The sequence below is a fragment of the Marmota monax genome, unplaced genomic scaffold, assembly GCF_021218885.2.
Source record: "Marmota monax isolate L192 unplaced genomic scaffold, Marmota_monax_Labrador192_F-V1.1 WCK01_AAM20220418_F8-fsc00125, whole genome shotgun sequence".
Classification (NCBI taxonomy): domain Eukaryota; kingdom Metazoa; phylum Chordata; class Mammalia; order Rodentia; family Sciuridae; genus Marmota; species Marmota monax.
Genome location: NW_026695235.1, coordinates 3,390,879 through 3,462,967, shown reverse-complemented (window position 1 = coordinate 3,462,967; position 72,089 = coordinate 3,390,879). Strand labels below are relative to the sequence as shown.

The following is a 72,089-nucleotide window of genomic DNA, read 5'->3' as shown; positions in this document are numbered from 1 at the left end:
TCAAACTCTCTCCCTTGTCTGGGCTTCCGTTTCCTGAGATCTCTGTGGCCCTCCCTGATTACCATCTTCCCCTGCCTGAGACCTTCTGTGTCATCATGGATGTCTGGAGCTGACACCTGGTGTGGGGGGCAGGTGAGTGTCATGCTGAGTGGGGCATTGATTTGTTGCTTGTTGTCTGCGCTCCCAGGATCAAGTTTAGAAGGTTGTCACATCAGCAAAAGAACATCTTCTCTGGGGTCTCCAGGGACCTCCTGTTTTGTTACTCTGTCCCTCCAGGACCACAGTCCCCTCCTTTCATGGCCCATGATGCATTTCAACTTCCCTAGTGGGGCAACTTTCATTCTGAAAGCCCTCATCTCTCCTCCTCCTATCAGGGACCCTCCAAAAAGTAACTGTAATGAGATATGACATTATACATTTCAGTCCCCCTTAAAACAAGAAATGGATAATGTTCTGAAATTTGTCAGGAAAAAGAACAGGAAAGGAGAACATTTTATGGCTCCTTCTAACCTCTTTATAAGGGAAGAGACTCCCGCATTTTAGATAGATGTCAAGGCTTCACCGTTCCCGAGTGCGCTGAGTGTGGATAGCGCCAACAATCCCAGGACAGACCACAGTTTCTGGAAGCTGCCAGTGGTAACTGGAAGGAAAAAGCCTGAGATTTTTTTCCTTTGGGTTCTCATTTTCATTTGTTTAATGAAACCTCCTGGGTTTTGTCATTCAGAGAAACTCAAATGGATTCCTGTTTTCTGGAAAGATTAAGATCATAGCATCTTTTTTTGTATTTCAATTTACCCGTCGGGGATCCCATAGACTTCCAGGAAAATCTGGCAGGCAGGGTATGAGTCAGAGCAGTTCGTCAACAGGAGCTCAGTTCAAATGGTGATTGCCACAAGTCAGCTAAGCACAGCCGAAGGGGCCTCAGCAAACTGGGAGTCATGCCTCTGCCCATCATAAGAAGCGGCCCCATTTGTTGAGAACCTGCCTTGTGCTGGCTGCATTGCTCAGCTGATTCCCAGAACCATTTTGGTAGGGAGGGGCAGTGGCTGTTTGTTTTGTTTTGTGATTGTGTTACTGTATGTGGGGAATTTTCAGTCTTTCCTTCCAGAGAAATTCAAATTCTGTCTCTACTTGGCAGCAGGCAGCAGGCAGCCGAGAGCCGTTTTATGCAGTCTGTGCCAACTGCACCATCCACAGGAGCTCCCTTCCACTATATACCTTGGCTGGGCCAAAAATTCACTCAAAGAGCCACCCAGAGCTCCCCACGGACCCCCAATTCTTCAACAATTGTTTGTAAGGGAAATCAGCCCTATAAAATCAAAATAATTGTATTTGACCCCTCTGAAAGTTGAAAACACTTACCTAATTCTCTGCAAACATATATATGAATACCCTTTTAGATAGACTCTTTACCTCATTTAAAAACAAACAAACAAACTATATATATATATGAATATTTTTATATATATCTGAATATAAGAAAACTTATATTGTGTACACAAGAGAGTTAGCTGGCCAGCAGCTATCTCACCCATAGCCAGGCTAGAGAACAGCATCCCAGCTTTCCAGGAAAAGGTTTTATAGCACAAAAAAGTTACAAAGGGGGTGTCTTGGGAACTAATAGCTAACAGGATTCTGGCAAGCGTAATACAAAGGCAGATAGCAGGTTAATGATCTACATGGTTTAACATTTCAAGGTGGGGAGTAAATTGAGATTCTAACATCAGAATTTATGAGGGGCTACTAAGGATTTAGGGAGGGTTGTTTTCTGGCCAAGGAGAGCCAGGCATAGGTGAGTTTAGAGCACCGGCAGGAATTCCAACAAAATTAGTCTTCAGAGTATGGTCAGGTCAAATAAACATCTTAGTAAAACAGAATTGAATTTTTTATAACGTTGTGGCTCCCAACTTTAGGATAGAATTAGGTTGGGTTCATTATACTGTTACTCTTATGTTTGGAAGACGTGCACTTGAACCTCCTGTGAATGTTGTTTACTCTGCTTTGTTCACATGAGATAACAGAAGTCTCTCATGTGTGTGTGTGTGTGTGTGTGTGCGCGCGCGCGTGCGTGCGCATACATGTGTATGTATGTTTTAGAGGGTGGAACCTTTGACTATGCCAATGTATGAAAAAGAAGAGCCATAAAATAGAGATGTTAGGAACTGATGTAATAAGTCTCCGGGCTTCTGTCTGATGGTTGTTTCTCTCATTTTGTGTGGGTTGGTTAGAAAACAGCCATGGTCACAATTTCAAACAAGTCTGCTTTGTTGCCACAGCCCGAGTGTACCTCATGACTTCATGAACTAAGTCTCGCACACTTCCTATTTTATAACCACTCAGAAGTTGCCAGTCAGCAGTTCTGGTGACATAACTGCATTGCCACATTGAGGGGGTACAGTCCCAGCCCCAAAGAAACTTGATGCTTTAATTCGCCCATGAAACCTTCCTAAGAGTGTATGAATGATTTCCACAGGGCTTTCTAAACCGGGGAGACCGCTCAGGGGCCTCCATTCCTTTCATCTAGGATGCCCAGGAAAGTGGGGACCCAGATTGGAGCCCCCAGCTCAGAGATGAGAGATCCAATGTAGCCCCTCAGTGCATTCTGCACGGCCTGCCTGGGTCTCTGCTCTTGGTTTTCTGTCATGCCTCATCACACATTTAGCTGAAGGCAAAAGCATTTATCTTACAGTTCTGGGTATTAGAAATCCAAGATGGGTTGGCATAGCTGTGGTCTTTCCGGGGCCTTTAGGGGAGAATCCGCTTCTTTGCCCTCTCCAGATTTCAGAGACAACCCCATTTCTTAACACGTGGGCCCTCTTCCACCTCCAAGCCAGCCGTGCGGTATCCTCAGTGCTCTCTACTTCCATTATCACTTCTTGTCCTCCGACCCTCCTGTCCCCTTCCACAGATGAGGACTCTTGTGCTTATGTTGACCCACTTGGATCACCTAGGATCATCTCTCCATCTAAAGATCCTTAGATAAATCACATTTCAAAAGTCCCTTTTACCACATAATGTAACTGCTCTGGTTTGGATTTGAATGTTCTTCAAAGACTCATGTGTGGAAGGCTTGGTCCCAGTCTGTGGTGCTGTTGGGAGAGGGTGGACCTTCAGGAGGCAGGGCTGGGTGGAAGAAAGTTAGGTCACTGGGGGCATGCCCTGAATGGGATGCTGCGACCTGAGCCCTTTCTATCCCCCCCCCCTTTTTTTTTTGATTCCTGACCACCATGAGTTAACCAGATCCCCTTGGCTCTCACTATGATGTATTGTGCTGCATCAGGGCTAAGCAATTATGGACTGAAACCTTGGAAACCTTGAGCCCAAATAAACCTTTCTCTCTTTCTTTTTTAATTTTTATTGTTGGTTGTTCAAAACATTACATAGTTCTTGATATATCATATTTCACACTTTGATTCAAGTGGGTTATGAACTCCCATTTTTACCCCGTATACAGATTGCAGAATCACATCAGTTACACATCCATTGATTTACATATTGCCATACTAGTGTCTGTTGTGTTCTGCTGCCTTTCCTATCCTCTACTATCCCCCCTCCCCTCCCCTCCCCTCCCAAACCTTTCTTTCTTTAAGTCAATATGGTTTGGGAATTTTGTCACAGTAACATATCCCCAAGTTGGAGGTTAGATCATAGCCTTCTTTGAGGGCCACTAATCAGCCCACCACAGGGGCTACGCAGAATGACAGCTGATAGGAGGGTGGTGGTTCTCAGCACCTCTGCCTGGAGATCTTTGCCCTACTTCCATTTTAGACTATCCTCCACCCCACCAAGCCCATCCACAATTTCCTGGACCTGCCAACCCTAGGCTGGCCACTACAGCATTCTCTCTCTCAAATTTGACGCAGGTGGCTCTTGCAGGGATGTTTCTTGTAGCTGGCACTAGCCTTTTTCTTGTTAAATTAGCTTGCTAAAAGCCTACTTTAAAGAGGGGTAGGACTGGGGGTATAATTCAGTGGTGGAGGACTCGTGAAGCATACCAGAGGCCCTGGCATTACAAAAACAAAGCAACAAACAAAAAACGGAAGAGGAGGTAGAAGAATTAAAATCATTTTCTGGGTCTGGGAAATAGGGCAAGTGGTTAGGTCTACAGTAGAAAGTTTACTTGGAACAGCAGGGTTTTTTCTTTTTTCTTTTTTAATTCCTTTTAACCTTTCCATACAAAATTCTTTCTGAGTACATATTCCTCTTGCAAAGCTCTTGCCAGAATTGAGACTTCCAGGAAGAGTTATGTGTGGTGTAATAATAACACCAATCACCTGGATTAGCACCTGTGAAAAAGCAGTGGATTCTGCTACTCAATTAAAAAATTAATGCCATCCTTCATTCCCTCATGGAAGATTAATTCTAAAGCAGCTTAGAATTATAAATATAGCAAGTAAATGACCATTTGTACCTTGTGCATGTACAGTAGTTGTCCCTTATCCATGATTTTGCTTTCTGTGGTTTCAGTTGGAAATAAACAATTCATAAGTTTTTAATGTGCATGACATTCTGGTTTTTTTTTTTTTTTTTTTTTTTTTGCAAGGGATTGGGGGTACCCAGGATTAAACTCAAGGCACTTGGCCACTGAGCCACATCCCCAGCCCTATTTCGTATTTTATTTAGAGACAGGATCTCACTGAGTTGCTTAGCACCTTGCTGTTGCTGAGGTTGGCTTTAAACTTGCAACTCTCCTATCTCAGCCTCCAAGCTGCTGGGATTACAGGTATGAGCCACAGTGCCCAGCACATGTGCATGACATTCTGAATAGCATGATGATTCTTTGTCCAGCATATGCATGCTGTATACACTACCTGCCCATTAGTCCCTTAGTGTCCCTTTAGGTCCTTCGATCGACTGTTGTGGTTTTGGTGATACAGTGCTTGTATTAAGTAACCCCGAGTAGCCTAATGCTACATCACAATGACTATGTCATTCACCTCACTTCTTCTGTTTACATAGCTACTGCATCATCTCACATCATCACAAGAAGAATGGGTACAGTACAGTAAAATATTTTGAGAGAGAGAGAGAGAGACAGAGGCAGGCCACATTCACATAACTTCTACAGAATATCACTGTTATGATAGTTCTATTTTATATTAGCTGCTGTTGTTAATCTTTTACTGTGCCTTATTTGTAAATTAAGCTTCATCATAGCATTATGGTCAGATCTAGAAATGCCACCTGAAAAGCTCATGTTTTGGAAGCACAGTCCCCAGAACAGCAGGGTTCAGAGGTGGGACTTTTAGGCAATGATGAGAGCTGTGATCTGATCAGCGGGCTAATCCATTTGATGGATAAATAATTTGAATGGACTGCTGAGTGGTAACTGTAGGCAGGTGGCGTGAGGCTGGAGAAAATAGGTCACTGTGGGCCCTTTGGGGTTATATCTTGTCTTTGGCTCCTTGCTCTGTCTCTGCTTCCTGGATACCAAGAGCTAAACAGCTTTCCTCCGCCACGCCTTTCCACCATGAGATTCTGCCTCGTTGCAGGCCCAAAGCAGTAGAGTCCTCTAACCATGGACTGAATCTCTGAAACCATGAGCCCCAAATAAACATTTCCTCCTTTAAGTTGTTTTTGACAGTATTCTGGTCACAGCAATGAAAAACTGACTAACACACATTTGTATGTATGCATAGGAAAAGTATGATATATATATATATATATATATATATATATATATATATATATATATAAATGAATAAAAATTTGGTACTATCTAAGGTTCCAAACATCTACTGGGGGTCTTGGAACATATTTTCCAAGGTAAGGGAGGACTACTGTATTACTGTTAATGTAAAAGTTGACAAATAAAAACCAACATGTGATACAAAATTTAGGTGAAAAATTATTTGACCATGGAAAATATGTGAATTTAAGGAATTAAGACAGCAAGAGGAGCTGGGCACTGTGGCACACACCTGTAATCCCAGCAGTTCAGGAGGCTGAGACAGGAGGATCAGGAGTTCAAAGCCAGCCTCAGCAACAGTAAGGTGCTAAGCAACTCAGTGAGACTCTGTCTCTAAATAAAATACAAAATAGGGCTGGGGAGATAGCTCAGTGGCTGAGTGCCCCTGAGTTCAATCCCTGGTTCCCCCCATTCCCCCAAAAGACAGCAAATGGGGAGGTAGCTAAGAAGCCCTGAACAATAAACATAAAAAACAGTATCCAAAGTTGCACTAATACCCCTGAGGTAATAAAAGAACAGCTTACCAGCACATATTTTATTTCCAGTTGGTCATGGTTTGGATATGAGGTGTTCCCTTAAAACTCCTGTGTTAATACAGGAATATTCAGAGCTGAAATGATTGCATTGGGAGCCTTGTAACTTAATCAGTCCGTCCCAGTTTGCACGGACTGACTGGGTGGTAACTGTAGGCAGGTGGGGCTTGACTGGAGAAGGTGTGTCACTGGGGGCGCCTCTGGCAGGGCTCATATTCCCTGCAGCCCCTCCCTCTATCTTCCTGCTTCCTGGTGGCCATGAAAGGTGCAGCTTCCCTTCTCCACGTCCTTCCGCCATCATGTTCTGCCTCACCTTGGGTCCAGAGCAGTGGAGTTGGCCAACCACGGACTGAGTGTCTGAAATCATATTTCAAAATAAACTTTTCTTCCTAAGTTGTTCTTTTGGGTATTTTGGTTACAGGGAGGAAAAGCTGACTAACACACAGTCCAGCTTCTCTTCCAGACATGGTTACTTTTGCCCTTGTAAGGACTTCTGCCTCCATGGGGAACCTTAGTGTGCAGACTGATTAAAATGGAATTTTAATCGACTTGGAACTTCTAAACTTAAACACATAAGCTTTTATCAGTGTTTTCCCCTTGTTAAAATAGTGCTATTTGCTCATTGTTGTGAAACCATAAAATAGCAGAAAAATATAAAGAACAAAAAATCCATCCCCCAATAACCTTACTGTATAACCTAAAAATACCCACAGTTTACTTCCTGAAATGACTCCACACCCCCTCCCCCCATGGTACTGTGGCCCTGGCCCATTGTAGGCAATTGATTTATCACTGAGAACCCCGGTCCCTGAGACCCCTAAATTTTTAAGCAAGTAAGATCGTCAGACGGCAGAGTGACTTCATCTTTTTTGGGAAGATCGTAGAAAACATCCAGGAAGGTAGAGGAAGCAATATTTTGTTTCTCAAGTGTTTTGTGTTTGTAGAAAAGTCAGGCAGCCTGTAGTTTCAGGCATTTGCTCTAGATATGGTCTTGAGTTGCAAAGCCCTAAACATGACTCCTTTGGAGAAAACAGACACCAGGTGCCTCCACCACCCTCAAGCCTATACCTCCCATCTGCTAAGTCCTCCCATGCGTAGTCTCAGTCATTATTTTGATCAGCTTTTTCGCTGCTTTGACTAAATGACCCAACAGCACAACTATAGAGGGGGAAAGGTTTATTTAAGGGCTCAAGGTTTCAGAGGTCTCAGTCCATACACAGCCAGCTCCATCGTGGTGGAAGAGTGTGGAGGGAAGCTGCTCACCTGAGGATCAGAAGCAGAGAGAGGCTCCACTCACCTGGTACAAAGCCACGCCCCCAATGCCTCACCTCCTCCAGCCACACCCCACCTGCCTTCAGTCACCACTCAATTAATCTCATCAGGTGGTTAATTCGCTGATTGGGTTAAGGCTCCTAACCCAATCATTTCTTCCCTGAACCTTCTTGCATTGTCTTACACGTGAGCTTTTGAGGGACAATTCACATCCAAACCATAACAGTCATTGTGTGGTAAATTATTATCGATAGCTCACCCTACATTCTGTGGGTGCTAAATGCCTCGTGAATGACCCTTCTCTTGCAATATTGAACTAGGGTCACTATACTCTTCTTTTTTTTTTTTTCTTGGAAACCTCACACACTATAGTTGTGTGACTTACTATTTGCCCATAGGAACACAACTTCATTATATTTTTGGTAAAGGTCAGAAGAGAAAGAATGCAGAAAGAGTGAACGTGTGCAGAAGACAGGTTGCTTTCAGAATCGTGCCCTCCCTCCCTTCCTTCCTCCATTCATTTAGTAAATATTTAGTGAGCATTTACTGTTCTGAGCACAACAAATAAAAATGAAGCAGTGGAATTTGCATTTTGAGTGGAAGTGACAGAGGACATCAGATCCCCTTCTGTCCCTTCTTAATCCAGTGCTAGTGGTCGGTCCTCAGGTGGCTGGGCCCTCTGTGTTGGAGTGGGGAGCCCCTTGTGGGGAACCAGGGTCTCTCTTCTGGTTGTGCCAGAGAAATAGCAATCCACACAGCTTTTCAATGTCCCAACAGCCGCTTAAGGGAAACACTGTCTTGGTCACCTGGGAGGCACACCCCGAGTGGCAGATCCTTCTTGCCTGTCAAAGCCCCTCACCCATGACTCTCAGCTCCCTGACCCCCCACCCCTGCCACCGCCTTGGGGGAGCCTCCCATGCTGCTGGACCCCTCCTAGGACATGCAGGGGGTCAGCTCAGCTCTCTCCTCAGAGCCGGAGTTGGGTGGCAAACTTCCCACCTGAAGTTCAGGGCCTAGGAGGCTCCAATAGGGGAAGAGAAAATGATGTTTTCCCTTACAGCCTTTTCCCTCACAATAGTGGCAACCTCAGGGCAAACACAAACAGAAAAGACTTCCTAGTGCAGGAATTGGGTTCCTTAGTCCTTTCACTTGAGAAGCAGGTTAGTCTTATTTCTAAGAATCAAAATGCCAACCTTCTGAATGACCTTGCACTTAGAAGTGATTGCAGTTGGTAAGTAAAGGACCCTAAAAGTAACAAGGGAAAGGAACGAGAAAAGAACATTAATATCCAATTATGAGGGAAAGGTAGCATTAAAGAGTGAAATGTTAGTTTTCAAAAACTACATGAGCTATTGCTTGCCCATTATTTAGAGGTAAAACAAAATCTTTTAAGTTTAAAACATAGTGTCTCTGATAAAACATGCTTTCCTTCAGTAACTAATTTTATTATTGGATTCTTTCTATATACAGTTCACGTTATGGAATAATCTTCCAAAAGTTATTCCAGTTTTCATTTCCCCTAAAGTTAACATCTTACATTACTAAGATACATTTATCAGAACCCACAAACCAATATTCATATCCCAATATTAACTAAACTCCATGCTTTATTAGTATTTCACCAGATTACAAATTAATGTTCTTTTTCTGTTCCAGGATCCAATCCAGGGCTCTACATTAGATTACATTGGATTCTTTTTGAAGAGGCACATAGAAGATTATAAACGTGGTAGAATTAATTACATATCATTCTATTGGTACTACTGAGTCTATGGCTTCTTTTGAGTTTTAAAAAATAAACCAGATAAAGAGATAAACAGCTGGATTTGACCCTTATAAGAAAGAGCTTGCCTAAAAAAAAGTTACTTTATGCTATAATCTTAGCAACCTTTATTTTATATTGTGCACAATGAAGAAATTTTGGGGGTGATGGGTATTTATTATTTTGATTGTGTTTCACATATGTAAAAAATCATAACATAGTATATACTGATTATATTTCAATCATGCTCCTAAAAAAAAGAAAGAAAAAAGAGTACATCAAGAACTTAAATATAGGGCTGGGGATGTGGCTCAAGCGGTATCGCGCTTGCCTGGCATGCGTGCGGCCCAGGTTCGATCCTCAGCACCACATATAAACAAAGATGTTGTATCCGACGAAAACTAAAATATATATATATATGTTAAAAATTCTCTCTCTTTCTCTCTCTCTCTCTTTAAAAAAAAAGAACTTAAATATAGGACAGCAAATTTGTAGTCAATGATTGTCATGGCAGTAGATCAATATTTATACCCCATGAATCAAATCTGTCTTTCAGAGAACATTAATGAGAAGGAATTTTAATTCTAAAAATAGTCTGCCCTTAATCTGAATCGAAACTCCTGGGATTTCCTTCCCTGGAAACGAGAGCAGGATACGTATATAAAAATGTGTGCCCATTCAGTGCTGGTGACTCTGACATCAGAGTGTTCAAAAGTCTTGGGAAATTCCAGTGTCCCTCAGGACGGGTGTGGAGATGCCAACAACCCACTGGTGTCATATAGTAACTGGGGCTCACCCTGCTTCTGACCAAAGGTTACTGGGACTGATAAAAAAAAAAATGTGCCAAGAGACCAGAATTGTCTCCATAGAGACTGAGTTATGTTAGCTGCTAAAGGATTTTAAAAAAAAAAAAACTATCACAGAAAATAAATATTCAGGCCAGAAGGCCAAAAAAAATATATATATAAATAAATAAAAAATCGCTACCCACAACTTCAAATGCAAAGAGCTTTGAAAATGGCAATCTTTTGTAACTCATGACCTGAACTAACTTAGAGCTATGGGTGGTCTTTAATAGTCTCATTAAATGTGGACTAGTTATACTTTCCCTAGAGAATCATAAATGGTTAGGTTACAGGGTGCTGCCCCATGCCCTTCAGGGGATGCTACCTAAACTTATTGTACAACCTCACCTCTCTAAAAACCCCAATTGCAAAACACTTCTGGGTCCTGAGGTTTCCAGGTAAGGGTGTGAGCTGGTGCTGATAATCACTGCCATCTACCCAACCCCTGGTCTTGATAAGTGATCTTGGGAAATGTTCTTGGTCGACTTTCGAAGAAGAAATTGGCTTTACCTTCTCACCTGGGAAACTGTGGCTCAGAAGCCTGGTGTTAGGGTCTGTGTCAGTCAGCTTTGTCTTGCTGTGACCAAAAACCTGACGAGACCAACTTAGAGGAGGAAAAGTTTATTTTAGCTCACAGTTTCAGAGGTGTAATCCATGGTTGGCCAACCCCACTGCTCTGGGCCCAAGGTGAGGCCAACATCATGGCAGAAGGGTGGGAAGGAGGGAAGCTGCTCGGCTCATGGCAGCCAGGGAGCAGAGAGAGAGAGAGAGGGGGCAGGGGAAGGGGCCACAGGGAAGATGGACCCTTCAGGGCATGCCCCAGTGGTCCATGTCCTCCAGCCAGGTCTCATCTGCCTACAGTGACCAGCCAGTCAGTCCATTCAAACTGGGATGGACTGATGATGAGGTTGTCGCTCTCACAATCCAGTCTCGCTGCATTAACCAGAGCTTCTGGGGGACACCTCATGTCCAAACCATGGCAGGGCCTTTCTGAATCTGAAACAACAGACACCACCATAGGTGATTTAAGCAGAAAACAAACTTCTGGAAGGATCCTAAAGTGCAGGATATTTGGAAGAACCAGGAATATCCTGGAAGACCCCTTCACCAGGAAAGGTCCTCAGGTGTCCTCTGGGGCAGCTCTGCTGGGCACATTCTTTCTCCACAACCTCTCAGGTACTAAGGGTATTAATCTGGGTAATTTTTCACTTTTTTTTTGGTTGTTGTTAGTTTGCCTGAGCCAGGCAAACATTTTACCACTGAGATATATCCCTAGCCCCCAAACTGTAATTTTTGCCCATACAACAGGCAAAATAATAGTAATAGTAATAACAATGACAACAACAGCAACAATAATAAATATCTTCTGGTTTGATTTGTATTCTTTTGACTGTGGTTGACCATCTTTTTTTGTTTATGAACATCTGAATTTTTTTCCTATGGATTAACTGATTGTATCTTTTTCCCTTTTTAGAGTGAGTTATTGTCCTTTAAAAATTGATTCACATTATTGATATTAGCTCTGTTCAATCATATATGTTACACATATGGTTCCTAGAGAATAGTTTGTCTTTTGAATTGGCTTATGGTAATTTTCTTGTGCAAAATGTAGAATCTCTGCAGAAATAATATTTATTAAATATCATAATTATTATAATAACCATAAAAATAATTTTGTTATATAATGTAAGATCACATGGAAATGAGTCTGCACTGAATGGGCAGATAGAAATTAACTGTCAGATTGACTAAATGAAAAATTTCAGGATAACAAGATCATGTATAGTATATCCCATTTACACATTAAAAATGTGCTTGTACATGCATTGATTATAAGGATACATGAGAAAACAGTGGCTCAGTGCATGAACAGGCATTGTTTTGTGTGTATAGATCCCTCTTTAAAAAGAAAGGTGGTAGCATATTATACACCATCCAGGAGAGAAGGCAGAAAGGGAGCCTGGCTTTTTACTCGTCACAGAAAGATCATTTGTTCCCTTTTGAATCTTGTGATATGTGGATATATTATCTTTTCCAAAAGACTAATCAATAAATTATTTAGCATAATTAAGTTTATTATTATTTCCCTTTATGCTTCTGTAATTTTTTTCTCTAACAAAGAATAAGTTCACTTTTTCTTCTCCTTGGACTTATTTTTTGTTATTTGGCAAATCTGTCATTTATATTCATATGTAAAGTTAGGGGATCTGGGGTTGTGGCTTAGCAGTAGAGTGCTCGCCTAGCACAGATGAGGCCCTGGGTTCGATCCACAGCATCACATAAAAATAAATAAATGAAGATATTGTGTCCAACTACAACTAAAAAAATAAATATTTTTAAAAAAGTTAGGATCTGATTCCTTTTTTTTTTTGGACTAAAAATCTTTATTAAAAATGTTGGCATTTTAATTAGGATACTACTGAATTTATAAAATAGTTTGGTGATGGGGCTGAGGATATAGCTCAGTTGGTAGAGTGCTTGCCTTGCATTCACAAGGCCTGGGGTTCCCCAAAAAAGAAAAAAAAAGTTTGGTGTGAATTGACATGTTTTACTTAGAAGAAGGTGAATATTTTCATTAACTCTTTTAAACACCTGAAATTCAACTCTTTCTGCTTCTTACTAAGGTAATTCCTTGACATTCCTATTTTAATGTGTTCTTGCCACTTTTGTGAAAACAACTTCTATTTTAGCTTTTTTATTTTTGGTCCTGGGGATTGAACTCAGGGATGCTTAACCACTGTTACATCACCAGTCTTTTTTTTACCTTTTTCTTTTATACAGGGTCTCACTGAGTTGCTTAGGGCCTTGCTCAGTTGCTGAGGCTGGCTTTGAACTTGCCATCCTCCTGCTTCAGACTCCTGAGCCGCTGAGATGACAGGCGTGCACCACTGTGCCTGGTGACAACTCTTACTTTTGTAATGAATTACATGATTCAGTCCCCTTTTTCTAGATGATTTTTCTAGATGTTTTCCAGATGACTCTATTTTCTTTTTCTCTTTCTTTCCTTTTCTTTCAGAGGGGGGTCTCACTGTCTTTCCATGGTTGGCCTAGAACCTCCCAGGGGAGCTAGTATTACAGGCGCGTACCACTGCGCCAGCCTTCTGCAGTTGATTCTTTTAGGCTCCTTGCACACTCTCAGTCCTCTTTGGATGGGAGGGCCTTTGCCTCCTCTTCCACCCGCTGCGACACTCCAGGCAGGGGAGGATTGTGTTTTGCTATGTGTCATGGCTTCCAGAGACCTAACCTGCTGCTCCTGCAAGATCTCAGCCAGAATGCTTCATTTGGAAGGCAGATCAGGGCGTGAGTCTCCAGCACATCTGGACTGTGATCTAGTCTGGGCTTCTCCTGAGGAAGGTGGGTGGGGTTGAACCTGCCAGTACCCACTTTATGCTCCAGATTCCGGGCAGGGTCTTGGCTCTGCCCATTAATGTCACTAGTTAGTCCCTTCAGTGCTTGTCAGGCAACCCCAGACCTGTGGTATGGGAACAATAGGACCTTGAAGGCCCTTTTTGTTTCCTGGGAAAGACAGGGTCCCTGAAAAGGCTTTGAATCACAATGGAATAGGGGACTCCACTGGGACACATTCCTTGCTATGGTTTAGATATGAGGTGCCTCCCAAAAGCTCATGTGTGAGAAAGAAAGCTGAGACGTGAAAAGATTGGTGTGTTGATCCACACACAACAGTGTGCTGATCCTCTGGCAGGGACTAACTGGGTGGTAACTGGAGGCAGGTAGGGGGCGCTGGAGGAGGTGGGTCGCTGGGGGTGTGCCCTTGGGGTCTATGTTCTGTCTCTGGTAAGTGCGAGATCTGTCTCTGTGACTCTCCGATTCTTTGTTTCCTTGTCCTGAGCTGCTTTCCTCCTTCCCACTTTTCCACCATCATGTTCTCAGGCTTAGAGTTATGGAGTCAGCCAGCTGTGGACTGAGACCTCTGAAACCATGAGTCTCCAAATGAACTTTTCCTCCTCTAATTGCTCTTGTCAGTTCTTTTGGTCACAGCAGCGAAAGAGATGTCTAAAACATTTCACAATGTGTCTTGGGGTCAGTTTCATTACCCATGATGGCTGAGAATGGCCTGGAGATGCTGTTAAGGATTTCAACGATTCTCCATCCAGGAGAGAGAGGGAATTGGCCTAGAGGCACAACCAAAGAAGAAACTGTTGCGGCAGGTGGGTGAAGTCATGGTAGTGCACATAGGGAAGTCACCCTTCGTGGCACCGGGAGAAAGAGGAGAGTGGGTTTCCCAGCCCAAGGGCTTCCTTAGACCCAGAGGTGGCTTTACGGGGCAGTGAAATGACCTGGGTCATTTGAGAAAGATAAAACCCCAAGACAGAGTGAGCCTGGAATCCTTTTTGGAGAAGAGAAGGGAGACTTCTCCAGAACCATGGCCTTGAAGAAGTCCCCTCCCTGGACACTTGGTGGCCAGTCTCTGCTCTAGGCACCCTACTGAACAAGATCCACTCTCCTGGAAGTAGTTCCACCAAGCTGTCAAAGGCCAATGCAAAGGGAGGCAGGACCACAGCCGGGATGGCCCAGAGCACAGCAGGGAACAGCTCAGACTGCCTGCTGGCACCATCAGAGAGACTTTGTGAGCAGGGCCCAGCCACGGACTGACTTAGAGCCACCAGAAAACCAGTGGAGAGAGATTTCACTTCTGAGTACCATCTTTTGGCTACCTCACACTCACTCCAGCCCGGGCAACATTGTAATCGGCATGTAACCACCTGGTTCACAAACACTGCTGCCGTGTGGTTTAGGTGACACTTTTATCAGTGGTTAAAGTCCTTCAGACAAAGCGACGTGTGGTTACTATGTTATAACCACACAGTATCAAAGGTTACTTGGCAGAGTGCAAAAGTGAGCCCCACCAACATCAAGGAGGCTCAGGAAACCATTCCTCGAAGCCTTCTGGTGACATCCAGAATGGTGTCAAAATCACATCAGTTTCTCCCAGATGGAGCTCATGTGCCTAAACCCTCTTAGGACGCCCAGAAATCAGACCCTTGTAAATGAATCTTCTTGCTGCGTTCCAAGGTCCTGTCGGAGAAGAGAGCCCATCACTGAAAATGTGTCTCTGGCTGCATCCTGTCCTGTTCTGGGAATGAGCGTGCCTAGACTGCTCATCTGACTTGGCATCCGCAAATGCCTACTGATGTCACTGCTGAAGATGTCAAGTGATAACAGACTCTGCCTCGAGGTCTTGCCATCAAACTGGAGAATCAGATGGGGACATACGTGATACCCAGATGAGGCAGAGGAAAGCCCCCTGCCTCCACCCCCAGAAGGGAGGGGCTGGTCGACGGCGTCCAACGCTGCAAAGGAAAATGAACCCAAGTCCAGGTGGCTCCTGAGGACGGCTGGCATTTTCAGAGAGTAGTTCAGAAGAGCAGCAGGCAGGGACGCTGAGTCAGGAGGGCTAACCAACGAGTGGGTGTGAGGAAGGAGAGAAAAGTGTGGTGGTGAGGCGTGGTGGTGAGCTGAGAAAGTGGCAGAGAAAGAAGGAACTTGGGCTCATTTTTTATGTTCGGGGAGACCTGGGCATCCCTGCAGTAGCAGGTGAGGTGTCAGTGGGAGACGGAGAGGGAGTCAAGCTCTCGAAGCTTCCATGTGTCACACTGTGGTTTGGACATTGTTTTGGAAGTCTCCCAAAGGTCCCTATGTTAAGGGCTTGGTTGCCAGAGTGGTGCTATTGGGAGGAGGGGGATCTGAGAGGTGGGGGTCTCATGGGAGGTCCTGAGGTCATTAGGGGTGTGCCCTCAGAAGCAATTGTAGGACCCTGCCTGTCTTCTCTCTGGCTCTACTTTCTGGCTTGAGGTGTGACCAGTGGTTCTCACATATCCCCCTGCTAAGATGTGCAGCCCTCATCAGAGGCCAAATCCAGTCTTGCACTTGAATCTCCAAAACCGTGAGTTAAAAAACACTTTTCTCTTTATAAAGTTAGTTGCCTCAGTCATTTCACCATAGTCACACATAGCTGATATTTAATACACTCCACCAGCACAACTGCACAATTAACGCACTCCTTTTTGAACTCAAGGGCACTTGACCACTGAGCCACATCCCCAACCCTATTTTGAATTTTATTTAGAGACAGGGTCTCACTGAGTTGCTTAGCACCTCACTTTTGATGAGACTGGCTTTGAACTTGTGATCCTCCTGCCTCAGCCTTCAGAGCTGCTGGGATTATAGGCATGTGTATAACTGGGCTAACCCACTCTTTTTAACTGCTGCAGTATGTTCAGAACCAGGGTACATCATTGCTCGGTTAGTACTGTTTGTTTTACAATGAGAATATGCTAATATTTTATATGTGAGGTTTAAAAAAAAACAACAAGAACAATCTATTTCTTGGAGGAGCTCAGGGCAAATTCAAAAAAGTAACCATAGGTAAACAACATGTAGTCCGTGGGAGAGCATATTATTCCGCCATGAAAAGGGACAAAGTGCTAGTACATGCTATGACAGAGATGATCCTGAAACATATCATGCTGAGTCACAAAAGGCCACACATTGTATGATCCCATTTATATGAAATGTCCAGAACAGGCAAATCCTCAGAAACAGTTGACGGTGTTTGCCAGGGTCTGGAGGGATAGAGGATGAGGAGTGAGTGCTTCATGGGTGTGGGTTTTACTTTGGTGGTGATGAAAATATTTTGGAATTAGATACAGATTCCAAACCCAACCCCACAATGCTGGGAATATACAAAGAGCTGCCACTGAACTGTGCACTTTGAAGTGGTTGATTGTGTTATGGGAATTTTACATCAGTAACTGAAAAAAAATAAACTACCATGAAAAATGGTGGCTAGCCCTGCCCCTTGCTGGATCCTTCATCCTGCTTTCAAGGATTCATTGTTTACGAAAGAAACCTGAACAGTGGTGGGTGGGTTAACTACCTGCACATACATTGGGGCCGGTTTCCTGTCATCCTCCTTACAACCTGGACCACGTGTCACCTTTTATAGCTTCCCTATAACCCAGGCTTTAACTTCAGTTAACAAGGACCAAGCTTTGCAAGGTAAGCAGCTGTCATGGCTGGCCGTTGACCAAGGGTTTCCCCAGATGTGGGACTCTCGGTACTGGAGCTGGGAAAGTCCTGGGCAACTTAGCATGAGTCAGACACCAGATCTCATGCTCCGGCTACACAGGGTTTGCAGAAGTCAAGACTGTGGCCTTTCTAGTCCTGCTGGCCAACCCCAGGCTCTTTCACCCTTTGAGGTTATTCCCCCAGGGTCAGCACAAATGTACAAGAGGACTCTTGTGTACCAGGAGGAGGCTGGATCATAAGATCAGTGAACATGGGATAGTTCTGGATTAGAGAATGTCAATAGTTTTTCATTTTGGAGTGTAGATTGGAATTTCCTTTGAGGTCCACTTTGAGGTCAAGGGTTAACATCATGAGTAGCCTCTTGAGTTACCTGGATGCCAGGCAACTACTTGCAGATTATGCTGTTGTTGGTGGTGGAAGATTGGCAGGACACCTGGGCTCAGATGCCACTAGTGGATGTAATCAGGTGACACCTGGGTGATGCAAATAGACTGAGTAATTTATAGCCTCCTATAAATTACTATATCTAGAAAGGAGATACGAGAAAGAGCCACTGGGACTCTCTGTTCTTTGGCTTTAAAGTCCAGGTTACTGGGGCATGTCTGATGGGTTGGGGTGGGCAGAGCTTGACTGCAGCTAATAAAAGGAAGAACAACAGGGGCTCAGGTTATCCCAAGGGCTGGGAGTCTGGAGGAGTAGGACTGAGGGGAGTCTGACCTGTGGTCCTGCAGTACAGGTCATTTTGGAAGAAGTATTGGTCTGGGTCATCCTTTGAGGGTGACTCTGATGGCTGGCTCCAATGCATTATGGTGAATCAAAAGCACTATTTGTGATAGCCCCAAAGCAAAAACAGCCCAAATATCCATGAACTTATGAATGGCTAAACAAAATATGGGGTATCCACATCATGGAAATTATTTTTGGAATAAAAAAGAGCAGTCATGGCTCTACCCTGTGACTGCAGGCCTCAGCAAGGACCCCAAAGTGACCAAGAACCTGAGCATGCCCAGGCACAGCTGTCCCCGCCAGCACCTCACCGAGCAGGCCAATTCATGTGTGCCATGATCTAGGAGCTGTGTGGCTTTGCCCTGCAAGACTGGAATACGTGAAGCTGCTCAAGGACTCCAGGACTCAAGGACAAACAGGTCCCTAACATATTTTCACCAAATGACTTTAAGCATGAGCTTTTCCCAGATCAGTTATTCCACTGGGAGTTGCAAGGTGCTCATTGTCTGATTCTTTCATTAATTTCACATTTTCCAGTGCACACCTGTAATTCAACAGCTCAGGAGGCTGAGGCAAGAAAATCATAAGTTCAAAGCCAGCTTCAGCAACTTAGAGAGACCCTAAGCAACTTAGCAAGACTGTCTCAAAAAAAAAAAGTCGGGGGGGCTGGGGCTTTTGCTCAGTGCTCAGTGTTAGAGCACCCCAGGTTCAATCCCCAGAGTTGGAAGAAAAATTATTTTTTGCATCTGCTGCCTGGAATTTTCTAAAAAGAATGATTTCCTTCGTTGATTTCAGGAGTGATTTTCATGTCAACAAACATGGTTTAAAAGCACCAAATTAGTTCAACTGCCTCTTTCACAAATGAGAAATACTAAGGCTCAGTCCTCTCCTTGCTTTTTATTTTATCTTTTAATTAATTAATTTATTTAGTTTTTTGGGGGGGATAGTTTTATTGTGTTATACATAACATAAAATTTTTCATTTATTTTACTGTTTTAAGTGTGCAATTGAATGACAATAAATCCAATTACAATGTTGCATAACCATCACCATTATCTATTTTTAGAACTTTCATCACCCAAAGAGAAACTTGGTAATCATTGAGCATCAACATCCAATCCTTCCAGCCCCTGGTCTCTAACCTACTTTAAAAAAAATAATTATTTATTTATTCTAATTTGTTATACATGATGGCAGAATGCAATTAATTTCATATTACACATATACAGCACAATTTTTCAAGTCACTGATTGTGTGAAAATACTTCTATTTATTTTTGTGGTCCTGGGGATTGAGCCTAGGGCCTCACATGTGCTAGGCAGGTGCTCTACCACTGAGCTACATCCCCAGCCCCAAGAAGTACTGAGGTTCAGGTAAGTAAAAAAAGTTTGCTCAAAAGGCACAATAAATAGAAATGAAAGGATACTTTTTTAATACCAAAAGGAGAAAAATCTTTATTTTGAAATGACTCTGAAAGGCCAGGGCAGGGCACCTCTAACTGTCCTTTTGGAAAACCTGTCAGTATTTATTACAACAGGACTGAGCTCTGGAAACAGCCAGGATCTGGGAAATATTAGAAGACATTCTGTTTTATCCAGAAGCAAAATTTGATCCCAATCTCTCTCTGCAATAATTTCACATGACTTTGGGAGTTCTGGCTAACAGAACAAGATAAAAAGTAAACAAGAGGCATAATGATCATGAATAAGAATACAAAATCATCACTATTTGTATACAGTGTGAGTACTCTTTCTAGAAGAGCAATTCTCAAACTTTTCAGTTTTGGGATCCATTTACCCTGTTAAAATTTACTGAGAACCCCAAAAGACCTTTGTTTATGGGGAATATATGTGATATATATGTGTGTGTATGGATACACACACACACACAATTTATCATATTAGAAATTTAGACAGAAAGACCTGAGAATGTTTACTTATTGACTCAAAAGTACAAGATAATTACATGTTAACACAAACTACATATTTTCATGAAAAATAATTAGGTTTTCCAAAACAAAAAAATATTTGGTGATAAAAATCACAGTGCTTTTAAAAAGATTCTAAAAATCTCATTCATTTCTGACCTCAGGAAGCCAGCTTAGGTCTGCTGTGCTCTCAACAGGTGCCAAGAATGCAGCCTCTAGAAAATCCTACTTCACATTTTGCTGAGAGAGTGAAGGTGGAAAAGGAAAACAACCTCTTGGCATTATTGTGGAGTTTTGACCTTGCAGGGCCCCTGAAAGTGTTTTGGGAACAGCAATTTGAGAACCGATGTTCTGGAACATCAAGAGACTCAGGTATAAGTTTTACTAATCCATCCATCCATCCATCCATCTTATGTATACAATTCAATCATTCTTAGTAACTTCACAGGATTGTATAACTGTTATCACAATCCAGTTTTATTTTAACTATTTTTCCTTTTCTTTCTTTTTTTATTTTTTTTTAATTTTCTTGGTGCTGGGGATTGAACCTGGAGCCTCACATATACTGAGCATGCTCTCTACCACTGAGCTACACCTCCTCCCTCTTTTAACTCTTAAAAACACATTAAGTATAATTAGAGTTAGAGAAAGTACATATATCTATTTATATATAAAAACAACTACTTGAAATTTGAAGATATTTTAAAAGTATTTTTTCTTTCAATTACAAAAGCTTAAACTAAGTCATTAGAACGATCATCTTAGTGAGTCAGTTATATTCAATTACTTATTGGGCATCATGTGATGGTCAGTTTTATGGGTCAAGTTTTCTGGACCACAGAACCCAGATATTTGGTCAAACATCATTCTAGATGTTTCTGTGAAAGTGTTTTTTAGACGTGTCCTAATTTTCTGAATGGTGGCTTGAACCAGGCCAGTAGTTATGGAGGTGTAAAGTGGTCAGAGTCGAGGTGTCTGACAGGCAGCCCTGGCAGGATTTCCTGACACGGAGAGCGCAGGAGGGGCAGTCAGGGAGGATTGAAGCTGACACAAGAGCACAGCAACTTGAAGAAAAGAATTGCCGTTTATTGTGACAGGAAAAGACTGAATGATGAGACAATCTGACTTGGTTTCAAGTCACCATCAGCATCCCTCATTTTATAATGGAAGACTTTAAAGAGAAAGAATGAAAGAAAGGAAGGTAGGAAGCACATGGTTCTAGAACCTTCTAGATAACAATGCAACCATTAACTGTGCTGGAAGTTGCATGTCCGCCATCATTATTTGTATACAGTGTGAATACAAAAAAAAAAAAAAAGTGAATAAAATGTTTTCCAAAACAAAAAATATTTGGTGATAAAAATCACAGTGCTTTTAAAAAGATTCTGCAAATCTCATTCATTTATTTGGTGATAATGAATTTTACATTATCCCTGTGTTGTGGGTGTGAGCAGATCGGCTTTCTGTCATTCCTGGACGGTGCCGGTGCGTTATAAGTACTGTGGCTTTAGGCACAGAGACAGCCAGTAGGTGGCGGGGCTGGAATTTGACTTGGATTATTGGATCCTGGAGCCTGTAGCCCTTTAGGACATCGTGAAATGGCTAACTGAAAAGCTGAGCATCAGAAAGAGATGCCTGACAATAGCCCGGCTTTATCCATTGACACACTCGAGAATGGTGAAATCAGCAAGTCATTTTTCTTCCTGGTAGTTGGCTCTTGAAAATGCCACCCATGAAGACAAAAGAGCTTCCCTGCTCTGAAGAGGAAGTGTAACTAGACACCGTTTGCTTAGTCAAGGGGAAAATTTCAACATGAAATACATTATACATTTGGGGAAGTCGGTCAGCAGGCCAACAGACCAACAAAAAAATCAAAACAAAAAAATTAGAGAAATGTATACTTCCCCAGAAGAAAATTGTGTAAGGTTTAAGGAAACAACACAAAAGCAGTAAACATCCGAGTCTGTCATGGGTGATGATGGACAAGCACCTGCCAGCACGGTCTAAGCCGAGGTTCTGAGCACGGTAATGAGACGGGCAGCTCTAGGCTTGAGTCCCGGGCCGGGCTTGGGGGTGAAAGAATGCACCAGGTCTTCCTTTTTTAAAACTTCCTTTTTTTCTGAAACAACAACCTGCAACAGAACTGGGAAGACCCAAGCTTTGGTTCTTGTATTTTTTTCTTGATGATGATCGTCATAAAGATGTGAGTGACAGGAAGTGGGCGACAACCCAAGCTGGTTCATGGTTAGTTACAGAGGAAGCCCTGGGTACAGCCTCGGTTAAATTTTAGAGGAAAACAAATATACAAGACAAATGCATCATTTTAACAACTTTCATCTTAAAAAAACAACGGCAAAATCAAAGCTTATTTATTGTGTTCCATACCATTAATGAAATCAAATACTCTTCTTGCTTAGGGTAAATGTAGACTTGAACTCTCTCCATTTCTAGGCAAATGACACCTGGCCATAGAGGCTGCTCTCTGCTTGTGGGTACCGCCCCCCACATCGGAACCTCCTGTCCCTTGTTCTCCCCACTATCTATTCAGACCTTTTGGGCACAGATCCCTCCTTGAGATCAGAACTTTAATCTCCCTGGAGTTTCAAGGGTAAAGGAAGGCGATTCTAACACAGGCAGTCCATTGTTAATGCTGCTGACGGGCCATGCTCAGAGACCACAGGGAAGAGCTCAGGGCTCTTTATAAAGGGCCTCATGTCTGCTCTTGGAGTTTCCAGCTACCTCTAAGGTATCCTGGAATTATGTGTCCTCAGCAGACCTTTTTACCTGGACAGCAGGTGTCTGCATGTTTGTTGTCATTCCTTTCAGGTAAATAACACTACTCCCACAGGCTGGGGCCTGACCCCACATACCTAGGTGATGTCATCCGGAGCTGTTCAACCTTAGCTGGATTCCTCTCTGGGCCTTTAGCAGGGAGTGAGGGTCAGGCCTGTGGGTGTGGCTGCAGGCACTGGGGACTGGCTTCTGTCTGCTGTGACGGAAGGTAAGACCATACACTCATTGTATCTTCCAAAGAATGAGCAGTATTTTTAGGTTAAAAACATAAAGGGTTAGGGTTGTGGCTCAGTGGTAGAGCACTCGCTTAGCACACATAAGGCACTGAGTTCGATCCTCAGCACCACACAAAAATAAAATAAAGGTGTTGTGTCCACCTACAATTAAAAATTTAATTATATATATATTAAAAAATAAAGATATTTAAAAAGAAACATTTCTTCCCAAGAAACAGCAAAGCCAGGGGAATGCTTGCTCTGGGGGGTTCCTGGGGACTCCTCAAGAAGTGCTGTACATAGATGCTTTCAAGGTACCATCTCCCCACCTGGACACTTTGGACATTTTGGGCCAGATGACTCTTTGCTGTGGGGTGAGGAGGACAGTTCTGTGCCTTGGACCTTCTAGATACCAGTGGCACTCTTGCTTACTCTCCAGTTGTGACATCTCCAGACAGTGCCAAATTCCCTGGGGAGTAAAACTGCCCCCAGCTGAGAACTGCGATCAGTGTGCCATATCTCAGCTTCCGTTCGCGCTCTTGACTACAACTCACCTGCTGAACTTCTCCACCTCCCCTTCCATGATCATCCTTCATTCACTCTATAAAGAAGGGTGTAGCCAGCCCCCCACCCCCCAACTCTCACAAGGATGCCCCTGGGTGTGAAATTTCTGGGCAAATGTAAGGGACAATTCAAATGGCTACAGGTCACCCAGCAAGGAGACAATTTGATTGGGAAACAGAATGGCCCAGTGACTTGGTGATCATTCCTTTAGGAATGGTGGCACTTATTAGTCATTTGCTTACAAGAGAAAGTAAGGAGAAACTACTCAAATTGCCTGTCGATCAATAATTAAGCATATATTTATTTATTTATTTTTAATTGTAGTTGGACACATACCTTTATTATATTTATTTATTTTTAGTGGTGCTGAGGATCAAACCCAGGGCCTCGCATGTGCTAGATGAGCGCTCTACCGCTGAGCCACAACCCCAGCCCTAAGCATAATTTAAAAACTTTTTTATTATGGGAAATTTACACATTATTAAACTAGAAAAAATAATGTATGATGATGAGTCACTAGTGTTATGGAGCTGGGAACTTCTGAGAGACGAGGTAGCTCGAAGACCCCCTCTTCAAACCCCGATTCTTGTGATCAAGTCAGGAAGATTTCAGACATGTCGCTGAGAGTAATAGAAATGAGTTTATCAAAGAGATAGGGAAGGGGAAGGGGACACTCTCAAGGGAGAGAGTGGGTCCTCTCAGAGATGAGGAGGACCTACTCTCCTGCACTCCAGTTTTATTGGGGATCCCAGAGAAGTGTCCAGAGAGTCCCACCCAGGTCCACCACTTGACTTTTGACTGGTGGCAAGGTAAAAGTCCCACTGTCATGGCAACTCTAGGTCAAGTTGACCCATGATGACTGGTTCTAATTGGATTCTTATCCATACGTTCTTACAGATTTTATGGTTAGGAGGAACTATCCTTATCTCCCAGAGTTTTAGGATCTGGTCACAAAAGTCCTCCTTCAGAATTCTCTTATCAACATTATTTCGGGCCTGCATTGCCCCTGCAGTGAACAGGTAGTTTGCTGAGGAATGTGACATATCCTGTCCACTGAAGCCAGGCAGGGCTGTAGATAAATTGCTTCTTGGAAATGAAAGCATGTAGGGGTCAGCTCAGTGGGCCCATTTTATAGAATTATTCTCTTAACCTTGGGTTCCCACCACTCACCACCGTCTCTCTCCTAATAATTAGCACCCATCTCTCAACTTTGATTAGCAACATAAAAAAAATTATATCTATCTTGCAACACTTAATCACTGAGCCATCCCTAGCCTTTTTAATTTAATTTTATTTTGAGACAGGGTCTAGCTAAAATTGCTTAGGGCCTTGCTAAGTTGCTGAGGCTGGCCTTAAACTTGGTGATCCTCCTTAGTCTCCTGAGTCACTAGGATTTTAGGCATGTGCCACCATGCCTTGCCATAATCAATATTTTAAACCTTTACAATGACTGGACAACTTCAAACTTGTACAAGAATAAAGAATAGAGTCATCATCCTCCACATGCTCATCACCTAGTGTATTAGATTTCTATTACTATGTTACGAGTTATCACAAATTTAGCAGCTTAAGACAACACCCATTTATTAGTTTCTGCTCCACAGGCCACAGGTTCACATGGGATGGTTGAGTTCTCTGATTGGCATATGATAAGGCTGAAGTTTTTAGGGGGCACAGGGATCAAAGTCGGGCCCACGAGGATCATCTTCCTAGCTGGAAGTCAACTGTGCTCATAATGTAACCTGATCATGGGCAAAGGTATTCCTAGTTCTAGAGATTATATAGGATATTTATACCTGGGTGAAGTCTCCAAGACCATCTCTGAATTCTGCCTCCAATATCAGATTCAAGAATGGTCAACCCCACGGCCAATCTTTTTTCATCTGGTTCCAGGATGAGTTCCCCGAGAGCAGACTCTAAGACAGAGGTTAACCTGCAGGAGATTTAATAGGGTACTCTCTGAGGATCAGCCCTAGGCGAGGGAAGGAAAGAAGAGGGAGCTCTAGGGTGGCCCTCAGAGGTGTCCCGAGGCGGGCAACCCCCAATGGACAAGGCTTTGGTTGTGAGCAGCCCCAGGCAGGGCCTCACCAAGGTGAGCAAGGCAGTGCTCCTCAGCAAGGCACTTCCCGAAGATGTTGACAGGGTCAGGCTATTTCTCTACACACTTCAACAGGTGTTGGGGGCGGGGCATAAGAACTTCGTTTTGATCCTCCTGTTGCCCCTACTACATTATGCTGCCCTGCCACCCCCACTCCCTTATCCAGTGCTACTGTGAAGTCAGTCCCAGGTATCTGTGACTCCATCTAGAATGTTTTAGCTTTAAATACAAGGAACCAGCCAGGCGAGGTGGCGCATGCCTGTAACCCCAGCAGCTCAGGAGGCTGAGGCAGGAGATAGTGAGTTCAAAGCCAGCTTCAGCAATGGTGAGTTGCTAAGCAACTCAGTGAGACCCTGTCTCTAAATAAAATACAAAAAAGGGCTGGGGATGTGGCTCAGTGGTTGAGTGCCCCTGAGTTCAATGCCTGGTACTCGCTCAAACAAATAAACAAACAAATGATAAATGCAAGGAACCATGAAATCATTACTTGACCCAAAATAAGTGAATAATTCATATTATAAAAATTCAGTTAGTGTTAAAATTTTAATTAGCTCATAGATGTCATTACCTTCTTTCAAATGTTCTGACACTTCCTCAAAAATCTAAAAATAGAATTATAAAAGATAACACACACACACACACACAAATTGAACATTGATGAACTCTCTCTCTTTTTCTTTACAACTGATTTGCCAGTGAAACCATGTCACTTGCTTGAAGTCTGGAGTTGCTAATTGCATCTGTACAGTGTCATGTGGCCTATTTCTCTGTCCCCTGTATTTCCCATGAGTTGGTAATTAAATGAAAGGCCAGGATAGGATGGAGTTCTGAGTAGGACTACCCCATAGGTAGTGATGTAGTCCTGTACCAGGAAATGCAATAGTGTCAGGTCATTTCTATTTTTAGGATGTTAGCAGCTGTTGAAGCTCAACTGTTAGAAACATTTTTTGTTAGAAGTTCACTAAGTAGATTTTGACCTATAACTTAGAAAGAATTCAGACTCAAGTGGAAGTGATATCTTTTATAATTCTATTTTTATTTTTTTGAGGAAGTATCAGAACATTTTCCATAGCGACTGTACCATTTTATATTCTTCCCAACAATGCAAAAGGTTTCCAGTTCACATCCTCAACAACACCACTTATTTCTTCTTCTTTTTTTGATAGTAATGATTGTGAGACAATATCTCATTGTTGCATTTCTCTAAGGATTAGTGATGTTGAGCATCTATTCATGTGCTTCTTGGGCATTTGTGTCTTGGAGAAGTGTCTATTCAAGTCATTTGCCCATTTTAAAAATTGGGTTGTTTATTTTTTGTTGATATGTTGTAGGCACTATTTACATATCTTGGATATTAAGTTCTTAACACACATATGGTTGGCAAATATTGTTTCCAATTTCCACAGGTTGCTTTTTCACTCTATTGATTATTTACTTTGAAACTTCCAAGTTTGATGTACTCCCATTTGCCTTCCATTTTGTTTTTGTTCTCTGTGATTCTGGTGTCATATCCAAGATGTCAGTAAAGATATCCAAGTCCAATGTCATGAAGATTTCCCCTATGTCTTCTTCTAGCAGTTTTGTAGTTTCAGATTTTATGCTTAGGTCTTTAGTCCATTTCGATTTAATTTTTTATATGGTGTAATGTAAGTTCCAACTTTATTCTTTTCATGTGGACATCCGATTTTTTTCAATAACATTTGTTGAAGAAAGGTACACTCCTCATTGTGTGCTCTTGGCATCAGACCGTATAGGTCAGGGCTTGTTTTTCAGAACTCTGATCTATGTATCACTGGCCTATATGTTTGTTTTCATGCCAATGACACATTAGTTTGATTGCCATAATAAGCTCTGAAATCAGGAATTGAAAGGTCTCCAGCTTCATCCTTTTTCAAGGTTGTTTTGGCTGTTGAGATTTTATATGAATTTTAGGATTTTATTTCTATTATGCAAAAAATGCCACTTGGATTGAGATAGAATTACATTTAATCTGTAGGTTACTTTGGGTAATATGGACATTTTAACAATACTCAGTCTTCTAATCCATGAACATGGGATGTCTTTCCATTTATTTGTTTCTTCTTTAATTTCTTTTATCATTGTTTTATAGGTTTCAGTATACAAGTATTTCACTTTCTTGGTTAAGTTTACTCCTAGGAATTTTAAGGTTTTTTAAAAAATATTTACTTATATTTTTAGTTGTACACAATACCTTTATTTTGTTTATTTATTTTTATGTGGTGTTGAAGATCAAACCCAGGGCCTTGTCCATGCTAGGTGAGTGCTCTACTGCTGAGCCACAATCCCAGCCCCGGAATTTTAGGTTTTTGATGCTATTGGATATTGCTTTTAAAATTTCTTTTTCAGAATGTCTATTGTTATTATATAGAAATGCAACCAACTTTTGTGTATGTGTGTTCATTTTGTATTTGGCAACTTTGCTGAATTTGTTAGTCGGCCCTAAACTTAATAATCTGGAAAGTACAAACATTTTCATAGAGAATTTTAATTCATTAGGCCTTGCTGGACATCATTGAATAATATGATAGATGACATCCTCAGTTATGATTCTGCAGAAAATAGACACTTTAGTAGTCATTTTAAAAATTTATTCTTTCATTAACAGATATGAATTGAGTGCCCACATTTTCTAGGAACTATGCTTGTATCTGATTATATATTGGTGGATAAAGTATACTTGCTCTCTGTCTCTTTGAGCCTAGATTCTAGTAGGGAAAATAAATTCGTAACCAAACTAATAAAAACAATGATGGATTGTGAGGAGAATGGTTCAGGAGTCAGATCAGGGATTTACAGGGAAGTCTCTTTGAGAGGTGACATAAAAGCTGGGATCTCTGGGCTGGGGATGTGGCTCAAGCGGTAGTGCGCTCACCTGGCATCCGTGCGGCCCGGGTTTGATCCCCAGCACCACATACAAACAAAGATGTTGTGTCCGCCGATAACTAAAAAATAAATATTAAAAAAAAAAAAAAGCTGGGCTCTGAGAGAAGGAGACTGTCAGGTGAGGATGGGTAGAGAGGACCAGTAGGGCCACTGTCCAGGAAAGAGGTCCCTGTTTTTGAAAGTCCTGAGGTGGGAAAGAGCTATGAGAAACAAAGAAAGGCTGAGGGGTGTGGATCAGTGGTAGAACACATTCTTAGTATGCAAGAGACTCTGGGTTCAATCTCCAGCACCAACAATAAATAAATAGATACAAGAAGATAGCCAATATGGCTCAAGTGTAGTAGGTAGGAGAAAAAAGAGGTGAATGTGGGAGAGACAGGTAGAGGCCAAGCTATGCCTGTTGAATAGTCTTTCTTAGGAATGACACTGACTTGTGGATTACCAGAGAAACATTCACAGGACATGTTGAAGCTGATGTTCTGTGCTATTTTCTATATTCAGAGAAGTATATGGTAAGCAAGCTTTCTCTGACACTTTGCCATGTTCTGTCAATCATGTTTAGAAAAAGTGGAGAGCAAAGGTCTCCTCAGGTTGAGCCCTCTGGGGAGCGCCTAAACTTAGATGTGCTGTGTGATTGGGAGGAAAGAGATGCCAGAGAGTGAAAATGAAGGGTCTGAGTCTGACGTGTGCTCTTCCTCTATTAGCCCTCCATGTTTCTCCTACCATGCATGTAAATTCAGTAAACATTATGAATATTCTTTTTAAAAATTTTTTTAGGGGGGTACCAGGGATTGAACCCAAGTGTGCTTAACCACTAAGCCACATTCCCAGCCCCCCCCCTTTTTTAAATTATAAATTGCTTAGGGCCTCCCTAAATTGCTGAGGCTGGCTTTGAACTTGTGATCCTCCTGCCTCAGTCTGTTGAACTGCTGGGATTACATGCATGAGGCACCATGCCCAGCATGAAAATCCTTAACATAACTCTGAACAGATTGTTAGTGAGATGAACTACAGCAATTTTCAGGAACATAAAAATTGGTCTGAGCCAGGCACGGCGGTGCACACCTGTAATCCCAGCGGCTCAGGAAGCTGAGGCAGGAGGATCAAGAGTTCAAAGCCAGCCTCAGCATCAGGGAGGCACTAAGCAACTCAGTGAGACCCTGTCTCTGAATGAAATACAAAATAGGGCTGGAGATGTGACTCAGTGATCAAGTGCCCCTGAGTTTAATCCCAGTAACCCCTGCTCCCCCCCAAAAAAAAAATTGGTCTGAGACAGACCCTCCAAGTAAAATGAGTGGAAGTATCTCATTTCATGGCTTGTTGAGAAGAAATTTAGAAGAGAATTTTAGTGTATACCTATCAAAGTTATTTGCCTATCATTTGATGTAAAATTACTTTTGCTCTCTTTTACCTTCTAAAAGTGCATTATCATTCTTTTATATCATTTTTATAGGTTTCTGAGTCTACTAGTTGAATTCTATTCCAGTTCTTGCAAAACCTTCCCACATGAGTTGGTTGAACTAAACACTACACTGTGCTCTGTAGAAAGAGGAGACTGAAAAGGTCATTTATAATACACAATCTACTGGGCACAGTGGACAAAGAAGGAAGTAGTGATTCCAAATGCCATCCTCACACACCACCCTAGCAGGAACCTCCAGCTAACCTCTTGCTGGTCTGGCCTCTCCCCGGGGGCAGATGGTGCAGTAGATACTGAAGCATTAGTCATCTTTTATGGGTCAAGGCTCTGACTGTTCAGCTGCTGGTTCAGGTTATACTGAGGCAGTGAGTTGGAGCTTGGTGAGGCATTGCATCTGACAGGGCATGTGGTGTAGCAATTGTACCTGGAAGCCAGGGCTGTCCCCTTGCAGATGCATCCCACTCCTGAGGAGATGGCTATTTCTTCCCACCCTCTTCATGTCTATTAGTGTAGACAGAGGGCTTCCTTCTCAACAATGAGGCAGAATGTCAAGACAGAAATGGAAGGCCTGAATAACACCTTGAACCAAATATTCGTAACAGACATCTACAGAACTCTGTATCCATTAACAGCAGAATGTGAATTCTTCTCCAGGCACATGGAACAGTCTCCAGGATAGAACACATGTCGGGCCATGCAAAAGTCTCAATGATTTAAAATTATTAAATCAAAATAGATATCCTCTGACTACAATGGAATAAAATTAGAGATCAGTAGCAGAATGAAATATGGGGCATTCACAAAAACATGGAAATTAAACAACACTGTTAAACAGCCAATGAGTCAAAGGAGAATTTTCAAAGGAAATTAGAAAGCCTTAGAGATGGATGAAAAGAAAAATACAATACCCCGAATTGATGGACTGCAGTAAGAGCAGTACTTAGAAGGAAATTTATGTAGATTTTTATAGACTAAGACAAAAAAAAAAGATCTCAAATAAATGACCTGGGTTTGTACTTCAAGATATAGGAAGAAGAAGGGCAAACTAATTTCAAAGTCACAGAAGAAAGTAATAAATATTAGAGTGAAAATAAGTGAAATAGAATAGAGAAATCATAGCTTGCTGAACTCCGCATGCCTATAATCCCAGCAACTTGGGAGGCTGAGGCAGGAGGACCTCAAACTCAAGGTCAGCCTAAGCAACTGTCCGGAAATAAATAAATAGGCCTGGGGATACAGGAGGGGGGAGGGAGGAAGGGAGAGAGAGAGAGAAAGAGAGAGAGAAAATTAACAAGACCAAATGTTGGTTCTCTGTTCTCTGAGAAGATCAATAAAATTGACAAAGCTTTTACTTGACTGATGGGGTGGAATCTGCAGGGGGAACAGAGAAGACTCAAATTACTGAAATCAGGAATGAAAGAGAGGATAAGGAAAGTGGCTAAATTATTTCATACCAAAAAGTTAGATAACCAAGATGGAATGGAAAAATTCCTAGAAAGACACAAGCTACCAAAACTGACTCAAGAAGAAATCTGAGTAGACTCCAAGTGCTATGGTTTGGATTTGAATATCTCCCCAAAGCTCATGTGTTGAAGCTTGGTCGCCAGTGCAGCAAATGGTCAGAGGTGGGGCCTCTCTCTCTCTGCTTCTCTCTCTCTCTGCCTTGAAGTGAGCAGATTTGCTAGGCCACAACCTTTCTGCCATGATATTCTGCCTCCCTGCAGGCTCAGAAACAAGGGAGACAAGTGACCATGGCGTGAAACCTCTGAAATTGTGAGTCAAAATAAATCTTTCCTCTTCTGAGTTGATTTACTCAGGTGTTTTGTAACAGTAATGGAGAGCTGACTACCACACAAAATAAAGAGACATAATCTGTAATTCAATCACCTTCCCACATAGAAAAACTGAGGTCAGATGGCTTCACTGGTGAATTCTACCAAACGTGTTTATTTGTAGTGTTAGGGGTCAAATCCAGAGCTCCATATTTGCTAGGCAAGAGATCTACCACTGAGCTACATCCCCAACCCTATTGCCAAACATTTGAAGAAAAATTAACACCAATATGCTACAAACTCTTTTGAAAAATATAGAAGGGAATCTTTCCCAACTCATTTCTATGAGTCTATATTTTAAATATTTTTATTTTGCATATTATGATGTTTTTACATCTTAAAAAAATGTCTAGGGAGACACTTCTCCTCCCAAGTATAGGCAATTCTCAGAGATGTCAAAGGGCACATTTGGGATATGTCACCGACATATGAAACTAACCTTCAGAGCTGGACCTCCTCTATCCAGCCTGTGCATCCCAGGATGGAACATTCCCGTGCCCTGCTCATCCCAGGGCCAGGTTCCAGGCAGTGGGGATCATCCCTGTACTCCAAAGCCACTGAAGTATTCACACCTGCCAGTCCTAATCTGTTGCCCTGCGCTGCCTTGCCTGTCTTGCAGAACTCTGATGAAGGCTGTGGCCTGAAACTTCCCCTCACTCCTATCTTCTGCCTCTTGACACCTGGTGTTCTCCCCAGGTGACCTGTGTGCTGTGCCTCCTGTCTCCAGGTCCTTTGAGTATAAACAAGTTCATTTTTCTGACTCGGCTTAAGGATGCATCTGATTGGCCACCTCATAAAAGAACACAAAACAGAGTCCAGGTGGGGATAACTCAGTGGCAGGGTGTTTGCCCAGCATGTGTGAGACTCTGGGTTTGATCTCTGATACCACAAAGCAACAACAGACCAACATCCAAAAGCCAAATCAAAAGACCAGCCAGCATTACCCTAAAACTGAAATCACAGATACCGGAAGCAAAGAAAACCATATACCAACATAATTTATGAAGATAAATGTAAAAATCCTCAAAAATACTGGAAAGCTGAGTCCAACAATGTAGAAAAAGCACTATACACTACACCAAAGTGAGGTTTATCACAGGAATTTAGGTTGGCTTAACATTTTTTAAACCTTTATTTAATTTAATGTATTTATTTATGTAGTACTGAGGATCGAACCCAGTGCCTCACACATGCTACGCAAGCGCTCTGCCACTGAGCCCTAGTCCCAGCCCTGGCTTAACATTTAAAAAACTTGATGTGATAGATCATTTTACTGAAACAAAGGACAAAGAAATAGAGGTAATCTCAGTAGATTTAGAAAAAGCATTTGACAAAAATTTAGCACTCTTTCATGATTAAAAAAAGAAAGAACACTAAGCAACTAGGAATAGAAGGGAACTTCCTCAGTCTGATAAAGGACATCTATTAAAAAAATAAAAAATAAGTAAAAATGAAAAACCTTCATAGCTAATGTCATAGTTAATGGTTAAAGATGGCAACCTTTCTCCCTAAGATCAGGACAAGACACTCTGTATTCACCACTGAATTCCAGATTCTAACTGGAGAAATTAAGTAAGAAAAAACAAAAGGCAAGCAGGTTGGAAAGGAAGAAATAAAACTATGTCTATTTACAGATGATATGATCTTGTATGTAGAAAATCCTAAGGAACACACACACACACACACACACACACACTGTTAGAACTGATCAATGAGTTCAGTAAAGTTGCAGAACATAAGATAAATATACCCCCAAGTTTTGTTTCTATATACTAGTAGTGAACTTCCTGAAAAAGAAATAAAGAAAATTCCATTCACAGCAGTATCACAATGAATCAAATCCTTAGGAATAAATTTAAATAAAAAATGCAAAGCTTATAAAACACTAATAACTAAAAATTATTATCTAAAGAAATTAAAGAATACCTACATAAATGGAAGGATAGCCTACATTCATGGATTGGAAGACTTATAATTTTTAGTTTGGCCATATTCCCCCAATTGATTTACAAACTTAATGTAATCCTGTTAGAGCCTACTTTTTTTTTTTTTTCAGAAATTGACAAGTGGATCCTGAAATTCATTCTCTTGTTGGAGGCTCTCCTGTGCTTTGTAACTTGTTTAGCAGTATTCCTGACCTCTGCCTACTAGATGCCGATTCTCAATTCTTGGGTAAAATGGACTTGGAAGTCAGAAAAGCCCTCAGGCAAGGAGTCAATAGAAGTTCCCTTCTGCTCAGAAACATTAAATGCCAGGAAATAATAGGAGGCACTAAGGACATCTGCTACAGTTTATCCCTGTGCCCCTTAGAGCTCCTGTGTCCTACATTAATTTATTCCATATTGGAACTGTTCCCCTGGTGATGGCTTGTCACAATTAAAAGAGGATAAGAAACACATTTGAGCCAGGCATGGTGGTTCATGCCTGTAATCCCAACAACTCGGAAGGCTGAGGCAGGAGGATTGCAAGTTTAAGGTCAGCCTCACAAGTTGGTGAGGCCTTAAGCAGCTTAGTGAGACAGACTGTCTCTAAATAAAAAAATAGCAAGGACTGGGAATATGACTTAGTGGTTAAGCGCCCCTGGGTTCAATTCCTGGTACCAAACCAAACCAAACCAAATCAAACCAAACCAAACCTTTCCAATGGAGAGATTAGCAGGACAGCTGTAGCCCCGTTCCTGCAGGGTCTCAAATCTCATAATAAGAAGTCATCTTCTTCCTCCTTTCCCACTCATTCGAGATTTTCCTCCCTGTCCACAACCTTTCTGGTCTGGTTTGCTTGCCTGGTGGGATTACCCACCCTTTACCTCAGCGCCTGCGCCCCATTGCTGGGCCTTGTCTGTCTGTTACTGTAATTGCCTGTGCACAGAAAGCACCAAGACACACCCCTGTGAATTCCTGGTTCCAGATCTGCTCCTTTCTGCTCCATTATATAGTTAGAACTCTGTCACCTCCACATAGTTGGGGTGCTTTCTCTCTGCCTGCATAGCACCTCCATTCTCTGCCTGCTGAACTACTGGTGTGAGGAATTCAAACAATAATGTGGGAGCCACAAATTCAGGTTTAGTGGCGCCCTGACTGTGTGTCCTTTGGCAAAGCAGCCCCTTGTTCCCAAATCAGGAAATGAGAACTTCTAAAGTTGTGGGGTCAGATGGTGAGAAGTGCCACTGGATGTACAACCCTGGGTTCCCAGACTCTGCCGGAGACCCAGTTCCTCAGCCACTTGGAGTTCTTTGTCAACTGGGGCCTTGGCTGTGTCATTTAAGGCCATTCCAATCTTCTGTCAGAGCAATGTGGCATACTGTGGGACTGGATTCTGCTGTCATGAGCTCGTTGCTTAAATGGGTCCTCCTTTGGCATAAAGTGGGTCCTCTGGTCTCAGGCAATGTATCAGGGTTCAACTAGAGAAGGAGAACCACTTCGAATGATTAAAAAAAAAAAAAGAATTGTGATAGAACAATGCCCCTCTGCTCCAAAAATGTCTATATCCAAATCTCTGGAATCCATGAATGTTAGTTTAGATGAAAAAGTGGGATTTATGGTAGCAGATGGATTTAGGGTTGCCCATCAGCTGACTCTAAAATAGGGAAATTATCCTGATTATCCAGGTGGGCCCAATGTGGTCACAAGTGTCCTTACATGTGAAGAGGGAAACAGAAGCAGAGGTCAGAGTGACACCATGTCTGACCAGCTGTTTCTGGCTTTCAAGATGGAGGAAGGGGTCCCAGCCAAGCATGCAGGTGGCCTCTAGAGATGCAAAGGCCAAGGAAATGGGATTCTCCCCAAGAGTCTCCAGACAGAAACACAGCCCTGTGGACACCTTGATTTTAGCCCAGAGACACCTGTTTTGGACTTCAGACTACAGAAGTCACAGATCTGTAATGTAATAATTTTGTGTTGTTTTAAGCTACTGTAACTAGTTAGAGTAGCAACAGAAAATATAGATACTGTTAGCTTTCCATTACTATAACAAATACTTGAAATAATAGACTTATGAAGAGGAAAGGTTTGTTTTGGCTGAAACCTTTAGCAGTCCGTGATTGCTTGGCCTGTTACCTTGGATGAGGGAGCACATTCGTGGTGGGAGTGTGTGGAGGAGCAAAACCACTTGCCTCCTGGCTAGGAAGCAAAAGAGAGGAAGGTGAGGCCAGGGTCCCAATGTCCCCTTCAAGAGCATGGCCCGGATCATCGGAAGACCTCCCACTAGGCCCCGCCTCTTTCAGGGTCCACCACCTCCTAATAGCACCACGATGGAGACCAGCTTTCTCACACTCTGTGGCCCCTTGGGTAGTGGGGGCCTGAGGCATTGCTGGGCATGCAGGACACAGTGAAATCCCCGTGACAATGAATTGCTGCTCAGCATTGGTCAGGGCTACAGCGGGTGAGGCCTTGCTATTGGGTCCAGCCATAGCTTCCATTATGGTGGCTCTTGTCAAGGTCGCCGTGTGTGAATGCTGAGAGGCTGAAGATGGGGGCTAACTGCCCTGTCCACCTGGCCATTTAGTGCCTGTCCCTAATGGGTGCTCTTGATGAGCGCCTGCCTGGGGCCAGAGGCCACACTTTGGGGCATATTCCCTTGGGCCCACTCACAGCCTCATTCCCCAGACCTCTTTGTCTCTGAATTTCCAATTCTGTCATTCCAGGCTCCAAGACACTTGCCAGAGTGGATTCCTGGGAACAAGTAAAGGCCTCCAGCTCATTCTTTCACTTAAAAAGGTGTGTGAAGCCGAACCCTGTGGCCAGCCACTGTGCTGAGTACAAGGCATCAAACAAGACTGTCCGGGTTCTGCCTTTACAACAAATTGCCCTGAGGGGTGGGTCATTAGGCCAGTCATTCCATGGAAGAATGGAGTGCCATGGGTGCTGACAGCAGGAGGACCTGTTTAAGGTCAAAAGCAGTCCTGCTTTTTGGCCAAGTGATTCCTTTATCTGAAGGAAAAAACTCAGAAGAGAACAGTGAATCCATTTCAAAAGACCTTTTATCGAGCAGTTACAATAGAGGATGCAAAAATGAATCAACACAACCCCTTGTCCTCGAGAAGCTCACATGCCTTGAGAAATAAAAGTCAGACTTAGAAGTAACAGAAACAGGTTGCAGAATCACATTGGTCATACAGTCACGTATATACATACAGCAATACTAGTGTCTATTTTATTCTGCTGTCCTTCCTATCCCCCCTTCCACTCCCCTCCCCTCCCATCACTTCTCTCTACCCAATCTAATGCGACACACTTCTTTTTTTCCCCCCACATCATCATACATGTATTCTGTATAACGATGAGAAATTATACCCCATTTGATTCAAATGTATGATATGTCAAGATCATTGTACTCTCACATGTAACTAATTAAAAAAAAAAGAAGTAACCGAAACAGGACACGTGCTGATCAGAGCCAGGTGTGGGAAGTGATAAGCAGGCAGATTCTCAAAGAGACCCACACAACCCAGATGCGAGGCACCTTTCTGCCCATGTCCTCATCAGGACGGAATTATGATGGAATTTATTTTTATGGCTATAAAAATGTTTGTGATGTTAACTCTCTTAGCCATGTGTTAAATTGTAAATAAATCTGCTTTGCATAATGTAGCTAATACCCACTTCTGTATAAAGCATTATTTATATTGGTTTAGGGCACTGGAGGGCCCAAGGGTACTTATGTATCTTAACATGACTGGTGTTGCTAGATGAAATACAGGACACCCAGTTAAATGCGAATTTCAGATAAACAAATGAACAGCGTTTTAGAATAGGTATGTTCCAAACAGTGCATGGAACATGCTTATACACAACAACAAAACAAACAAAAAACTGTTATGTATCTGTAATTTCAGATGCTGCACAAAGATCACATCCATGTTTATGTGGTAGAAATAATTCAGATTTCAAGGAGGGAATGACATACTTTCATACTAAAAATTTCACAATCATTTTTCTATAAGTAAAATGCTAGCATATTCAAAGCATTACACGAGATATTTTTAGTGTAAATATATCTCAAGCAATTTTTGGAATATACTTATACCCAAAATATAGTTTACCTAAAATTCGAATGTAATTCACATTTAAATGGGTGTTCTGTATTTTCATTTGTTACATCTGGCAACCTTATATGACACACACTGCCTTTATGGCTTCTCTTGACAACCATTTAAGAATCTATTCCTTAAAGAACTGCTCATTGTGGGCCTGAACAGGTGCCTTGTTGCCCTCTAGTGGTAGATCCAGTTAATGTATGTACTTTCAATGTGCACTTAATCCAACTTGAGCCTTCACGTTACAAGCAAACGAGGACAATCCTTGTTTTCAAGGGGTTTGCCACATAATGGAAGGAAACATACACTATAGAAATAGAATGAAATGCTCTTCTGAAGCAAACATGCAGGTATGTCCTCCCTCCACAATAAATCTAGAAAACTTTGGGATGTCTCTGTGTGGGAGGGTACTGTCATCAGGTGAGGTCATATTTTATTTCAATCAGCTCTTGAGTGGTGTTGTTTTTTCAATTTCCTTCTTCCTCCCAATACCTCTTCTCACCCCCCCGCCCCAAGACAGAATATCTACACTGCCAAATTCCTTTCTTCATATCATCACTAATGACTTCTTCATTACGAGCGTCAATGGGAAGCAGACCACAGAAAGGGCACTGCGTATCCTTATACTGCACATTGCTTGTATGCAAGGGAAGGGAGTGAGCAGTCCTTGGAGGAAGGATGGTTACCAGTCTCTCCTTTGTTCTCCTTAGGAAAAGGAAAAGATATGTTGAATTTTTCCCCATCAATATAAACTTCCCACCGTAAATATCCATGTATTCATACTGTCCTCAAGACTTCCAATTCTGTGATCAACCCAAGCTCAAGAAAAAGGAAGAGAGAACAAACTGGAGGTTACTGGTACTGGTGCTACTGTTAAGTAACTGGATGTACTTTGGGCATTAGAGATGAATTTATTTCCTTCCCTATCCATTTTGAAAAATAATTTGAGGAAGCTTATTAAAAACACAAATATAGAAGGGTTCCCAGATTGAATACAAATTATATTCAACTTCTGAGTCAAAATATGCCTGAGACCAGGAGGGGTTTCCCTGCCTGGGAGGCAGCAGCAGCAGCCACTTGGAATGGAGTAGGAATTTTGTAATAATAGGAAGGCAGTTTAATTCAAGAAAGCCAAGAGGGGGGCTGGGGTTGCGGCTCAGCAGTAGAGCGCTTGCCTAGCACTTACAAAGCCCTGGGTTTGATCCTCAGCACCACATAAAAAATAAACAAATAAAATAAAGATATTAAAAAAAAAAAGAAAGCAAGCAAGGAGGACGCAAAGCCATTGCAGACTCTTGCTTCAGGATGACTATGCTCCTGCAGGGGTTAGGTTCAGGGTATGGAGAAGAAAAAAGGCAAAGAAGCGATTTCCCATCTGCTCTGTGGGGCAGTTATAACGTGGTGGTGGCCCTTTGGGATGCTTGACAGAGGGCGCTGGTGTATCTGGCACCAGCATCAGGTCCCTCTATCAGGAATACCTTCTAAAGGCATCAGCTGCAACATCTTGAAGCATACAATTTATTAAGTTCAAGTGGAAAAAAAATCACAAAAAAACAGAGAATCTGGCTCCAGTGTTTATTACATAAAGTTGTTTACAATAATAAAGACAAATATATAAACAAGATAAAAATTGTTGCATAAAAACATTAAAACTCAGTAATGTCCTTCTAATTCAACAAACAAACAAACAAACGTTGCTAGGACACTCACCTGGCTCAACTCAGCCTCATTCATTCCATAATTATTTTCTGAGCACTCTGCAGGTGCTCTGCACCATATTAGAGGTACGGGGGGCACAGTGATGAACAGAGTCCCTACTCTCACAGAGCTCTGCTCTAGTGGGGGAAGACAGTCATCACAGAAAACCAGTGAATACAGAACGCGTAGCAGTCATGGGATATGGGGTTGGGGAGGATTCTCTATACCCTCTTCACAAACTCAAGAGCAATCTGAGGCTGTTTTAAATGACATAGCCTCGTTTTGGGGAACGATACAAACTATAAATTTTTAAGTTTTTTTTTTTTTTTTTTTTTTTGAGACAAGTTCTTGCTATTTTGCCTAGGTTGATCCTGAATTCTTGGGTTCAAGTGAACATGCCTTAGCCTTTACAAGTATCTGGGACTACCGGTGTGTGCCACCAAGCCTGGCCTAAATTATATTTTTAAATTAACTTTTTAAAAGTTGCAAATTTCTGGCCAGACTCAAAGTCATAGTTCTAAACAGCATTTAAAATTTTCTAATTACAATTACTACTTATATTAATAATTAGTTTTTTGGCCATACCAGTATAATAAGGACTACCATCGTATATATGGGCATATATCAGTATAAGTACATATGTGTTTACAGGCCTGAATCACTTTTTACATATATCCATATGTACTATATAGAATGTCTCTCATGAATTCTCAGATCATATTCAGTCTCTCCAAAAACCAGCAACACTCTAATTTTTAGCCAGTCTATTAGGGCTTCCAAGTGGATGGCATATATATATATATATATATAATTTTTTGGGGGGTGCTGGAGATTGAACCCAGGGGCACTTTACCACTGAGCTACATCTCCAACCCCCCTTTTAAAAAAAAATTTTGAGACAGGGTCTTGCTAAGTTGCTGTGGCTGACCTTGAACTTGTGATCCGCCTGCCTCAGCCCCCTGCTGAGGGTCACAGGTGTGTGCCACTGAGGCCAGCCCAAGTATTTTTAAGTAAAAACTATTATTAAAAAAAAAAATACTCATCTCCTTACAACTAAGCAGCACCTCCTGATGAAGCATCATGTAGAACACTGTGAAGGACAGAATGGCCCCTCTTCCCCTTTTTTTTCCTACTACTGTTCAAGTGCTTGTTCAAAGTCACAGAGTTGTCACATGAAGACATGGTTCCCCAAATCTCAGGGACCTACCAATTCCATTGCTATCTTAGTGTTCAAAGAGTTTCCCCATCTTCATATCCTACGAAGGTGTCATTTCCGTCCAGGCTGCCTGGCCTGAAGAGAGCAGCTTTTTCACTGTGGTGAACACAGGGTCAGAAGTGCTGGACAGGATCACTGAAGTGACACAGTACGAAAGGCAACAGTCGCAGGGCTATGACATGTTCCCAATTTCTCTCAGGGGCAACTTTTCAAAGTGACAGGGCCTTTACAATTGCAGGGTCAACCCAGAAGCTGCACTTTGAACCAAGTGCCTCTGGTCAGGAAGAGGAAGAGAGTGTTCTGGGGTCTCAGTGGGGCTCCTTGGGCCTCCTCCTTGGCCTTGGTGTTCTGCTGGGATGACTTGGGAACCACATGGTGTGGGGTGCACACTCGTGCAGGTGCCTAGGACCGGCTGGGAAGCACAGCCCTCCCTTTCTTCCTGGCTGATGGTGTTCCCTCAACAGAGATGACCACGTGACAGGACTGGCCTTAGTGATGGGCGCCCAGCATACCCTCTGACGCCATGTGTTTTCTCTTTCCATGGTTCCAGTTGCAGCAACTGGTGAGAGGCCTGCCCTTCAGGCCACCAGAATTTCTAGACTTTCTGCTACAGAAGGCATCCATGGTTAACCCTAAATGTTATGTAATTTAAAATATGCCCTGAGTGCCTTTGGAAAGCACTATATAATTTTTAAAATTAGGCTTTTCTTCCTCATTGTGTTTTCCCTTTCATGTTCATATTAAATAATTTGCATTTTCTTGAGTGCATGCAGGCTGAACAGAAGGGGCATCTGAATATTGCTAGGCAGTGCAGAGAAGTTTGCCTGGTATGAAAAGTGGAAGATAAGCCAGAAAAACATACTGGGCTAATAATTAAAGTTGATTAGACAAATTCTTATTTTTTTTCACCAAATTTACTTGACTCTTTCCTACTGAATGACTCCACTTCTCACTCCATCTTTTCCATCACTGGCATTTTCTGGTCCCAGGATGACCTGTGTGCTGTGCCTCATGAGCACACACTGAGACTTTAAAATATAACAATGGCTTCTCTAATTAGGTAACCACTGGATGACCTCAGTGACTGCCACGGCTCTAACCAGTTATGAATCAGGAGGTCTTCATGCAAAGTAAAAGATTACACCTGGTTTTAATCCTAAAGCATGTAAGGGACAGGCAGTTTTGCAATATCTCAGGAAAAATGCAGAGAACTCCCCTGAACACTTTTAAGGATTATTTTTCTAGCATTTGTGGCTGTGTTCTAGGACAAGCTACTTTTTGGAAGACCGGGTGATAATATTCAGACCATTTAAAGAAACATCCTAAGGCTCTAACCAAAGACCAAATGTTCTAAATATTTCCTGAGAAATAGTGAGATGGCGTTGGGAGTGGAGAACAAATGCTACCTGCAGTAACCAGCAGCATCGTGTCAGTACTGACAAGAACACAAAAACTGCCTTTAGCCACAGGACAGTTAGCACGGCACGGGAAAGATGGTGGCCACCTGCCTGAGTTGCCCATCTCACTCAAGACAGGCTTGATAAGAAGGCAGAGCATATTTCTCCGAACTCCTGTGATTTCATTTTTAAATAGTTAAATGCCCGCTGTATTTTTAGGAACTGTGATCTGAAGGTGTTTTTTTTTCCCTTCCCTAAGAAGCAAACATCCTCTTTACAGTTACAAGGGAGCTTGAGTTCCGGTGTGAACTCCAATGGCAACGAGCATTTTAAGAGTTCATTTCTGGGGACTCAGTTTCCAGTTGCAGAAGTTCTTCGCTTGTTTTACTTCCTGAATTTTCATCTTCATTAGAATAGTTTCCTGAATCTTGACTGGTTTGGGAATTGTACTTTTTGTGATCCTCGTCAATTTGATTAGTTTCCTTCATTATGGTATTTGTGTTTGTGTTTTCAATTATAAAACACCTTTCAATTTGTTCTTCAGATGTCAGAAGTAGAAGATTCTTTAATGGTTGTTCAGACAAATACTAATTTTAAAAAAAGGAAGGAATAGAGATGAATTGTTTAAAATAAAAAAAATTAGCTTCATAGTTCTAATAGCTTTAGTTTTCATTTAGAAAACTTCTCTTTTATTATGCATATTAAAAAGTCAGCTAAGAACATACCAATTACACTGTAAGTCAGCTAAGAAGATACCAATTATTAGTGAGTTCACGTATCTTAGTACTTTCTTGGTGAATCCAAGAAGAGCATGTAAGAGGGCACACTGCCCTGGAGCAGCCTAGGAGGGGCTGCCAGGGGAGTGCGGGGGAGCATGGACATTTTATTTTAAAATAATTCAAAATAATCCAACTCAAAGGTACCCAGAAGCAGTACAACTGAGAAATTAATTTTTTTCCTGTTTGACTAGGAATTTTATAATTAGCTATTTTTAAGTCTATTTTAAATAAGAGCTATGAATATTACAGTACATAAAAGTGATATTTAAAAACTCAGGATTATTAGAGTTAGCTAGTAAAGATATACTGGGCATTCTTAGAGTGCTGGGCTGTTCTTGGGGTAGCTCTTTCACTGCTCGTGACTCTGGAGGGGAGTGGTCCTGGTTCCCATGCAGAGCCCAAGGGTACCCTCCTGCCCATCTACTCCTAAGTGACTCACTCAACTTCACATAGCTTGTGAGCATGGCTGTGTCACAGCTCACCACAATTCCAACTCTGCGCCTGGGCTCTTTACCACACTGAATCTCAAAGCAAGCCTGAACCCTGCCCTGGGTGAACACTGTCCCCAAGCAGTCTGCTACTGGGCCTTCAGCACCCAGCACCCTTGCCACCTCTACAGGAGCACCAAGCCAAACATCAACGTGTCTACAAGGAAACTCGTGCTTCTGATGATGCCACCTTCTGTGATTACATTCTTGGAATGAATATACTTTCTATAGGGATAGAACAATTCTTTTTGATATATTGTGAAGAATCCCAAAGATTTAAATAGTAAAACAAATGCCATAATAGCCAAATTGCCAGAAAACAGGAGATTAAGGACAAATCTTACTTCTGTGCTGTTATTAGGTGACTGATTCTAAAGTTCATTTACTGAAACTTGGAAGAAAATACCTACATTAGTCTGTATTGTTTTCTGGATATCAAGAAAACATGCATTTTGTTGAAATCAAATATATTTCTTAGGTTGATAGAGAAGAGTAACATACCTTGTCAATATTGCAAGGAGGTTTAAGTGATGGGAAGAACACATAATTGAAACATCTCAGGAGGGTTTTCATAACATACATGGTAAATAGAATAAAAACTCCTGCAATGCAAATTCCAGCTATCACCCAGATTTTATAAGAATTTCCTAAAGATACATAAATGATGTTTAGTATCAATGTATGTTTGGACACACAAATGCACTGATATGAAACTAGCCATATGAAGATAAATATAAAATCTATTAAATAATACCTCTAAAAATATTTCTGGTAACACTGAGTACCAGCACAACCTGACCTTTAAAGACTGTCTGGGGATTAATCTAAGAGGTCCTTTGTGGAAGAAGACAATATCAACACATGGGCCCTACCAGGCGAAAGTTCTCCAGAACTTCTACAACATGTGACTAGCAGAATTTAAAAAGATTCTGTGACTAAGCCTCTACCAGTCCACTCTACAAAATGAGATGAAACCACTTGCACATAAAAAAATTACAACTGAACTACTTGGTTTTCATAATCATTAAAGTTTATGTAAAACATTAAAAACTTATAGTCTTATTAAATACCAAAAGCAACAATTAAAAAGAAATTCATTATGTGGATACTGGATGAAATATAAAAGCATTAAAAATACTAAATTGAGCAGTATATATATTTTCTAAAATTGAAAGACTTATCTTGAAGGTTTACTTTTGATTCATGTAATTCATGAAGTGAACATGCAGAAAATCTATCTTTTGTAGTGAAAAGCAAATTGCTGGCAGCTGGAAGTGCCGCACGCAGCAAATATTTTACAATTTCCAATGTATTATTTTATTAAGTCTAGTTACATTTGAAAAAAGATACAAAAAAGATATTCTCACCTGGTTTTGTTTTCTCGCACACAGTATTGCTAAAAATACTGCTTTTATTCAACTGTTCCCCCACAAAGTGTGCTCTTCCTTTGACACAATACACAGTCAGTGGTTGCAAGTTGTCAATAGTAAAATCGTTTTTTTCTTTTAGGAATTTTCTCTATGAAAATAATTGAGTCATTGATAAAGTTTAGTTAGCTCATGAAATCAGACAGGGGAGATCTATGAATTATTTTATATTCAATTTAAGATCGGCCTCTCCCAAACACTTAGTTGGTGTGTGTTTAAGAAATATAAATTTGTGGGTTGGGAATGTGGCTGAGTGGTAGAACACTTGCCTAACATGCATGAGGCCCTGGGTTCAATCCTCAGCACTACAAAAATAAACAAACAAACAAACAAAAAACCCCCCAAAACCCGAGAAACAAGTGAAACCCACAGAACAAGTGAAAAGAAATATGTTTTGAACAACCCATTATAACCAGATCAGAAAGTTTAAAATGCTGCTGTCCAAAAAGCATATGATACATTCCTAAGGTAGCTCTGATTTATTTTCATGAGTACATGCTGGTTTGGCTTAATTGCCAATGTATTTCCTCTGATTAATGATAGAATGGCAAGTGGTAGGGATTCTGACCTCAATTGCCTGTGCTGAAGTATCAGTTATGGATGTGTGGCCTTGTGGGGGTTATTTCATTGCTTGGTGCCTTACTTTCTGAGCTGTAAAATGAGTACAATTATGGCTCTTATCTATGTTAGCCAGCTATTGCCACAATATTGAAGCCACCTTAGCATTCAGTGGCTCCAAACATAATTATTTATTTTTCTCAGTCTACAGGTTGACAGGGGGAGCCCCCACCAAGGTCAAGGATTCCCAACCCACCAGTCTCTTGTCCTCCTTGGACCATGGACTATTTAGATAAATTGCCTTTCTCTTGGAAAAGAGGAGAAGCATGAGAGCCAAGCCAAGCCATGCTGGCACACTTAAGACCCAACTTCAATGAGGCAGGGACTATGCAATCCTAAGTATCTGCTGCACAACAATGAAACTGAATATACAGTGTGGCAGGGTTGTTTTGAGGAATGACTGGAGTAGTTCATGTAAAATACTTAGTATGATACCTGATAAATTCTAAGTATTCAATAAATGAGTTGCTCTTATAATAATGATTGATGTTTGCAGTACGGGATAGGGAGGCAACTACAATTGACTGAACCTCTACTGTTTGTCAAAGTAATGTGCTATGTATATTCTTTCAAATCTTAGAAATATCCTTTTATAAAATTCAGCTGCCATGATCACTGCCACTTTAGAGAAGACAAAATAAAGTTTCAAACAGGCAAAACACCTTGCCTAAGATTAATTATATGGCTATTTCTCAATGGTCTAAATTAAGCTATGGTCAGACAGCTAAAATGGAAGCATTTGAGTCACTTCAATTTGCTTCTAGTTTCCAAAAGAAAGTAAAGTTACAGATTTTACCAACATTGAGTATTTGAAGTTGATCCCTTGATTGTAATTACACAAGGAATTGTGTGTATAACCTGATGTGGCGTTATCAAATTCTGTCTGTGGTTCTGAAATGCAGTGTTTGCCAGTGTTTTTCAACATTTTTTTTTTCACTACACTTCCTCTGCAGAGACTTTTTAGATAATTAAAAAAAATTCCTCCCCCAACATGAAATTAAACACAAATAAATAAAGTTGAACTTTGGAGACATGCTTTCCTCTAGGAGGGCCACAAACCATGATGATATTTTTGACCCTAAGAACCAATTTTGTTCCCTTGGAGGTGTCATCAGGGGACTTTTGACAATGTTCAGAGATATTTTTGGTTGCCATAACTGGGAGGAGCACTACTGGCATCTAGTCGGTAGAGCTCAGAGATGTTACTAAGCATCCTACAAAACATAGGGTGGCTCTGTCACAAGAATTATCTGGCCCCAATGTAATGGCGTAGAGAAGTCCTGTTCTAGATGAACATCTAGGAATTGTGTTAGGAACAGTTCTGATTCAGCAGCAATGGGCTCAGGAATCTATTTTAAAAGCAACCTGAGACTCAGATGCAAGTAATCCATAACTCTACCATACAAAAACATGGAAAAATGCTGACATTCTTCATACTACAATAGGCACACAGTTAAATACACAGTCTTAGAGTCTAATATTTTCCCCCAAATTTTAAACTCAGCTTTATTTACCTGAATACAAAATTTACTATGTATAATTACCTCAACATTTGAACTGTTTTCCCAAAAAATAATTTCATAAATTAGAGGGTAAGGCTGCTTCACTGACCCTTCTGCAGCACTGACATAGACACGCAGTGAATCATTAATGGATTTCATGCTAATGACTGGTGGAGGTATAACAACTAGAAAAAAATTGTAAAGATAAATATGTAATTATACATCTTAAAACAATTTTAAGAATTTGCACCAAATTGAAAAATTATAATTTCAAGAAAAAAACCATTGGCTTACTGTATATTCCAGTATTTAATTTTTTCTCTTCAGACCAAAAAGATGTGCTATTTCCATTAGATGCTTGTACACGAAGATAGTAAATTCCTTTTGAGAGACGTTTTCGAGGAAAGATACAATATGTAGTTTTGATGTGTTCACAGTTAGGTATTTGTTGCCATTTATGTAAATTGGTCCCACGAATAATTTTTAGAAAGCCACTGTAAGACAAAAAATGTTCTTTAAATTCAAACACATTAATTTAGTAAGTATGAACTGAATACTTACAGTATGCTGTTAGAGGCTAAAGTCACACAAACAAGCAGCTCCCACACCCTTGGGAAACTCATGATACAGTGGAGGAGATGCATCTATCCAATACAAAAGAAAGGTAAAGATTGTTCCAGAGTAGTGTTGTGTCAGAGGTGGCTTGACCATGTGCAAAAACAACTTCTATAATTCCAGGAATGTTCCAAGATGTTTTTTAAATAGAGCCTTTATTAAAAATCTAATTATATACTCTTACAATTAAGAATTGTATTAAAGGGCTGGGGATATAGCTCAGTTGGTAGAGTGATTGCTTTACATGCACAAGGCCCTGGGTTCAATCCCCAGCACTACAAAAAAAAAAAAATGTATTAAAGACAAAGATAATACATATTTAAACTGAATCTTGCCCTAGAGATTTTACTATATTTTATCATCTACATACTTGAGGCTCTTTATTTCTATTGTATCTACATGGTAAAAATCCCATATACCAGTGCCAACTGTGCTTATCTTTCCAGCTCCATGTTCAGGAACAGGATGCTCGTGGTTTGAAAGTGGCCATCATCACAAAATTCAGCCAGTAGTCCAAATAGGGCTCTTCCCTTCAGGAGAACCAACCAGTTGCTGAACACATTTGCACACACCCCTGTGTAAGTGCTGGAACAGAAACGCACGGTCTAGGGCTACACTGTGCCTAAACCAAGGAGAGGCACGGAGAGACTAAGGCTGGGAGACTAAGAAACTGCTGCTCAAACCAACAGCAAAGAGCATCTCAGTTTAGGCCTAGAACTGCAAGAACCTCCTAACTCGTTTCCTCATGTTGAGTGTCATCTGAACCCACTGCTCCAAATATGATGCAGCCATACACACCTTCCTCAAACACAGACCTCATGTTCCAATGGTTCCCAAACATACACAGGATGGCCCACGGTAAGCCCCATCTTCTCCCATCCTACCAACTTCATCTCTCTCATGGCTCCTCCACACCTTGAGTTCTGCTCCTGTAGGACACCCTCCCCACGGTGGCAGGCAGCATCTTAAGGTGGCCCCAATGTCCCTACCTTTGCACATACATCCTGTATGAGCCCCCACCCCAGTGTGAGCAGGACCTGTGAATCTGATTTGGGCCCCCCTCCCCCTGGATTAGGTAACATTATCTGGCAGAGGCATTTTACAGATGGAATTAAGGTCCCAAATCACTAATTGTGAGTTAATCAAATGAGACACTGTGCTGGGTGGCCTGATCTCTCAGGGGAATCCTTTAAAAGAGGGGATAGATGTCAGACCCTTCCCCTGATGCCTCCAAGAGGCACCATGCAGACCTGTCCTGGGACCCTGAGCTGGATGAAGCTACATCCTAGCAACACCCTGATTACTGACCAGAGGACTCAGGTAAGCCATACCTGGACTGACACACAGAAACTTTGAGATAAAATGCCTATTTTTAATCTGCTAAATCTATAGTAATTCCTTACAGAGCAACAGAAAATGAATTATTCCCCAACCTCATTTTAAGTCTTCCTATTCCTCTGATTTCCCTCCTGCTGTGACCCTCTCTCACCCACTTATCCACATCAAGGCCTTGTTATTATCGGACCTCCTTCCAAGTGGCTTCTGTGCTCTCCAGCCCTATCTACTTTCACTTTTTTGATTTCTATAACTGCTATAATTTGTTTGCTCTGCCCTAAGCCACACGTGGCTGAGCAGTGTCAGCCGACTGCCACAGGTTTCTGGACTCGCAGGCTTCCTCCTGTTTGTTTGACCTCTTCAGTGCTTTGTGCAGTGCGCCATGCAGCCAAGAGAAGCTCAGGGGCATCACCTCTCCTTCTCTATTCCATGGCCCTATTTTTTTTATATAGACATATTTTAGTTGTAGTTGGACACAATACCTTTATTTATTTATTTTTTATATTTATTTATTTGTTTTTTAATGTGGTGCTGAGGATTGAACCCAGCGCCTTGCACGCGCTAGGCAAGCGCTCTATCACTGAGCTCTACCCCGTGGCCCTGTTTTTTAGCATGGATCTGGAAGTGGAGTAGACACAAAAGGTCACTGCACAGTCTCCTGGTGAGGTTGTCTTCCTCTGTGCAGATGTGCTCCCCTCCTACTAGCCATCCTTGGTTCCAGGATCACAGTAAAGAGGAGAGAAGATGAGCACTGACTCCTCTCCACCCTTGTTGTTCCTCTGTCCTTCTCACCTTGTCACTTTTCTTTCCCTGTCTTTGTCTGTTAGTCCCTCTATTCTTCTGCTCTCAGTATTTATCTTTCTTTCTATCCCCAGTCTCCCCAAAACCCATTTTTCCTTCCTTATGATTTTCCTCTTCTCTCCTCCTTCTCTATTCATCCCCTGACATTTTCCAGTCGATATAAACTGTACGCAGTTATTTAATTTATGCAGTATCAAGACCTCATCCATATTGGCTAGTTTCTACTTGGCCAGGTTGAAATCTGCTCTCTCACCAGACGGATTCTCAGCCAAGTTCCACAAGATCTTCAAAGAAAAACTAATACCCAAACTCCTCAAGTTATTCCATAAAATAGAAAAGGAGGGAACCCTTCCAAACTCATTCTATGAGGCTAGTATCATGCTGACACCAAAACCAGACAAAGAAACATCAAGGAAAGAAAACTTCAGACCAATATCCCAGATGAACTCAGACACAAAAATTTTCAATAAAATTCTGGCAAATCACATATAAAAACGTATTAAAAAGATAGTGCACCACGATCAAGTGGGGTTCATTCCAGGGATGCAAGGTTGGTTCAACATAAGAAAATCAATGTAATTCATCACTCAATAGACTTAAAGACAAGAATCATATGATTAGCTCAATAGATGCAGAGAAAGCATTTGACAAAACACAGCACCCCTTCATGTTCAAAACACAGAAAAACTAGGAATAATAGGAACATACCTTAACATTATAAAAGCTATCTATGATAAGCCCAAGGCCAACATCATTCTAAATGGAGAAACATTGAGTTTTCCCCCGAAAAACTGAAACAAGACAGGGATGCCCTTTTTCACCACTTCTATTCAACATAGTATTTGAAACTCTAGCTAGACAATTAGACAAAAGAAATTAACGGGATATAAATAGGAAAAGAAGAACTCAAACTATTACTATTTGCCAATGACACAATTCTATATTTAGAAGAAGCAAAAATTCCACCAGAATATTCTAGAATAAATGAATTCAGCAAAGTAGCAGGATATAAAATCAATACCTATAAATCAAATGCATTTCTATACACAGGTGATGAATCCACTGCAAGAGAAATTAGGAAAGGCTGGGGATGTGGCTCAAGTGGTAGCATGCTTGCCTAGCATGCATGAGGCACTAGGTTCGATTCTCAGCACCACATAAAAATAAAATAAAGAAAAAAAAAGAGAAATTAGGAAAACTACCCCATTCATAATTGCCTCAAAAACAAAAACAAAACAAAAACCAAATAAGCTTGGGAGTCAATCTAACAAAAGAGGTGAAAGACCTGTACAATGAAAACTACAGAACACTAAAGAAAGAAATGAAGAATACTTTAGAAGATGGAAAGATGTCCCATGATCTTGGATACGCAGAATTAATATTGTCAAAATGGCCATACTACCAAAACTGTTACACAGATTTAATGCAATTCCTATTAAAATCCCAATGACATTCTTCACAGAACTAGAAAAAAACAATCATGAAATTGGAATTTCATGAAATTCATTTGGAATAAGAGACCCAGAATAGCCAAAGCAATCCTTAACAAGAAGAGTGAAGCAGGAGGCATCATAATACCAGACCTTAAACTATAGTACAGAGCAATAGTAACAAAAATGGCATGGTATTGGCACCAAAATAGACATGTAGACCAATGGTACAAAATATAAGACATAGAGACAAACCCATATAAATAAGGTTATCTCACACTAGACAAAAGCATCAAAAACAAACATTGGATAAAAGATACCTATTCAACAGATAGTGCTGGGAAAACTGGAAATCTATATGTAGCAAAATGAAATTAAACCTCTATCGCTCACCCTGCACAAAAATCAACTCAAAGAGGATCAAAAACTTACGCACTAGAACAGAGACCCTATGCCAAATAGAAGAAAAAGTAGGCCCAAAATCTTCATCTTGTTGGCTTAGGACCCGGCTTCCTTAACAAGACTCCTAAAGTGCAAGAAGTAAAATCAAGAATCAATAAATGGAATGAATTCAAACTAAAAAGTTTCTTCTCAGCAAAGGAAACAATCAATAATATGAAGAGAGAGCCTACAGAATGGGAAAAAAATCTTTACCAAATGCACCTCAGATAGAGCACTGATCTCCAGGATATACAAAGAACTCAAAAAACGTAACACCAAAAAACCCCCAAATAACCCAATCAATAAATAGGCTAAGGAACTGAACAGACACTTTTCAGAAGAAGAAATACAATCAATCAACAAATATATGGAAATATGTTCATAATCTCTAGAAATTAGAGAAATACAAATCAAAACTCTTCACTCTAGTCAGAATGGCAATTACCAATAATACAAGAGATAATAAGTGTTGGCAAGGATGTGGGGAAGAAGGTACACTCACACATTGCTGGTGGGACTGCAAATTGGTGCAACCACTTTGGAAAGCAGTATGGAGATTCCTCAGAAAACTCGGAATGGAACCACCATTTGACCCAGCTATCCCACTCCTCGGTTTATACCCAAAGGACTTAAAATCAGCATACTATAGTGACACAGCCACATCAATGTTTATAGCAGCTCAATTCACAACAACTAAACTATGGGACCAACCTAGATGCACTTCAACAAATGAATGGATAAAGAAAATGTGGTACATATACACATTGGAATATTACTCTGTCTTAAAGAAAAATAAAATTATGGAATTTGCAGGTAAATGGATAGAACTAGAGAACATCATACTAAGAGAAATAAGCCAAATACCAAAAACCAAAGACTAAATGTTTTCTCTGATAAGCAGATGCTGATCCATAGTGGGGTAGGTGGGGTAGGCAAGGATGAAAGAACTTTGGATTGTGCAGAGGGGAGTGAGGGGAGGAGTGGGACTGTGGGGATGGGAAGGATGGTAGAATGAGACAGATATTATTACCCTATATACATGTATGATTACACTACTGGTGCAACTCTGCACCACATACAGCCAGAGGAATGAGAAGTTGTGTTCCATTTGTGTACAATGTGTCAAAATGCACTCTACCGTCATGTATAATCAATTAGAACAAATTTTTAAAAAATTGAAGGGAGATCAGTAGAATAGAAGAAGGGGATTGGGGGAAGGAGGAGAGGGAAAGGGGAGTACTGGGGAATGAAATTGTTCAAATTATACTGGTTTATTGTGTGCACATATGAATATATTATAACAAATTTCACTGTTATGTATAATTATTTGCCAATAAAGAGGAAAAAATCTGTTCTCTTCAACTTTCTTTAATTTCCCACTAATGTGATCACCATAAAAATTCAGCAAAACCACTAAAGAAAATAGGAGGGTTAACTTTTTGAACAAGATTGAAGTGAGTAGCTTGAAAAAATTTCAAACACTTATGGGAAAAGTGAGCTCTGAAGAAAGGTCAGGGTCAAAAATCAAGCATTCCTGATTGGGGAAATAATACATGAAACTAGGGCGGGTGGTGTAGCTCAATGGTTGAGCAGTTGCCTATCATGTACAAGGCCCTGGGTTCCACGGCCAGCACCAAAAAAAAGAAAGAAAAAAAAGAAAGAAAGAAAAGCTACTAAAGTCACACTTATCTACAAAAGAGCCAGTAAGAACCCTAGGAATTAGAACATACCCATTTTGTAACAGATGAAGACACCGAGGCCCACAAGGTTAAGTCATGAGCTCAACATCAACCAGCTAGTTATGGGCATAGCTGGAGCTATAATTAAATCCCCCAAATTTCCAATGTGTCATGCCTACTTCTCAGTCAGTCACTGTAGGTGCAAGGAGTTTCAGGTAGCTGAAGTGGCATGAAAGAATAATCAAAACACACTGGGAAAAAGGAAGTTTATGGAAAAGAACTTACTGGAACCATTGAACTTGAAAGGTCGCATTCACATATGCATAATCCCATTTTAGAATATAGTTCTCATTATCAGCACTGATTTCTAAATTTTCTGGTGGAGGCAGCTTATTTTCAGCTGGAAACCAAAGCATACATTAAATAGCATGCGATTTTACTCTAGTTAAAGAATATATGGCAAAATTTTTAACAGCATGGGCAAAATGATAAAAGGATTACATCTCATCATCAAGGTAACAACTAAGCTGTGGTGTACATTCACACAATGAAATACTAAGCAGCCATTTAAAAGACTGTGATAGATCTGTATGTACTAATACAGAAGTTATCCTCACCATATTGGGTTAAACAAGCAAGCTATAAAATAAACATATGCATCAGGATTCTCTTTTAATTTGAAAACAAAACCCCTAAATTACATCTTATAAGTCCTAAAAAGAAGTATATATATGCACTGCTAACAATGCTTACCTTTGGGAAACAGAGTTGGGGGTAAGAGAGCAAGAGAGGAAAAGCTCACTTTAAACTCTTCTGCATTGTTTTGATTTTTAAGAAAGAAAGTGTGTTAAGTTTATAATTAAAATAATAAACAACTCTAATCTCCCACTCTTGACCTTAATTATTGGCAAGATATCAAAGACTAGATATAAAAGGATGCTATATTTTCACATTTCATTTAGAGGTATATCTTTTTGAAAGACTAACTATTCTACTATCAACTACCTCCCCCTTCTATGGATTTTGAGCAAGTAAAAAACATTTGGTCATTATAAAATATTTGGACTTTTAAGTAGAATTAATTTTCATTACTATTTATTTACTTGAGGCAAAAATCCCAAATAATGTTTTTAACTTATATAAATGCTGTTATAATGCTTTTGTGTTAATATCTATTAAACCATCATATAACACATGGTTCAGTGACTATGGGAAAAATTCCAAATAAATATATTGCCAAATATAGTTAATAGTTCTAAAGCAAAAGGTTCTCCTTACCTGTGGTATTTATACAACATACTGGACTATAGCTACCATTTTTGTTGTACAAAAGTAGTTTTGCTCTAACTTTTAAACAATAAGTAGTCTCTGGTGAGAGTTTATAAATTTTATCTCCAGGATGAACTGTTTCAATCCTTTCCTATAATTAAGGAAAAAAAAAAAAAGAGGTCTATTCTTCATAAAAGTATAAAGACAAATTTTACAATTAATTCACCTAATTTTTTCTCTCACATTAACAAAGGTAAAAAAAAAATGCTTACTTCCACATTTGAAGAGTTTTTCCACATAACTAAGCTATATGTAAAGGCTGAAACATCCAAAGACCACATAACATTGTCCACTGTCCCAGGAGGAGAGATGTGTATTGCTATTGCCTTATCTTCAGCTTCTAAATGTACTTTTGGAGGACCTATTTGAGCTGTAGGAACAAGACAATTACTATGACACTTCTTTAATGTCAGGTCAACAAGTACTGTGTCCCCAACAGAGCAAAACAGAGGATCTACACTCTCATGGAGATGGCAAAAAACTCAAATAAACTAACATATGAAATGCCATGTGCTATAAAGAAAAATAAAGTCATATGAAGGGATGAAGAATGGTTGGAAGTGCTCTTTTAGATATGCTAGTTAGCATATCTCTTGAGAGATACATTTGAGCTGAGGCCTGAATAAAGTAATGGAGTGGTCATACAAACATCTAGGGAAAAAGTCACTCTGGCTGAGCCCCTAGGATGGGAATGAGCTTAACTTTTTCAGGAGACAATGAAGTTGCTAGAATGGCTGGGAGTGGTTGAAACAGATTTGGGAGGAGGCTAGAGGCTAGATGTGAAAGAACTTCGAAGCCTTAGTAGTCCATGAAGTCATCTGAGGGCTAAGATTAGGAGTACCAAGATGTGACTCAGGGGCTGGGGCTGTGGCTCAGAGGTAGAGTTCTCACCTCACACATGCGAGGCCCTGGGTTTGATCCTCAGCAAACATAAAGATGAATAAATAAAAAATAAAGGTATTGTGTCCAACTACAACTAAAAAAAATATTTTAAAAAGATCATTAAAAAAAAAAGATGTGACTCAGGTTTTAGAAAGAGCATCCTGTTAAGATATGAGGAGGCAAGGAAACCAGTAAGAAATCAAGTGAAGAATGAAAGTGGCTTGGTTTTCAGGCTGGAAGGGAGGGAAGTCAGGTATACTTTGGAGATGAATCAGAATGTGTTGACAGACAAGCTGTGTTAAGGATCACTCTGGGCTCTCGTGTGAACAAAGACACAGCTGATGTTAATTGAGATGGTAAAGACTGCAGGAAAAGAGCAGGTTTTAAGGGGGGATGGAGAGCTCTGTTTGACTATTTTAAATGTGAGATGACTTTTGACATCCAGAGGTGTTGAATAAAGGTGGTGATACAAGTCTAAAGGTCAGAGGGTGATACAAGTCTAAAGGAATGTGGCTGGAGAAACAATTTTCTGAGGCAAGAGCATACAGACAATCGATCTGGAAAGCCATAAGATTACTGTTGGAGTGAGCAGAGAAGAAGTTCAAAGACTGGCCCCTGCAGTCTGACATTTAAAGTCTGGGTGGAGTAAAAAAACTGTCAGTGGACAACCAGTGGGCAGGAGAACCAGGAAGGAGAAGTGCCCTAGAAATGCCTTCTATCCAGAAGAGGAGGTGTTTCTAGAGAGATGGAGAGAAGTCCACATCCGTGCATCACCAGGTGACTGACCTGGAAGAGAACTGGAAATTCACCTGCACGTGGAGGTCGCTCGTGATCTTGAGAAGAATGAGTTTAGTACTGCAAGGAGGAAGAAGGCTCAAAGGGAAAGGGATGATGAGGGAATGGGGAAAATGAAGCACAGACAGGGAGTGCAGATCATTTTCTTTTGTTTGGTTCAGGGCTGTGCTTCTTTTTTGGTCTCAGGACCCCTTCTACTAGAGAGGCAAAAGGTGCCAGCTTGAGGCCAGCCTGGATGATTTAGTGAATCCTGTCTCAAAATAACATTTTAAAAAACGAGATGGGGAAACTGCCCAGAGGCAGAATGCTCCCAGGTTCAATCCTCAATACCACAAAACAAAACCAAAAAACAATGATAAACCCATACTTTGAGAACTACTACTGTAAGAAAACAGAAAAGAAAGAAAGAAAGAAAGCATAAAAATGGGGCCAGAGCAGAAGGAAGAAAGAGATTTAAAGGCATTTAAAGGCATTGTTCTTTTAATAATAGGAGATTTTACATCTTGCAAATCAATCGGTTTGGAAAGAGAACTATTCTGGCAACATTTACTAAAGAATATAATATAATTCAGATGGCAACTTTTACTTTTCTTACCTTCCTCAAATGGTATAAATGAGTAAACTTCACTCCATGAAGAAGAGTCATTTCCTTTTTCTGCTCTTATTCGCAATTTAACTTCTTCATAAACATCTGAACTGAGAGGAGAAAAGTGGCATTTGTTGACCACAATGTGTTGACAGCCAGGCAATTTCATCCAGTCATCCACCTCAGGTCTTAAAGTGAAAAGCAAGGGAATGAATGAGCACATGTCAGACAAAATAGTGTCAAATACATTTTCCCCTTACTAATGTTATAAAGCTAGCTTAAGACATTATTTCCTCTACTTGAGTTCACATCCTGTTAACATTTTAGTATGTGCCCTTCCACTCTTTTCCAATACCTATAAACCAAGCTACTACATATAAAACGGAATCATTCAGACATATGATTTTTTTTTTTTTTTTTTTGGTACCAGGGATTGAACTCAGGGGTACTGGACAACTGAGCCACATCCCCAGTCCTATTTTGTATTTTACATTTAGAGACAGTGTCTCACTGAGTTGCTTAGCGCTTCACTTTTGCTGAGGCTGGCTTTGAACTTGCAATCTCCTGCCTCAGCCTCCCGAGCTGCTGGGATTACAGTCATGTGCCACCGTGCCCAGAATATAATTGATTTTTAATAAGGTTCTATAATATAATTTTATGGGTGGCTGCATTAATATTTCATGGAAGCAGAGATATGCATAACCCATAAGTCAAAAGCAGATTTTGGCTGGCTTTGTAAAGGACAGTTGTATGACTTCTGGCAATTTACTTTCTGTTCTTGGATCTTCTAATTGAAAATTGGATTTGATGATCCCCTCTGTTCTTCTATAGATAGATTATCTGTCCTAAGGCAGACCTCACACATCAGTGCGGTTTAGGGGTTTCCTTTGCCCTTTCCCAAACCAAATCACTCCTCTGCTTCCTGGTCTTCATCATTTCTTTTATTATACCATCAGAAACAAAAAAACTTAAAATGTTAGCATGAACAATTTCCTTCAGTGGAACTTGTCAACCAAAAAGGTTTATACGATTTGAGAATGTATTCTTTTTTAAAAGGGGGCAGGGGCTAGAGGTGTCACTCAGCGGTAGAACACTTGCCTAGGATGCACGAGGCCTTGGTTCCATTCTCAGCACTAGTAAAAATAACAAATAAATAAATATATTAATATGGTTTTGGTCCATGCTCACTCTTTATATTTATCTTCTTTTCTCTTTAGAAAATGCAGTAAAACTTTTATTAAAATGCTTTTGAACTTAAGAGAACTATTTCAGTAAAGTTACCTTTATACTTTCTTAGAAAATCTTTATCATCTCCAATAATTAGATCAGAATAGAATTCAATGTGAAATGTGAGTATGTAACCAATGTAAGATTCATTTCATAAAAGCAGTTTCACAATGTAACTTGTGAAAGAGAACTATTTTACTTCTCCTGTTCACTGAGGTCTTCTGGGCACTCAGAATGAGTGCTTAGCATAGAAGGCATCCAGTATTTATTGACTGAAACTGTGATAGTAGGAGCAAATGTGACTCCATTTTGTTTTATGACTTCATCCTGTAAAACAACCATGCCAAGTAGAAGAGTCATGACCGGAGCAAGATGTTTTTTTTTTTCCTTTTGCTATAGAAATCTTTAAGAACACAAAACTACCTAATGGGGTATTGTTTCTGTAACTAGGGTAACGGGGCTCTGTTTCTGTAACTGGGGTGACTGGGCTAATTGTGATTGGTTAGGCTTCCCTCCGCTTGACTGCACTGTCCTGCTTCTGTAACCTGGCTTGCTTGCATTGTCTAGACCCCCTGAATATCCCTTTTGTGGTTTTCAGGCTTATAAGGAGTGCCCTTGCAATTGTTCGGGGCTGTTCAGGGGAACAGCTTTATGTTCTGGTCAGCCGCCACTGGTGTGCTTCAATAAAGGCTTGATTCGATTATACGTGAGTGATCTGGAAGTCAGTTTATGAAACCCTGGGACGAAGCTTTAACTATAACAAAACAATGAGTGCTGCAGGTTACATACATCACAATCCATTTTAGATAGAAGTTACACACACTGATGTTTTAGTCAGAAAATTTGCAGAAGATGGGTTTCAATGCAAGTAGCCTGGCTAGAGTCCACACTACACTACACTGCACTACACTACACCAATCCAAATGTATATTCTGACATATTTCAGCAAAGAGAGTTGTTTGTAAATTAGCAGAACAAAATAGGGTAAGAATACACTGAAAAAATCATTTGATGCAAAAGTTAAGAGTGGAAGGGTCAAAGATTATGATGAACTAGAGCATCTGGCATAAGCAATGTGAGAAGGAACGCAGGTGTGAGAACAATGGCCCCCTGCTCTTCATTATAAGCATACCTGAAATGACCCCTCTCTATACCTCAGGCAACCGTTTCATAAGAAGATTCTGAATTAAAGAATAAACTGGTAGCAAAATTCAATTTAAAGAAAATCTCTGGAGATAAAAATGTCTATGTGCTCACATACACAGACATACACATAATTTCAAAGCTGTCAGACTGCTATTCCAGTTTTTTTTAATATTATTTTTTAGTTGTAGTTAGACACAATACTTTTATTTTATTTATTTATTCATATATGGTGCTGAGGATTGAACCCAGGGCCTTGCACGTGCTAGGTGAGCGTTCTACTGCTGAGCCATAACCTCAGCCCCTGCTATTCCAGTTTTAATAACTGGAGAACCACAATGTCATGGCTGTGGCTGAAGTGGTGGGACCCTGGTTCTGAAGGCCCTAACCCCTTGCTTCTTCACTGTCTTCTCCTGCCTGGACAGTGGACCACAGTTAGCAGACAGAGTCCTGACACCAGATGAAAGGCCCAGGGCTATAGGTCCTGAGCTGGGTCCCCTTCTGTAAACATTTTCTCCATAAGCCCTGCCTGCCTACTCTCTTGGCAACTATGAAACAGAAAGACAGTACCAAGAAAGAGACCCTGAAACTTCAATAGAGTCCAACATAGTTTATAAACTGTATCTGAATTTAAAATATTGTGTATGATGGAGATAATAGGAAAATCTGACCATAGGAGGTCTGGTTACTTATTCCAAGACCTTGGATTAGCCTTTTTGGGTACTCTCTCATATCCTCAAGGCATGCTCTAGTTCAGACACTAACATACATTTCACAGAATATCCAGAGCAGAGAAAGTATGAGGTAGTTGTGGGCTAGAAAAGCCTTTACCACACTCATCTCAAATCTCTTTTGCTTCAAAGATAAATTTGACTAAGTCTCTATTTGTAGAAATGGATTACAAATATGAAGACAGAAAATTTCTAATACATGAAAAAGAAATGTTTCCCAAACCTGAAATTATGGTGATAAAGTTATAATAATATTGAGAGGAAAAAAGGAATAGGAAGGTGGAGGGAATCTCAGATAAATCAAAGGTGGATCAGTAATATAGAGGAAAGGGACTGGGGTGAGGGAAAGGGGAAATACTGGGGATGACACTGGCTAAATTATATTGTTACATTGTGTGCATGCACAAACATAACACAAATCCCACCATTATGTATAATTATAATGTACCAACAAAAAATGGGAAAATCATAAATATTATCCACACCATTCTGGCAAATCTGTAAGTAGAGTCACTTACGTTTGATAAACTGCTGAAAAGGTCACATTCTCAACAGTCTCAATCCTGCTGTTCCACTTCAGGGTGAAGTTGTCATCCGTGATGTAGACCTCTATATTCTCAGGTGGCTGTAGATTTTTTTCACCTATAAAGACAATCAGAAACAAAATTATGTAGCTGCTATACAGATATTTTAAAAAATGTTATTCTTCCCTTCGCATCCGTAATTAAAGAATGAATACATTCAAACAAGTATTATATACTTCCTCCTTATCTATGGGGGTTGCATTGCAAGACCTCTAGTGGAGGCCTGAAATAACTGAAGATGGAATTGAGCACTATACAGTCCATTTTCTGCCCCCACCTCTTTGTCACACACACACACACACACACACACACACACACACACACACACCCTGTGGTAAAGTCTAATCTATGAAGTAGGTACAGTAAGAGACTAACAATACTAACAAAAATAGAACAATTGCAACAACACTGTAATAAAAGTTTGTGCTTTGGGGATCATTAGTAAGTAAAGTAAGAGTAACTGGTAGACTATGCTGGAGCGAAAGTCCACCAAGGAATATGTTGGGACAGATACTCCTGTCCCAGGCAACATGCAGTGATACTTCATTACAATGTTCTAAGTGGCACACAATTTCAAGCTTATGAACTGCTTATTTCTAGAAACTTCTACTTAATATTTTCAGTCCCATGGAAAGGAAAACTGTGGGTAAGGTAGGGGTGAGCTGCTATATTTAATAAATCTAAAACCTAATGTTTGCTTTCAGCACGGGAGTGTGTTAATTATATTTCTCCATCTGAGAGACCTGGAAAAAAGGTTAAGTTTTCCATCCATAAAAAAAATTTGTCCTTTAACTGAAAAGAACTCTGGCCTCAGAAGTAATACTGACATCAGAAACACAAGGTTCAACCGTTTAACAGCCTCAGTTTGGTTTCACATCCTTTTCAGAGATAGATGCTTCACATACTCTGATGGAGAACTGAACAGATGTGATTTCAAAGTTGACAGCTGTTTTCAGAACTCACATAACAAAACTGAGAGACAGAGATGAATATTTGTGTCAGCTGAGCCCCTCAGGAACCTAAAAATTTCTCAACTTCTGAATATGTCGACTGAGGTTTTCTGTTTATTTCTGAGGATTCCCATCTATGAACCTTCCTTATATTTTTAAAATATATTTTTTAAGTTTTCAATGGACCTTTATTTTATTTATTCATATGTGGTGCTGAGAATCGAACCCAGTGCCTTACACATGCTAGGCAAATGCTCTACTACTGAGCCACTACCCCAGCCCCCTTTCCTTATTTTTTACTACTAATAAATATCTTTTACCAATTGGATTACCTCCTTCCTCAGTTTCCCTTTTTGGCCCCTCCAATTTGCAGTGTACCTCTCTTCTTCTCTGATGACCCAAATCCTCCAAGACCCAGTTCTTGACCCCTTTAGAGAAACTTCCCTGAACACTGCAGCTCATGTTGATCTTGCTGTTCTCTTACACTCATGTCATTTAATCTGCACCACTCAATTTCACACTTCAGTCGATGTTCTCTGCTCTCAAATACTTGTTGAGTGCAGAATATACTTTTTCCAATTTTAAAAATTGTGGTAAAATACACATAATGTGAAACTTACCATCTTCAACAGTAAGCGTTAAATACATTGATAACACTGCAACCATCACCACCCATGTTCCTAACTCCTTTTGTCTTGGAGAATTGAATATCTATACCCATTAAACAATAACTCCCCATTCCCCATGGCCCAGCTCTGACAACCATTCTACTGACCATCTCTCAGACTTTGACTAAATACCTCATACAGGTGTAATAATACAGTATTTCCTTTTTTGCAGCTAACTTATTTCACTTATAAGGTTTTCAAGATTTGTCAGTGTTGGAGCAAATGTGAGAATTTCCCTCCTTTAAAGGCTTAACAGTGTTCAATTGTTTACATACCACATTTTGCTTATCCATTCATTCATTGATGGATACTCTGGTGTTTCCACATTTTAGCTATTGTGAATAATGTGGCTATGAACATGGATATACACGTATCTCTTGGAGACTCTGTTTTAAATTTTTTAGGGAATGCATTTGGAAGTGGAATCACTAGATCTTAAAATAATTATATTTTTCACTCTTTGGAGAACCTCCATACTGCTTTCTATAGCAGTTGCACCATTTACCTTCCCACCAACGGTGCACAAGGCTTCCAGTTTTTCCACAGCCTCACCAACATTTACTCATTTGATAATAGCCGTTCTAAGGAGTGGGAGGTAGTATCTTGTAGTTTCAACTTGTATTTCTTTAACAATTAGCAATGTTGAGCATATTTTCATTTGTGCATCTTCTTTGAAGAAATATCTATTCAACTCCTTTGGTAATTTTTGAATTAGGTTACTTTGTTCTTGAGTTTTGGGAACTTTCTATATATCATGGGTATCAATTCCTTATCAGATACAGGCTTTGCAAATATTTGCTCCCATTTGTAGGTTGACTTTTTACTTTATTGATAGTGTCTTCTGTTTCCTTATCTTCTGTCTAGTTGTTCTATTCATTTTCAAGAGGGGTAAATATTGTAGTCCCCAATTATTATTGTACAACTGTCTACTTCTCCCTTCAATTCCACCAGTTTTTGCTTCAGGTATTTTGATGGTTTGCCATGAGGTACACAAATCTGCCTAACTATTATGTCTCCTGGCTGTATTGAAGCTTTAATTAAAATATAGTATCTGTGTCTTATAACTTTTCTTGTGTGAACTTAGGCATTTCTGGAAGAAAAAACCTATATTACAATGGAACTCTTTAAGCAAGTACATGACACAGGCAAGCTCTCGCTCCTGAAAGGAGATGAGGCAAGGGTGGGGGGCTTGAGGTAAAGGCTGCCCCAGGGCCTTGAGAAAACGAGCCCTTACTTCTGATTTCCTATTAAAAAAAAAAAAAAAAAGCTCACCTCATAACATTTAGGGAAAAGAACAGCTCCCCAACCTGACTGATCTTCTGGTCAAGAATGCTGCAAGATACCACCCCAGTCCAGTGGTCAGAGTTTCCCTTTTCCCTAAACCTGCCTGTGCAATGTCCCCATCAATGTAGTAAATGAATGCATTACTGATTTATGACTTTGTTCTGTGGCTATAAAAGTTCAAGTAACATTTGAACTTCAGAGAAACATGTCATTCAGGGTAACTTGAACCCGTGTTTCCAGATGGTGGTCACTCATATATGGCTTAGAATAAACTATTTTCTTACTTCATTTAAAGGAGAATCATTATTTTATGTCAACAATAGTGTGAAGTACATTTTTACTAATATTAATATAGATACCTCTGTTCATCTAAGTCTTTCCCTTGATGTTGTAAGCCTTCAAAATATACTCCAGACTTCTGAAACAGTCACACCAGACAGAGTACGCCGGTCCAACTGTGTGGGGAGCAGAGAGACCCTTTCGCTTTCTACTCCAGTTATATTTCCAGAATCCCCCAAATACATATTTTTACCAACTGCTTCTCTGTGTGAAACACACATCTCAAACCATTAAAGGCAGAGTCTATATAGCATCATACTACATTTGTATGTTTCAGGATAATCAGCTGGGCTTCCAGAAATTTCTTAAATATAAAGATAATTTACTTGGAAGCTCTAATTTTTAAAAACTACCTTTTATTTCTGATAAATTTAATATTGTTTAGCATTTATTTCTACAATTATATTATTTCCTTACAGGTGGATTTATTTATTGTATTTTTACCACAAAGGTCCTTGTAGAACATTTTTTATTGGGATTGTTTCTTCTATTTTACAGTTAGATATGGTATGGGGCCAAAAGAGGAGATCTTTTTTTTTTTTTTCCCCCCGGTACCAGGGATGGAACCCTGGGGCAGGCTGGCAACCACTGAGTCATATCCCCAGCCCTTCTTTTGAATTTTATTTAGAGACAGGGTATCCCTGAGTTGCTTAGGGCCTCGCTAAATGGCTGAGGATGGCTTTGATCCTGCAATCCTCCCACCTCAGCCTCCAGGGCTGCTGAGATTACAGGTGTATGCCACAGTGCCAGGTGAGGAAACTCTGAGAAAACATTTTTTGATTTAAAGAATTTAAATGGGTAATCAGGTCTTTCCACCTCAATTTTAAGTTTCATATTAAAAATCTTTGCAACTCTATCCCTTAAAAAGAACAATTTTCTTTACCCTTATTTTCTTAACTTGATTCCTACCCAATTTGTTGGAATTTATAGATTCTGTGCAGCCAACAGGTGGTAGTTGGATTTACAGGGGTTAACAAAAGATCTGGTGGTGTTTGTAATATTTATAGTATACTGTTCAGAATACTCAAATTCAAGAAATTCTAGGCCTTGAGAGAGGCAGAGGAAATGTGATGGGGAGATTCAGGGACGTACTCAAGGTTGCAATCCTTCTATTGCTAAATGAAGGAGATCCTAGAGTTAGAGTCATCTTGGCACTTGGGAGACCAACAAAAAACTTATTAGAAAGTGAACATGAACTTGGAGATAATAGTTATCAAACAAGATTTCAATTTTCCTAGATTCTGCTGTGCATCAGCAATCTCTTCTTAATAAAATTTATTTTACCTTTCTAGCATGCAAAATGTATAAATGGGCATTTTTTAATGTTTTTGGCTGCTTCTAACCTTTCACACTAATCTCTTTTGTTGTTGTTGTTGTTTGTGTATGTTGCCCAGGTTGGTCTCGAGCTCGTGGGCTCAGGTGCTCCTCCTGCCTGTCTCCCTAGTTCTGGGACTGCCAGCATGAATTACTAAACTCTGGCCAGTGGAGTTTACTATCATTATGGTTAGGATTTGGAATGTCCCCCAAAGGGTCATGTGTTGAAGGCTTTGTCCCCAATGTAGCAGTGTTCAAAAGTAGGATTTTTGGGAAGTCATTGCAATATGAGGGCTCTGACTCATCAATGGATGAATGCATTGAGGAATTCATATATTTTTTTAAATTTTTTAAAAAATATTTATTTTTTAGTTACAGGTGGACACAATATCTTTATTTTATTTTTATGTGGTACTGAGGATTGAAACTGGTGTCTCACACATGGTAGGGGAGCGTTCTAGCTCTGTGCCACAACCCCAGCCCTGAGGAATTCATATTTAATAGTATTATTGGCAAATGGCGGAAGCTGAAGGTGGTGGGGCCTAGTGAGAGGAAGTGTTCATTGGGGGGAATACCCTGGAAGGATAGATCTTTTCTCCTTCCTCTCTCTCTGCTTCCTGGCTGCCATGAAGTGAGCTGTTGTCTTCTACCACATCCTTGATGCCATGATTTTCTGCCTCACCTCAGGTCCAAAGCAATGGAGCCAGCCAATGATGAACTGAAAACCTCTGAAACCATGAGCCAAAATAAATATTTCCTATTTTAAGTCTCAGTGACAAAAAGTTGACTAATACAGAAAATTGGTACCAAGAGTGGGGTTTTTGCAGTGACTATGTGATTCAGAAGCTTTTGGAACTTGTTTGTGTGAAGAATTTTGAAAAGTTTGGAGATATATGCTAGAGAAGCCTCAGAATGTTTTAAGTGGAGCTATGGCAATTCTGGTGGGAACACAGAAGATCACAATGCTGACAGGAAAGTGGACAGTAAGGACTGTGCTTTGGGAACAAGAACCCTGTTGAGAATTGGACTAGAGGCCTTTCATGTTCCACTGGCAAAGAACTTTGTCTACATTTTGTCTATGCTCTGAGCCCTTACATGAGTCTCAGTTTAAAAATGATGGGCAAATTAATTTAGTAGGGGAAATTTCAAGGCAGCACTATATTCAGGTGGCATGGCTATTGCTGGCTGTTTTTTAGTCAGTGACAATCAGGAATAAGAATCAGAGTGAAAAGATATGATAAATTTAGTTTGGCCAGGAAAGAAGCCAGTGAATTGTGACCAAGGAAGGTGAACTTGCTGAAGAAATTAGTGCCACTAAAGAGATAATGGATATTTTGACCTGGACAACAGGAAAGATGTCTTGAAAGCATCTCAGGCTTGGCCAGTCTCTGCCTACAGCAGGCTCAGGGTGTAAAAGTATAAACTCCTTTGAGACAATTTGCTTTTAGAAGAGAGTACAGGGTACCCTGTACTCACAGGGCCACCTAAGAAGCTATAGCACCAGGATTTGTTTCACCATGCTCAGTTTCCCAAGCATTAAGAGGCTGCTGCAGTCATGGTCCAAGTAGACCTGGCTACTGCTCCCACTGGCAGCAGACCTTGGCATCATCCCCACAGTGCTGGCTTTGCAGGAATGCAGAATGTAAGAGTTATGAGGTTCCCACTGAGATTTTCACTGAGTGAAACTAAAGCTTCAATGGCGACCTCAGGAAGGCACGGATGAGAGTAATGTGAACTGTCTGCCAAGAAAAGGTGCAGGCAGTGAGCAGAGCCAGCCCAAGAAAGAGGCCATGTGGGCTGCAACCAGCAAAGCCATAGGGGTGGGGCTGCTCAAATCATGCAGCTCCTATCTCATCGCCTGTTCCCTGGATGACAGACATGGAGCTACAGGATTCAGCATCTGCCCTGCTGGGTTTCAGTCTTGCTTTGGGACCCATCCTTATTTTCTATCCCCCACTTCTCCCTTTGGGAATATTTACCCTGTGCCTGTCCCATCATTGTATGTTGAACGTATGTAACTTGCTTTTCAATTTTTACAGGGAATCACAGCTATGAGTTGCCTTGAGTTGAGAGAAAACATTAGATTTGACTTTTGAGAAACGCTATTAAAACTAAGGGATGCTTAGAGACGAACATGAGCCTTTGGGGCCAGTGGCAGAATGTTATGGATTGGATATCCCCCAAAGGCTCATGTGTTGAAGAATTAATCCCCAATGCAGCAGTGTTGTATTTAGGAATTGATTGAATCTCAAGGGCTCTACCCTCATCCGTGGATTAATTCATGGATGGATACATATTGATGGCATTATTGGTAGGTAGTGGACACTTTAGGTGGTGAGGTCTAGTTAGAGGAAGTGGTTCACTGGGGGCATGCCTACAAGGTTTTATCTTGCCCTGGCTCCTTCACCTTTTCCTTTCTCTCTGCTTCCCTGTTGAAATGAGGTGAGCAGCTGTGCTTTGCCACATCCTTCTGCTGTGAGGTTCACTAAAGCAATAGAGCTGGCCAATCATGAGCTGAAACCTCTGAAACCATGAGCCAAAATGCTCCTTGTTTTTTCTCGGATATTCATCCCAGCAATGGAAAGCCTACACAATTATCTTTTTAAATCTGATGTAAATGCACACACATACATCCATACAAACATGAATGCAAACTTCCTCCTACATTTCGGACAATTTTCTTAGACTAGGGTCCTAGAATTGTATTTAATAGGTTAAAAAGTATGTATATTTCTATGACTTTTGAAAGACCAACATTACAATCTCAAATTTGGGTTAACATTTCACTTAGTTTTGAATATTATTATTGCTCTGGGGAAAAAGAACATTAGCTAAAGATAACTGATAAGTAGGCTCTTAACATATAGGTGGATAGTCAAGAATTTAAATTGTTTGGCTTCTCAGAAACAGTCCAGATTGGTTAAGACATAAGGCTTTCAGACTCTCAGGATATGATTTCCCACTCAACCAGTGGCTGACTGGTTTCATGCAGTTACTTAAAGCTCTCAGGTCTGTAAAATGGGGACAATACTTTCTAGGTTTTGAAAGCTAAGTGAGTTTGCATCTCTAAAACACTCAAATTAGTGATTCGTACATAGTTAGTAAATAAATGCTAAGTACCTATAAATCATATTTTAATAGCTCTCTAGTCTAAAATGAATTTCTCTGTGCGCATCTTCCTTGAAGGTCAATTTACGTGAAAATTTTGGGGAAATTCTTTTTCTATTAAAGCAAATATGAGTTTAATGCAAATTTTTCATAAAAAACTTCAAAGAAATTATCATGGGTTGTACCAGGATCCTAACACCCATACACTATTAGTTACTATTTGTGGAGGGTTTGAGGAATACTATATCATGCACCACACAGGTATAGAGTTTTTTTAAAAAAGAGGTATTCTGACCCTACCACCAGCCTCAGAGGCCTCCTGGATTCCTGCGCTGGGATGCTTGGCCCTGTTTCACTACAAAATTTCCTCTCTTCTCTCGATCTTTTTTTTGGGGGGTGGGGTGGGGAGGAGTACCGGGGATTGAACTCAGGAGTACTCGACCATATTTTGTATTTTATTTAGAGACAAAGTCTCATTGAATTGCTTACAACCTCACTTTTGTCAGGCTGGCTTTGAACTAGGGATCTTCCTGCCTCAGCATCCCCAGGTGCTGGAATTACAGGCATGCACCACCCCGCACAGCTCTTCTCTCAATTCTTAAACAACAGTTGCCATCCCCCTGATGCTAACCATCCCAGCTAAGTATTATGACTTGCAAGAAGCTAGTAGTGGCTTCTTGCAAGTTTTTCTTTTTTATTTTTAAATGGTACTGGGGTTGGAACTCAGGAATTTTACCATTGAGCTACATCCCCAGCCCTTTTTATTTTTTGGGATAGAGTCTCACTAAGTTGCTGCGGCTGGCCTTAAATATGGGATCCGCCTGCCTCGGTCTCCCTAGTAGCTGGGTTCACAGGCATGCCCAGATGTTCTTTTATTCTTTTTTTTTTTTTATTAGACCTTGAGGATCCTGCGGGCAGAGAAATTCCTTCAACACTTATTTCACTCCATCCCGGGGCTGGGGGCAACTGTTTACTAAATCGAGGAAGTGCGTTTTAAGGACACATTGTTTATTATCAAGCCTGACAGCAGAGCCAAGCATTTCTCCAAAAGAAGCAAACGCCAACAGGAGGCCCCGGCACAGCTGGTTTCCGAGGGTGGGAGGCCGGGGCGCGGCCCCAGGGCTGGTGGCCTACGGGTGCCCCCAACGCGGGGCGCGTACACTGGCTAACAAGCTAGCGGTGCCAGGGCTCCAGTTTGATTTTCGAGCCCACATCAGGTTCAAGTTGAGCGCTGAGGCCCCGATCCCACACCACTCAGGCACTGGCGACCAGACACACAGAGACGTCGGTCTCCCCCGCCCGCGTCCCGCCACCCGCCCTGCGCCCAGATCCCAGGTCTCTCACCTGCGGCTGCGGGGAGCACCCAAGGCGCCCCGGCGACCAGCGCCAGCGTCGTCGCGCTCAGGAGGGCGAGCATCGTCCGCGGGCCGCGGCGGGCCCCGCCACTCACATCCTCTGTCACGCGAACAGTGCCGCCGCTGCTACCAAACTTCTGCCCCCAACCCAGGCCCGCGGATGCACCGTCCCCGCCTCCCCGGTTCCCCTACCCGCGAACGCCCCGCCCCTCCACGGACGCCCCGCCCCCGCCGCGAACGCCCCGCCCCCGGGCTTGGAAAGGAGGTCGCCCGGCTTCTTCTCCCGCCCCACCCTGCCGGCGGGCGGCCGCCCAGTTCCTGGAGTCCAGGGAGGCCTTGGCCCCGATTGCTCCGCGGCTAGCTTCCGGCGCGCCTGCGCGGAGCTCTGGGCGCGAAGTGCGTCCCCAGCTTCCGGCCCGTGGCCGCGGGGGGCGGGGCGCCGGTGCAGAGGCCGCCAAGCCCTCTCCTCTGGCCTCGCCTGGGAGTCGCTAACCCAAAGGTCGTGCTATGCGACCGTTGGGAATCCCCGGGGGACGGGGCGGTGGGGGCTCGAAGAACGTAGGGGCGAGGTTTCCTGTGGGCGGGGTTGTCCAGAGTGGGGCGCTAGTTTTCTGGGTGCGCGGGGGCTGGGGGCTCCAGACACTGGGCTGGAGGTGTCTTGGAACTGCTGTGTCAGCCTTTTTGATCGCTGACCTTTTTATCAGTAAACAACTAGACCCTGCCATCCAAAGGGTTATTGACCCAAATACCTTAATCACATTATGCTCATCAGGAAGATATGCAAAAGGATTTTAAAGGATGAGAGGTGGACAACCAGAGAGTTGTTACTTATAACAATAAACTATCAATTGTATGGTAAAATGAATATTTGTAATGAGGGACAAACCGGTAGAAGGTGCCTGTTTTTAAAACCTCTCATGAGGTATAATTTACATACCATGAAGTTCATGTATTTTGCGGTAACAATGATTTCTGGTAATCTGCTCTTCTAGAAAACCTTGGATTTTTCACTTATCGACTCAAAGTTATTGGAGTCTGATTCTGGTTGTATCAGTGATTTGTTTTTGCTGTGACATGGCAGCTAAAACAGTACCACAAAAGACGTGTAGATCCAAAGGGAAGCAGAAAAGTCCCGATTGCGGTTATGAAATCATACCATTTTAAGAGCCTTTCCAATGACCCTTTGAGGCTTTCATCAGAATTTCCACTTCCTGTCTGAACGTTCATGCAAACTAGTTGGAATAGATGGCATTTTTTTTTTTAGAACAATAAGCTTAAAACGACTGGAACATTTAAAAGATTTTTAAACATGCTGTCAATTTTTCTCTACTTTCTTTGGTGGGCAGGTAGAGTTTTCATAGATGCACGAAGTGTTTTTTGGTAACAAAAATTAAATCCAAGTAGAAATATTTCCAAATATATTTAAAAATGCAAAGGATTTTTTTTTTTTTGCTTTTACTTTCTGACTATAATAGTAGTGTTAAAGGTTCTAGTAGTTTTTCTGATAATTGTTATATAAGCATAGTTATGTGAGCCATTTGTTGAATAAATGATCAGTAAATAATCTTTTCAAAAAAATACATGTCATCTTTTTTTTTTCCATCACTCATCTTATTGACAGCATTTGTATGGCACAAAAGATTTTCATGATCCCCTTCTTAGTACAACCTGTCTTAAATATTGAATTACTTTTTAGTGACATTGAATTGTGTTTTAAGAAAATGTACTGTACGTGAGATGCCCAGTAGAAAACATTTCAGTTTCAGCTTATTTATGATAATAATTTGTCGTTGGATGGAGTGTGATGCTAGCTCTGTAACCTTAGTTGAGAACCTCCTTTCCCCTCTTTATCCAGTTAAATTGATCCATCAAAGATTATACCTTCCTTTTCTGTAAAGCATGTTCTTCGTAACAAATTATTTTGGGATAATTTCAAATTTACAAAAAGTTAGAAAAATAGAGAACTCTTCCCAGATTCATCACATTGTTAATATTTTCCCACATTTGTGCTCTCTTTATACATGCACTCAAATTTATATTTTATTTATTTGTTTTCCTGGATTTCTTTAGGTTTATTTAATCTGGGACAGTTCTTGTTCTTTGTCTTTCATGTCACTGTCTTTTGTTGTTATTGCTGTTGAAAAATATAGGCCAACTATTTTATAGAGTACTCTCATGGTTAGATTCATATTATGCATACTGCAGAACTGCATAATTGTGTGGGATGCTCAGAATCCTGTTTGTTATCTCCTTATCTGTGAAGTCCATTTTCATCAAGGCCAGATGTTAGCCAGTCTCCCTGTATTGTTACCATTTTTCCTTGGAATTGACCTGTATGAAGATACTCAGGTCCTGCAAATACCCTGCTGTTCATCAGACTTGTTCACCTAGAATTAGTGTCCACTGATGATCTTTGCCTGAACCAGTCTCCGTTATAGTTGTGCAGTGGTGCCTTTTCAACACTGCCCTGACCTCTACAAGTACTAGTTGACATACCAAAGAGCTTTTATTTCTTTTATTATTGGTTTGGTTCACATATTCTTATTTCATTGGTTATAGTTTCATTGCTACCTTTATTTTAAAAATTTTAGTTAATAGACTTCATGTTTAGGACAGTTTTAAGTTTACTAAAGAATTGAACAAAAACTACAGAGAGATCCTGTTTACTCTCTCCTCCTAACCCTTCTCTAGTTTCCTCCATTGT

General features: G+C 41.0%; 1 protein-coding gene across 2 annotated transcripts; it reads right to left on the bottom strand.

Moving 5' to 3' along the window:
• Positions 1–39,225: 39,225 nt before the first annotated feature.
• On the bottom strand, positions 39,226–69,546 carry Ifnar1 (interferon alpha and beta receptor subunit 1). Of its 2 annotated transcripts, none has more exons than XM_058577244.1 (11): positions 69,375–69,546; positions 60,302–60,425; positions 56,692–56,870; positions 54,632–54,789; positions 54,369–54,510; positions 53,376–53,490; positions 47,084–47,283; positions 46,832–46,974; positions 44,610–44,760; positions 43,744–43,844; positions 39,226–42,562 (listed from the first exon to the last, which is right to left on the bottom strand). In XM_058577244.1, exons 1-11 carry the CDS (start codon positions 69,445–69,447, stop codon positions 42,305–42,307), a joined length of 1,644 nt encoding a protein of 547 aa, XP_058433227.1. In that variant the 5' UTR covers positions 69,448–69,546; the 3' UTR covers positions 39,226–42,304. The 2 variants fall into 2 exon arrangements, with proteins under 2 accessions (XP_058433227.1, XP_046295092.1); XM_046439136.2 differs by having other exon boundaries at positions 43,744–43,889; positions 69,375–69,545.
• Positions 69,547–72,089: the final 2,543 nt, after the last annotated feature.

Excerpts from the sequence above, each read along its gene's own strand:
- Ifnar1 (XM_046439136.2), bottom strand. The coding sequence starts at position 69,447 with ATGCTCGCCCTCCTGAGCGCGACGACGCTGGCGCTGGTCGCCGGGGCG. Across the intron at positions 54,790-56,691 it reads ATTTATACCATTTGAGGAAG|CTCAAATAGGTCCTCCAAAA; the intron begins GTAAGAAAAGTA and ends TTGTTCCTACAG. Across the intron at positions 47,284-53,375 it reads TTTCAAGTTCAATGGTTCCA|TGGCTTTCTAAAAATTATTC; the intron begins GTAAGTTCTTTT and ends TTTGTCTTACAG.